Raw genomic sequence first — 72,089 nt, forward strand, 5'->3', positions numbered from 1 at the left:
AATTTACCCCAATAGACACAGTGTTTCGAAGTTATAACCATGTGGATTTTCCAGGATATAATATAATAAAAGACTAACAAGTGACCAGCAAGTGCTTTAATAATAAAATTTGAAATTTTCAAGTAAAAATTTTCACTTGTTAGCAAACTGGAAATATGTCGGTAGCTAGCGCCCTGCTTCCATTATTTAATTAATTACAGCAAAAATTAACATACTTCCAGTTTGTTAACAGCTTCTAACGGTTGCACAGGTTACATACTTTATACCAGCAGCCACATTCTTAAAAAACTGTACATAAAATTATGTTTCCTGGAAAAATAATTTATTGTTCCAAAAACCAATATGTGATCAATAAAAATATCTAAACTATTCAATAAATGCAAAAAAGCACACTTTTTACAAACTTCAAAACCTGCTAAATAAATGGTATTGTTTTAAAGGCTGGGTTCTTTGAAAAAAAGAAAAAAAAAACGTTAACCAAACCCAGTTTTGACCTGGTCCTTTCTAAAAGAATCCAAACCCGACCCAGCTGCTTTGCGACCGCTAGTAAACTTTTAGGGCATACTCAACTAGCATCTTGTATCGACTAAATCATGCATTTACTATGCAAACCTAAAACTCGATGCAGACTGTGATAGATGAACGTTCACAATGATGGGACATCTATACTTACAATCGTTGAAGAAGCCGACACACCTTACCCTAATGACAAGATTAGAAAACAAGGTCAGAACATATAGTTATCTCTAGTAAGAAAACAACGAAAGAAGACAAAATTACTTACTGAATGTATTCATGCTTCGTTGCTTCAGCACAAACGCCTCCATGCATGAACATCCAGAGTGACCCAAACCATGAATCAGATGGAACAGAGATTCGTTAGAATAAAGATTTGGTAACAACCTACGTCATCTCTAAATAAAGACACACTAAACTATAAACAGACGTGACACTAGCCCATCTGTATATCATTATTCTACTTGTCACAATAAAAAACTCCAAACAGACAAAACCAAGATACCTTCTACAGAGTGCCATTAAACATCTAAAGCACTGGCAGGTGGCTTCATAGCACTGGAAGCTTCCTGAACCAAAAAACAAATTAGACTCGTATAATCTTTAGGATATCAAGCATTCATCAAAAAGATGAACAACACATCATAAAGCAGAAGCACTTAAAAAGTATTTTGTGCATACAAACAAAAAAAAAAGATTTCTACCATCATCCAGATAGTTTAAAGAAAGAGCTAATGTTCAATATACAAAGTAAAGCGAAGAAAAACAAACATGAAACTAGTTATTCCTTAATGGTCACCATCAGAAATGAGTACAAGAGAAGAAAACGCCAGATGGCGAGTTATCTTACAATAGAACAGAACACAATGCACTGCCACGAAGTCATCTGTCAACTTGGGCCATGTCAGGAGGAACTGAATCCAAACTTCTTAAGCCGTCAGATAAAGATAAAGACAGATAAATGCTCAATGATTAGAGAATGAAACAAAATAAAGATCATAATTGATAAAAACGCAATTGTTGCGTTTCTCTCAGTCAGCATCATTATCACTTGCCCGTGATGAATGGATGACTCAGAGCCTGCTGCACAGTCAGCCTCTTATCCGGATCTAATATAAATATCTTCTCTAAGAGATCCTTAAAGTTGGCTGACATCTTTGGATCCTCCCCAGGTGAGCTCATAACAATTGAACCTATGTCTTTTGCCTTCATGTTAACCAGCCTCTTTACAGTCTGAAAATTCAATTGAGCAACACTCACTTTATATTATAAAAAAAAAAGCAACATAGATAAAAAAAATTATTTATTTTTTGTATTTACCTTCTTTGTAACAGGGTCCTCTTCTATGGCAACAAAGTTAAGATCTTGATCAAAATGCTGTTCTGTGAATGCACCCTACAATTAAAGTGGCCAAAAGAAAATTAAACACAAATCATATTCTTTATACAAAAAACTTGTAGAAAATATACACAAAGTACCTTGCGAAGCATCTTTTTAGGGAAAGAGCCTTTAAGTTCCATCTGAAGGCGAAGCATATCATTGTTTGTGGCGCCCGGAAATAAAACTTTCCCAGTATAAAGCTCAAACAAACAGCAACCAACAGACCACATATCAACAGGATGATCATAAGTCAACCCTAAAACTGCATATACAATGTTTGAGTAGTCAACAAACCGCATATCAGAATATAGCAATAAATAAACTATCAAATTTATAGTGCTTACTAATTTCAGGGGCACGATAAAATCGGCTCACAAGATACGGTGTGATCTCATTCTTCCCAGCAAACATCGCGTTCCCGAAGTCACAAAGCTTTAGAACATTTTTCGCATCATTGACCTGATAAACATACCGAGTTAGAATATACCTACAACATTATTATAAAACCAGGCCTGTAAACAAACAGAACGGTCAGTAACAGCTTGTTTATGTTCGTTCATTACATAAACAAACAGTCGTGCTACTTTTTGTTCATTTAAATATATAGACAAAGGAACATGAACCATAATTGTCAATAGCGAATAGCGGTCGATAGCAACGAGCTAGCCCATACGCTATGTAGTGATGGCGATAAAATAGCACCCACTATTGCATGTTTTAGCAATAAGGTAGTAGAAAGTTTTTTTAAATATAATTAAGGTTTTTATTCATGAAATCAAGTTTTTACTGTGGAATTAGCGATAAGTGTTCATGTTCATTCGTTTATTTGGTCAAAGTTAAACAAACGAAGACGAAAAAACCATTCGTGTTTGTTTGGTGCATTTACAGGCTTAAATATAACCAAAAAATACGAAAGATAAAACATTAAAAAAAACGAAAGTTCAAAAGTACTAACCAGCATGTTATCAGGCTTGATGTCGGTATGAAGAACCCCGCAGTTTCTGAGATGTTTTAGAGCAATGAAAAGCTGTTTTCCATAAGCCCTTACAGCAGTTAGTTTAAGACCAATATTACGACCAAATTTCTTTAACACTTCACGAAGATTCATATGAAGAGATTCAAAAACTAAACAAAGATGGTTCCGGTACTTGAAACTAGAAAGGAACCGAACGCAATGTCGTCTGTCTTCCAAATCAGCACCAACTAATTTCTTCAATATCACCAACTCTTCTAAGCCAGCTTTATACCTGTTTAAACCATACAAACAAATAAAAATGTTAGTACTTTAATCAGAGATATATATATATATATATATAAATATTATGAATTTGATCATTGCATACATTTTATCATTGTTACGTATAATTTTGATAGCTACTTCTTCTGGATCGTTAGGTCCAGCTTTTAGATCTTTAGCACGAACCACTGTTGAAAAAACACCTTTACCATGAGCAGCAATTACTTCATACCTGCCATCGAGTATTTCTCCAAAACGATAACCTGCAGGAAAAACATAATGTTGGTTTTAGTCCTAAAATGATAAATGTAGTATTATAACATATGATACTTACTGTAGTAACCTTCTGCATCATCCCAGTTATCCTGAAGACCACTTCTCTGAATGGTCAAACCATCACCTTTCCCCTGCAAGCATAAATATTTTAACCTTTTATTAAATGTTAATAAAATATATGGCTATATGCATGCGTTAAAAAGCACCGTAGCTTGCGACTTACAGTTTTCCGCACTCCAGCTGGTGATTCACCAAATATATCATCAGAGAACATGTCATTTGATCTCTCATTCTGTGTGTTTCAGAAAAACCAAAGTCATTAACTGAAACGTTTCAAAACTGAAAGGAATTCAAGACATGTATATAACTTACTGTTTCACGTGCTCGAGGTGGAGAATCTCCAAAAATGTCATCTTCGTTTGATCTCTCGCTCTGTAAAATTCATTTAAACATAAATGAGTACATGTTGAGAATTTACTTATATTGCAAGTTATAAAAAAAAAGCATACCTTTGGAGTACCCTCTCCCAGACCAGCAGTACCAGAGGTCCTCTGAATGCCAGAATTACCATTTTGTGGCGGTGATCTCCCGACAGAAAACGGTGTGTCGCCAGTGTTAGAATCAGATCCTTCTCCTGACTTTACAGGCTCTTGCGCATTTTCTTTATCTGTTACATGCAATAGATATTAATGTGAAATGAATATAAATTAAACATCAATCATCATATTTCAACACAGGCCATGAAAAAGACTCACTTTCATCCCCTAACTGAGGCTCTTTCTGCTCCTGCACGGGCTTAATCTTATACTTTTGAAGAACTGCTTCAATACGCCTTCTACTCTCCGCCTTTATTCTGTTCAGATCTTCTTCTTCATCATCCTCAACTTGCAAAGCACTTCTTTCTTCATACGACTCTTCATCAACCTCCTCTCTACAAGCAAATTATATTTCAGAACATTAACTAATAAAATAAATATGTAATGAAAGCAATACCTTTTAATCTTCTCAGCATCAGCATCATATTTCCTAGGTTTATCTTTGTAGTCGGTTTCTTCATGTCTATGGTGTTTGTAATCATTGTTCCTGTCACGATCACCATCATTGTAGTTATAGCTTCTTCTATTTCTACTGCTCTCTCTCTCCAAATCTATGTCACATTCCCGTTCCCGATCCCGGTCCCGCCTTCCCCTTTCTCTCATGTCCCTATCTCTAGCCCTCTCCTTTTCCCTTTCTCTCTCCCTCTCCTTTTCCCTTTCTCTTTCCCTCTCCTTTTCCCTTTCTCTCTCTTTTCTCACTCTCTCCCTCTCAAACCCTTTCAAATCCCTCTCCCTATATCTCTCTCTATCTCTATCCCTATCTGTATCACGACTATGTCTGCTGCGACTAGAACTACGTTCTCTTTCTTTATCCCTAACCAAATCTCGTCTCCCGTGTATGTAATCTTTCACAAGTGCACTTTTTCTTTCATTTTCACCATTCCTGCTTAATTTCTTGCTTCTGTGATAATCAACATCCTCATTGTGTTTCTCATATCGAGAAACCCCACGAGAAATGCTCTGAGATCGAGACCTAGAACGGCCCCTGTTATGGTCATGAGACCTAGAACGGGCCCTACTTGTAGCAATGTTGTCCCGACTTCTTTCTTGCACATGCCTGCTTGACGAATCTCTATGAGCTTTCGGATAGTCTTCATTATGAGGTTTTTTGCGGTCTCTTGTTTCATAGTCATCATCATCATAATAACTCTTTCTGTTACCACTATCTTTTTTAGACTCAATTGTCATATGCCCATTATCATTATGCTCCTTAGTCTTGGAGACGTTACTCTCATCATCTACAGGCAAGCAAAGACTATGATTGGGCTCTAACATATCACCGTGAGCTTCCTGCAAAGATTAACCGATTAAGTACCAAAAGAAACCATGAATGCAAGTATACAACATGTTAAAAGAGTCCTATTAAGACTAAAGTTAGACAACACGCTAAGATAAAATGAAAGTAAAAATTGAGAAACATGTCACCAGTTCTTACAAATCAGTTGAAAATCATCAGTAGTCTTCATGGTATGCTTAAATTTTTAAACCTTGGCCCAGAAAATAGATGTAACTGGAGGTGGAGTGCATAGCTCCTTTTCAGAATCATTTCACATTTCTGTGTGCCGCAAACATGATCTTATTTGTAAAAGCACCCCAAAACCAAAGACTATATAATACAAACAATAACATTGAAGAAAAAAACAGAAAACCAACATTTTTGATACAGCTGCCACTGTATATTTTGTATATTGCAATTGCAAACCAAACCCTAAGATATTATACGGTAAATTTGAAATATGTATGGCTGCTGAGAAACTGAAACCCAGATTTGACTCAATCAGATTAACTTGACTCAATCAGATTAAACAAATTTATCGAAAAAACCACAAACAAATTACTATATTAATCCACTGCCACATCAAATCCCTACTATCAATTTATCATAAACCAAGAGTAATTATAACATAAAAAATAAAAAGCCTAATTCGACAAAAAAAATTGCTTTTAACAAATTTATAGAAAAAACCCTAATTTGGCTCGATCAAACTAGCTTTAACTAATTAATCAAGCAAACCAACAAACAAATCACTAAATTAGTCCACTGCAACATCAAATCCCTATCAATTTCTCAGCAACCAACACTAATTACAAAAAAAAACCTAACTCGGCACGATCAAACTAACTTTTAACAAATTAATCAGACAAAACAGCAAGCAAATTACTAAATTAATCCACTACCACATCAAATCCCAATCAATTTCTCAGCAACCAACACAAATAAAAAAACCTAATTTAACTCAATCAAGTATAACAAATTTATGAAACAAACCAACAACCAAATCACAAAATAAGTCCACTATCACATCAAATCCCTATCCATTTTTCAGCAACCAACACTAATTACAAACAAAAAAGACATATTTCAACTCGATCAAACTAACTTTAACAAATTTATAAGACAAACCAGCAAGCAAATCACTAAATTAGTCCACTGCAACATCAAATTCCTATCAATTTCTCAGCAACCAACACTAATTACCAAAAAAACAAAAAACCTCTAATTTGACCCAAATCAAATTAACTTTAACAAATTTATCAGACAAACCAGTTACCATATCACTAAATCAGTTCACTACCACATCAAATTCCTATCATTTTCTCAGCAACCAAAACTAATTGCAAAAAAAAAAAAAAAAACACTATTTTGTCTCAAATTTAGCAAATTTATCAACCAAACCAGCAAGCAAATCACTAAATCAGTCCACTACCACATCAAATCCCTATCAATTCATCAGCAACCAACACTAATTACAAAAAAAAAACCCTAAATTCCACAGATTAAAAAAATTAGGGCAAAAAAAAAGAGCTAGGGTTTAGAAACAGACCGTTTTAATCTCTCCAGACTCCGCATCAGACTCCTGAACCTTCTTCACCACATCATCCTCCACAATCTCTCCTTCCTCCATATCATCATCATCATCCACCGGCCGATTATCCGTCACCGGATGCATATCCGCCGTATCTTCGTTATCCTCATCCTCGTGTTTCCGGCCGTGATAGCGGTGGTGGTGGCGGCGACGGTGGTGGTGGTGGTGCTTGTGGCGCTTCGACGGTTCTTCGGATTCGTCGTCGGATGTGCGCCGGTGCTTGCGTGGCTCTTCGGAGACTTCGGTGTCGGTAGCCATGGCGGAATTGAAGAGCTAGGGTTAGGGTTTGGAGAATTGATTGGTTAATTGGAGTAATAATAATAATAATATGAAATCGTGGTGATGGTTTTGGGGTTGAATGAATTATGAATCTGGTGATGAAGGATTGGAAGTGGTTATATATTGCTGAATTATTGGTATTGGACTAATGAGATAACGTGTAATAGAAGTGCACAAACTCGGTTCGGTTCGGTTCGGTTCGGTTCAACTCGGTTTGGTTATCTGTCGGTAGGGGTGTGCGTGGTGTAATTCGATGCGGTTTTCAGCTAAAATCATTCCGAAAACCAAAGCTTCGGTTTTGGAGTTTTTGAAACCGTTAGGTTTTTTCAGTTTCGGTTTGGTTTTGGTTTTTTCGATTTTTGCCATTTGAGCTTGAAAATTTTAAGTTGAAATTTTTTTGACAAAAAATAATGAATTTATGTATAAATAATTTTGTTAATTGTAAAATAATAGACTGTTATACATTTGACCTAAAATATTTGAGTTTCATATTTATTAAATTCTTATATATTGCTTAATATAAAATATAAAGAAACAAAACTTAAGAGTTATATTCGGTTCGGTTTTTTCGGTTTTTATTACAAAAGCCAAGCCGTTAGTTTGGTTTTTACAAAAACATAAAACTAAACCGTCGGTTTTTGTTTCGGTTCAGTTTTTTGGGATTCTTGCACACTCTATCTGTCAGTTATGGGTCAGTTTTTATTACTTTTTGGTGTTTCTGGTTTCTTGCACACTCTATCTATCAGTTATGGGTCGGTTTTTGTTAAGTTTGGTTAATTGTAAGATTTTTCTTTTTATATGTTCCGGTTGAAAATGGTTAGGTTCATGGTGTTTGAAAATCGATTACGAAGTTTCAAAGCTGAAACGTGTCGGTTATATGCTTGATTATGGTGTTCCATGCTCGATTATAGACAGTTGTAACGTGAATTTAATGTTTGACACTGGGAAATTGAGGTGTGAAATTTGGAAATATACAATCATGCAAGGTTTGGTTTGGTTATAGTTGAATCTGGTTAACGGATATCGATAACTTAAATGATCGGTTAATAAGATTGGCTTAGCCATAACCGATTGGCTATGTTGGTTATGGTTAATTTCAGTTAATGGCTCGGGTTTAGGTTATGGTTCGGCTTTTGTTGACTTCTCGTATACATTGTTATTACTCCTTTATTAATAACACGTAATAGTTATTTTGTATATAGCTATCAAAGTTGTATATTTCAAAATAAAAATTGTTGGATTGCTAAAGATATGTAAAAATGTTTATAGTTTGATAGGGACAATTTTAACATATTTATGGCTGATACGGTATTTTCGGGTTTTTTTGCAGAAACTAAAGCGACCTAGACTTGCTAGTTCAGACAATCCAAAATGGCTTGAGCATGTTTTATACCTCCGAATGTCGATAAAATGGTAAGCTAATGTCTTACCTTTTAAGTATTAAAGGGTTTTTCGAAAAAAAAAAAGAACTTGAAAAAATTGGCTAAATCAATAACCTATGTGTGTTAAAAGTTGGCTAAATCACTGAGCTATTTTATATATCACTAGTATACATTATTTATGCGTTTTGTAAATCAAATTAACAAAAATAACTGCATGTTAAATAATACAAATGTACATCTATTTCTTTTATACTTGATTTATCAGCATCAATCGTCAACACGATTCAATATATGCACATACATGAATGTATATTTACATCATATAATTCACATTATAAGACTTTCAATAATATTTGTAGTGATTTACAAATTGAACTTCAGGTTCGGGTTCATGTTGGATCGGCGTCTCTTCTATTTCAAGAATTTCAACTCGTCGGTTCATCTTTTTCCTTAACTTTATTGCAACATCCGCCGGTTTAAACCTCCCACACACACTAACTCGGTTTTGCTGCTTTTCTATCAAATGCTTCTCTATTTCTTCATTGTAATGTATATATCAGTATATAATTCAAATAAATGTGATTACTGTTAGTTCTTAAAATTAATATTTACCTTTCATATTTAAAATGTTTCTCCTCATTTTTCTGCAACATGAGTTACAATCAAGGTTAACCCTCATCACCATGCAACATATCTACAACATTCCAACATACCAGAAAAAGAGCGTTAATTAGTAACTTGTTTCTCTTTTCTTAATTCAAATGACGAAACTAGCCACGTTTGTAAGAAAATCGATGCTTGCCTGTCCTTCCATCACGTCCCAAGAATCGTTATATGATGATGTTAGACTGTTAGCCCCAACCTATGTATGCTGGAAAGTTTTGTTGACTGATAGTTTATAAAATATAAAACTTTATATACGTATGTGTGTGTGCACGCACACGTGTAAGGATTGTTGTGTGTGCATGGATTTAGAAAGGTGGTTAAGGTTGAATTTAAGGAAGAATGAGGATGGAAAACTTGAGGAGAAGAAAGATGAGTAGGTTAAGTCACCTTTCACAACAATTTAGGCCTTACTTTGGGACTACTTGATGTCATGTTAGGGAAAAAGCATATATGTTACTTTGTTTGAAAATTATTTGTTTACATGGAATCATGTTTCTTATTGATTATGTAATACCAATTTTTTTTTAATAATGAACATTTAAATATTCTTTGGGCATAGTCTCAGTTTAACAATGATATTTATTTGGATTTTTTTTTTTTAAATGAAACAAGTTTTTAGTCAAAAATCTTGAACAGTCATGGAACCAAACCATATTACAACCAATGTTTTCATAACCAGGCAACCAACCGCTTTATAGGTCCACTTGTCGAGACGGTACAAAAAACCGGACGACACGTAGCAAATTTTAAAACTTTAAAAATATATATAATTATATAAAAAATGAAATTATTTCATATTTCGGTGCGTATTTAAGGTTTAACAAAATATGAAGTATGGATTAGTAAAATAATGGTAAATTAGATTTCAAAATTCAGATAGAAAAAATATGAGAAAAGTATTTTGAAATGCAGTCCGACCACCAGGTCCCGTTCAGAGTCCGATTCGCCAATACAATTAAGCAATACAAGTGTATCATACAATTTTCTATCATCTAGTTAAAATAGGTTTGTAATAAACACGGCCCGTGTATATTGTATCAATATATAAAAGTTACCTCAATCTTTATTTCACTGTTCAAAAATCACCTCAAAATATCCGGAAATGAGAAAAAAAGAAATAAGAATGGAAGTACAACATGGTATCGCTTCTGCTAGAAACCAAACAATGCCTCCCCTGCAAACCAGTTTTCTTAACTGCATTGGCCATTGACCCAAATGACGTATCGTTAGGCAAAAGCTGTAACGTTTTACAATGTCAAGCTATCAGGTTCTTGAACAATCTTTGCAAAGGTTTTAAGGAAGGCAGCCAAGTCAGCTCCATATACAATTCTGTGATCAGCAGTTACATTAACCTGCAAAATAGTTCGCACAATGCAAGGTGATTTGGTTAATGAAAAAAACTTGACAAAGATACAGAAATAAAAAATAAATAAATAGTAGCAAATTAGCAGACGAAAATTCTATATTCATGGCATACCGTACTGACAGTGTACGGTACAGTCAAGTTAACTCAATATGAAAGGATTTGAACTTGAGTCTCACCAAGTTCAACGATATCTACAAGTTCTAAAGTTCATGAATCGAAGAAGCGGTTAATCGGATTTGGATGTACTGACAGTGTCAGTGAAAGACTACAAAGCCTTTACTTAATCAGATTTACTAAAGCCTTTAGTTAATCAGATTTACTAAAGCCTTTATTCAACCAAAGACTTTAGTAATATTGCGACATGGGAAGTTGTTTGAAATCACTCGGTATGGACTGTTGTTACTCCCATGGGTGCCAAGTCATTAAAAGAATGAAAACGTCTGATTCAAACACTGACACAACATCATCGGACACTCTGTTCCCCAACACCGATCTCAACACTGACCTTGAAGGTTTCCCCAGCTATGAATAGTTGCCAAGATCGCAATGAAAGGGGAGAAAGCAACATCAACATCAGATATAGACCATCAAGGGCGGGAAAGGGTCGTTTCTAAATTTAGCATTTTCAGACTTCAGTAAAGAAGATGTCGATGACATGAAACGAGTTCGTGCGAAGAAGTTGCAATTCAAGCAGGAGACACAACAAGCTACAATCCACACAATGGAAGATCAACAAAAGAAGAAAAGATATGGAATTCATCCTAAAATCGCACGAAGATTTAAAGGGAAGTAAGTTAAAACTGGTGCTAGCACAAAAGGGGGAAATAAGTTGCCTTTGACTTGTTACCTCTCATCTTAAATTTCCTCTAAAAATAAACGCAATGATTCTTTAAGAAGTTACACTCAATAGAAACTTCTTGCGTAGCTCATGTTTTTACATTAGAGTCCATATCAACACAAAATTAACCATGTTGGTCAAGACTGAGCAACCAAATATACCTAAAGGGAGCTTAAATGTTTACCGACTTTCTAAATGTACTTCACTTCACTCATCTTTTAGAAGTACCAGTTTTCTGTCTCTCTTCACAAAGACACACCTATTGAACTTTTTCTCGACTCATTGCAATTTTAGGCCGCCTTCACACTAGTGCTACCAAGTGACCACCATTCCGACCACAAATCTCAACGCCGGTGTTGTTTATTCAACAAGATCTGAGTGTCATCATGCCAATGGTGGCAAGAAGGGCTTCCGTCACCACCGGCACGGCGGCACTAATAGATCCAATGGAACAAAAAACACCAACACTAAGGCCTGTAGCCGAGATGATGGTCACTTGGTGGTGCCGGTGTGACAAAGGCCAGAATTTCAATGAATCAAGTGAAAGTTCCCCAGGTGTGTTTTTCGATGTAGAGAGACAGAAAATTGGTACTTCTATAAATGATTGAAGCGAAATGTATTTATAATGCCAGTAAGCATTAAAGGTCCCTTTGGGTTTAATTAGACAATTTAGGCCTGCCAATCTTGACCCACATGTTTAATTTTGGGTTAATTTGGACTCTTAATATAAAGAAAAGGGCTGTTTGACGATAAGCATCAGCTCAAATGTTTTGTAAAATATGAGGGAAAAAGATTAGGATAAAATGATTACAGAAACACCCACAGTGAAAAAGATTCCTCCGGGTCAGTCGTGTTCTCATTTGTGGATTATTACACAAACAGAAGCATCAATCACTATCTTTCAACTCATAAAATTTGAGTTCTTTAAGCTAAATCCACAATTTAAAGATTAATAAATCATTTAAGATATAAAAAACTCACCAGCATTTGACTTTTCACACTGAAATATCCATCTTTATCAGCAACAGGAGTAGGCTTTGAAGCTCCAACAGCCATAATAGCCCCCTATAACAACAAATAAACACTTCAATAAGACCATATATAACTTGCAGATATAAATATTAGCAAAATCATGCCATGTGTTAACACATGCCTGTCCAGGAGGCAGAATAGCATCAAACCGATCCACTCCAAACATGCCTAAGTTGGAGAGAGTAAAAGTCCCTGCAACCCAAACCACATAACTCAATACCATTTTGTCCACAAGTTTTTATAAACAAAACAAGATCCGAACTTGTTACCTGAGTTGTACTCATGGGGCTGAAGCTGCTTAGATCTTGCTTTCTCCACAAGCTCCTTCCATTTCTCAGATAACAGGTAAAGATCCAACTACAACAGAATACAAGAAACTCGTTACAATCAAAAGAAAAAAATCAAGAACCAAACTTTAAGACAGCTGATGTACAAACATGATAAAATGAAAGTATCAAGATTCAATAAATGAAAACGCACTCAAAAGCATCACAGATCCACAAACCTTGTCAGCATCTTGGAGAACAGGGGTAATCAAACCGCCATTGATAGCCACAGCCACAGCAATATTAATGCTGCTGTTATAAGTAAAGCTCTTTCCATCTTTGCAGCTTGCGTTTACCACTGGGTGCTGAACAAGTGCCATTGCAGCAGCCTTTGCCAGCAGAGCAGTCATGGTAACACCCTTCGACTTAACCTAAACATCCACCACATGAAACACAAAATTCAATTAGGGATGACAATTTCTGGCACAAATTTATTAACACAACACAAAACGACACATAGTTATACAAGTTTGGGTTTGAGCTTAATAGGTTTCGTGTCTTAAACAGGCCGACACACTTAAGACACGGTTAAATTTGTGTCCAAACAGGTTAAACACCTGTTAATCTGTTAACGACCTGTTTAAACCTGTTTATATTTTTTTCAAATATAAAATATATATGGCATACGCGTTAGTTACCTTATGCCCCTATTCAATTACGTCAAGAGTTATGTATTAAGTACGGCCTTCGTGAGCTTTTGCCAACTTCAGTTTCAGTTCACTACATGTGTCTATGTGATATCTATATCTACCGTGTCCCTAAATGCCGTGTAGCCTGTTTCTAAACAGGTTTGCATCCAGAACCACATGTAATCGTGCCGACATGCCTAGTCGTGTTGTGGACTTGTGTCTAACTTGTTATGCTAGCCTTAAGGTTCAATCAAACTATCAGATAACACAACAAGTACATAAGTTTAGATCTTGACCTTCGCATATAGAGCATCAAGCGCGTCAGTCAAAACAGGGTACCCAACTCTAAACGTCGGCACCGACAAGCTCTCGATCATATTCTTCGACACCGCAGCCTGCATAGTCGTAAACGGCACTATCGTCGCCCCCGGTATATCCACAAACACAGGTGCAGACTTAACCGGAGCCGCAGCAGCAGCAGTCGCAGCCGCCACATCAGCAGTCGCCACGCTTTTAACAGCAGGCTTAGCAATTCCCGCAGCAGCCTCCACATCAGCCGGTGTAACCCTCCCAAACGGCCCGGTCCCAACCACCTTACTAATATCCACCTTATGCTGTTTCGCCAATTTCTTCGCATACGGCGTCGAAATAATCTTCTTTGCTCCATCCGTTACCCTAACATCATCCTTCGGAGCAACCACCACAGCCGGTGGTGTAACTGGAGCCGAATTACCACCAGAGCCAGAGCCAGCAGCAGCTTTCGCCTTCGCTTCCTCAATTTCGGCTTCGGTTTCGGCCAAAAGACCAATTGGCGCACCAACAGGAGCCGACTCGCCTTCGGGGACAACAATAGTGCGAGTATTCCATCGTAAAACGTTTCAACGTCCATATCAGCCTTATCCGATTCCACAACCACAACAGACTCGCCTTTGGATAAGACGTCGCCTTCGGACTTGATCCAGGAGACGATTTTGCCCTCGGTCATTGTGGAGCTGAGTGCCGGCATGAAGATCTCTCGGATTTTGGCTTTGACGGTTGTGGTTTTGCGGCGAGTGGAGGTTGTGGATCGGACGGTGGTGGTGAATCGGACGGTGGAGATTGATGAGGAGAATGAGAGTGATGAAGACATTGTGGTGGTTGGTGGTGGATTTGGGTGGGTTTTAGAGAGAGTGAGGCGGAGAAGACGAGAGTGTGAAATGGAAGAGATGACTCTGTGATTATCGCCCGGATATGTGCCATGTCAGCATAAGTAGTTGTGTAACCCGTAACTAACTTTAGGTTTTAACATGTTTGAGTTTGAGTTTGAGTTTGAGTTTGAGTTTGAGTTTGAGTTTGAACTTAACAGGTTTTGTGTTTAAAACAGGTTGGTATGTTTAAGACATGTTTTTAAAAAGAAAAATTGAAAATAAATATTCTCATCTTTTATGTATTGGTCGATAATAATCCATAACCCCATCTTTAAAAATCATTACTAAGAGCATTCTCATCCAACCCCTCATTTTATGTGATGGGTGTTTTTATAACTTAGAGAGTGATTTTGGATGTTGTGAGTGAAGAGTTTTTATATTTTAGAAAAAACAGTGATTTTCTGTATATTTGAAAAGTTACTGTTCATTCCCTATAATTTTTTAATATTTTTTGAAAGTAGTTGTGAATGAGAGAAAAAGAAAAGTTAATGAAAAATGTATAAAAAAGTATTATTTAATTGAAACGGAGAGAGAAAATATAGTGAATTTTAGTGTAATTTTTTGTTTAGGGATAAAGGGTTGGATGAGAATGCTCTAATGATCCAACCTTTAAACTATTTTTGTCTCAATGGTCATTCGTTAAAAATACTTAGCGTCGTTATGTTTTTTTTCTAAGTTTCAAACCGATGTTCTATGACTTTTGATCGGAAGAAGGATACGAGTTAACTAATGTAAAGTTAATCTCGAAACGATGACTCAAAAGGATTGATTTTTGTTAACAGGAAATTCAAACATTTGAATCGAAACATTGTTTCGTCGTTTGGATAACCGTTTCGAAATAAGTTTTACATCGGTTGACTCTTATCCTTCTTCCGATCAAAAGCCCTAAACATCGGTTTGAAACTCGGGAAAAAGCGAGCGTTAAGTGTTTTTTTAACGGAGGATCATTTAGACAAAAATTGTTGAAAGGTTGGACCTTTGGCAGTGATTTTTTTAAAGGTGAATTATTATCGGCTAATACACAAAACGTGAGATTATTTATTTCCAATTTGTTTTTTAAAAAATATAAATATATATACACTCCTAAACTCTTAAACCTAAAGTCATACATCCAAACGACATTTCACTAATGCTCGTCAGAACCCCATATTGTATTTTTTATGGATGTTATGATTTGCTTATATGGTTTTTTGTTTCAAGCATGTTATGGATCTGTCGTCTTTTGTTTTAAGTATGTTATGGATTTGTGGTTTTTTGTTTCAAATATGTTATGGATTATCTATTAATTAAGACTTTTAAGCTCATTTTGAAAATTTTGGTTTCGTTAAACATGCATTATTCATTGTCTTTAAACAAGTCTTAACAGTTTAACATGTTACTAAACATGTTCGTGTTTGAAAAAAATGACACGATTAGTCATCGTGGTGTTCGTGTTTAGCACCACGGTTCTTCGTTTCTTATCGTGTCATGTTCGACATGTTATGACAGCCCAGTGCCTGATGGAGATTTTTACAACAACGATTTACAATATTGACAATAACTAGGTTAGTGTCCAGTGCAATATAAAGTTAAAAATATATAGAAAACATCTAATATACTAAAGCACACACTCAATAGGTTGCTAATGCTCAAACACATATTTGTGGTTTTTACCCACTATAATAATAATATCATGAAATAAAATGTTACTGTTCTAAAAAAGGCATATAAGTACTTATTGTAAGCCAACTAGGTTTCAACTATGGCAAGATGAATGCCTTTGTTAGGATTTAGTGAAGAATCAAAACAAACTAGAATCAAAGTGCACAAGAAATAAGAGTCCGGTTATATTGGACTGCAAAAACTAAGAGAAAATTCAAAAAATGTGAGTGAATACTAAAAGTCCATATTTTTATTTAAGACAAAAACACTTGTAATTTCCAACTATAATTGTTGATTTTGATTAAAAAAGATTATGTTATGGTTGCTAAGGACTTCATTGGTTGACACTAAGACTATCAGGTGTGGATGTCGGGTTGCCGTCGAGAAGCGCTGACATGGAGAGCGGTGCCGGCGGTGAACACCGCCCCATGCTAATCGGGGCCGTCAGCGGCGAAAATGTTGTTGTAGATTCACCACCCAAAATGCCGATCAAATCCTCAACCTCTCCGTTTCTCTTTCCAAATCACACCTCTCTTCTTCTTCAATTCACTATTATTTTATTTTTAAAAAAAAGATGGAAGTCGTCAATTGGTAAATTGGTGACCATTTCCTTGATGTTATAGAAGAGATTGGAGTGGAGTGGCTATGACGTGGCTCTGACGTGGATTTATGAAATAGGAAGTAAAATGGCATCCGTACCATATAATCTAAGAGCATACTTTACTATCCCGTAAACTACATACTAATGTAACCAGAGAGGTGTCAGTGTGATGTTGCGAGGAACACATACATTGCTAATTACGTAAAATGTTAATTGTTTTTAAGAAAAAAGCTATATCAATACTATGTTATATAAATGTATACATCATATGCATAAAAGAAAAAAACATATCTAGCATAGAAGATGATGACCAAAGTAGCTGAAAAAGACATGGAGCACATATCAAACATTGTTTTGAATGTGGTTTGGAGTTGATAAATATACCATGAAGTGTGCTTTCTTGTACTTTACTGTAAACCCTCTTTGGACTTTAGGTATCTCATGGCATCAGGATGTCCAACAAACCAAAAATTAATCTAATTTAGTGCATTTCTGCCTAATTTTTTCAAACAAACTGAGCCATCATTTTTTGAAGATCTATCACACCTAGAAATTAAAAATACTAGGATAAAATTATATCAGTTTCAAAATTGGTTCTTTCAGTAGTCTATGTTACCTTAAAATTATATCCTCAAATCATATATCGTTTATGGATTAAAAAAAATACCATTAGACAACCAGGGGCGGACCTGCCTAGAGGGCAGCTACCCCTCAACTTTTGGCCGCAAGGGTAAATTTCTTTATTTCTTCGTCGTTTTTTTATTCCGCTACCCCCGAAAAAATACAGTGCTACCCCTCTTCAGTAGCCATAAACCAAGTGAGCGTATTTTTGGTCGGATTCCCGCGTACTTAATTAGCCAAAAACATGTATGGAATTTGCCGAAATAGTGAAGAAAATGGCAGAAAGAAGATGGCGTAGGAAGAAGATGTAAAATACGAAAAGACTTAATTTTGATGACTTAAAAGAGAGAAAATAATACATAACACTGCCCATAAGCAAAAGGCTTAGTATATTATCAAAAGATAGTATGTGTACTTTGCTATCAAATTGTATACTCATTGTTCCTTGACTTTTCAGATAGCAATAAAAAAAACTTGAACCTTTTAAAATGGTTTTAAACTTAAATGTTTTTATAATCATATAATTAATTTTTGAAGTTATCTTTTATTTTCTTTTTCTTTTTAAATTTTTAATATTTGAACTTGTTATGAGCCTATGACATTCTCGAGATGGTTATTCAATAATTAATATGTTTTATTTCTTTTAAGTAGGTGCCTTTTTTTCTCTCATATCCTCTTCTTTTTTGCGCTTTGCGTTTAGGCCTAGGCGAGGTTTATGCGCATTGAGTGTGTCTAGCGTCTTTGATAACTATGACCGTAAACCTATTACTAGTTATCATCCTAATCAAATAGACGACATAAAAGAAGTGTATCTTGTTAAAAAGACTTTTAAACCATGATGTCATCACTTTAAATGGACAAAATATTCTAGTAGTCGGAAACGTTTTAATGTAAAATAACTTGCTAAATATGATTGGTTGGAGTATAGAGCTAAACAAGAAAAAACATATTGCATATGTTGTAACTTGTTTAATGAAAGTGTTGGTAATCAAGTTGGAAGAGTTGTTTTTGTTAGTGGAGGCTTTTGTAATTGGAGTAAATCGGACACCTTAAAAGAACATGCTGGATTACTTAACAATTTTCACAATAAGTCTGGGTAAAATGTGACAATTGAACAAAAAACTTTCAAAAACCGAAGATAAATCTATCAGCATGTTAGGTATGTGTTTAAATTTATTTATTATCGTTTTTCTACTTTTGTGTTTACATTTTTTAAACGTTACCCCTGAAATTTTGTTCTAGATCTGCCACCGTAAACAACTCAAATCACACTTCGAAGTCACATAATAGCCACAACACAACTACCATTACTATAATACTATATAACTTCTCAAGTAGGTTTATCAATAGTAACTACTAACTAGTTATTTAAAAGCCCATGAAACAAAAGAACATTTTATCGACCAAATTGTGTCCATATAGTGACAGGCCTTTATATACCTTCTCATTTCATTTTCAGCTCTGTAAAAAATCATAACAAAATAAAAATGTTAAAATCCTATTTATCCATTAAAAAAAATCAAAATTTCTCACTTCCTCATTGTTAAGAATCAAAAACATGATCCGGGTTCACAAGAAACATTGGATTTTGTACAATAAATGATTTTCCAGCATATGATAACTTGTCGGGATACAAGGTGAAGGGTAAGAAAGCTTGTCCGGTTTGTTAAACCAGACAAGTACAATATATTTAAAAAAATTGCATAAAACATGTATGCATGGACCATCGAAGTCGGGTCACATTTACTGATTGGCGTGAATTCAATATATAAAAAATAAAAAGCCACTTGAGTTTATTTTCAGGGTTTGATCTTTCTCACCCAAGTCATTTCAGTATTGACCTGTTTTATAAATTGCTAGATTCACGGTGTAGCATCCGGCTTTCAAAGATAATAAATAAAGAAACTTTATTATTTAAATGCGTGTTATTATTTATTTACGATTAAATAAAAGGTAATTCGTTAGGAGTTAAGACATAGAGTCGACGCCTCTCTCCAAGACATACAATCCACTTATTCCAACAACAAACGCTCTTATTATTAATATCACTATCCCCATCCCACCTAAAATTTGAAGAATTCGCATATATTATTAACACAAAAGGGTGCCTATATTGTGACACACTTAGACCCACCCCGTAGCCTCAGTTACTCGAAAACAAACAGAGTATGAACAAATAGAAGCAATAACCAACGCCATAAGTAGATACGGAAAGTTATTCTTTTCTTAAAACAAATATCAGGAGAGATTAAAAAAATTCCAAATGTTGATACAAAATCTAGCTAATTCTAACACAATTTACTAACCCTAGTAAAGAATGGGCAATATACAAAAAGAATAATAACAAACACACCTTGAAAGCATAAATAAACATAGAAACCATATATAACAACATCACCAATCCAATGTGATCCCCCTTGAAGTGTAAAGGTTATCAATATACTTTATAACCGGAAGCGAGGCCTTTATGTACCTTCTCATTTCATTCTCAGCCGATTCATCTGTAACACATCATCAATGATCAAAATGTTAAAATGTTGTTTACCCATAAAAAAATTTCAAAATTGCACACTTCCCCATGGTTTAGAATGAAAACATAACTTGGGTTCACAAGAAACTAGGATTTCATCAATATTAGATAGGGGTGTGCATGAAACTAAAATAACCGAAATGTAACTAAGATAACTGACGTAACTGAACCAAAACGAAATTTTGGTTTTATGTTTTTTTAAGAAAAACCCAAAACCGAAAAAACCGAACATAATAACTGACGGAACCGAACCCAATAAAAAACCGACAGTGCGGTTTTATCTTTTTTTTTTAAGAATAACCTAACACCGAAAAAACTGAAAAAGCTGATGGAACCAAACCCAATAAAAAAAACCGACAGTGTGGTTTTACATTTCCTAAAAAACTGATTTTTCTATTCAATTTCGGTTTTGCATCAACCAAAAACTGAAAAAACCGAACCGATTATTAGAAAAAAAAAACCAATATAAGTAACTTATAAAACTTTAATAAATGGTGTAACCAAAACTTTCAGATCTAAATGTATAACAATCAAGATTAATCATTAAACCTAAATTTATTAATTTGGGCCATTTTTTCGGCCCAAATTTTCAAGCCTAAATAGTAAAACTGAGAGCACAGAAACCTAACCGAACCCATTGTCAAAACCGAAAACCCCAAAATCAAACGATTTCCAAAAGCCCAAAAATCAAATTTTCGATTTTTGGTTCTGTTTTAGCCCAAAACCGACCCACACACACCAATATTACATGAAAGGAAGCCGATTAGCTCACCGGTTTCATTAAGATTCAGCAAAAGCTGATCCCTTGTAGGAAGAGCACACATTCCAGCAGAAACTGCAGTCCTAACAGCCCATGTGTGATAAGGTGCACACACTTGTTTATAAGCAGATGAAGCAGCTTCTTTCAATGAGTAATCACTGCATGATTACAAGAACATCATAATATTAATACATGAAAAATAAAAGATGATTAATGCGGCGCAGCTTGTTGCCCGTTTGCCTGCCACTTTATTGTAATCGTTTTGAGTATAATGAAAAATCATTATATATATATAAAAAAAAAACTTAAACAAGAAAATGCATACTCGGTAGACAAAAAGTTCTGAAACAGCTCTCGGATGAGATCTAAGCCCTGTCTGACTCTGCGCAGCTTGCGAGTCAGGCTTTCGGCTGCCTGCACTGTGTCGGTTTTGACATCACAGTCGATTACTTTGCTCAAAGTGCCATATACACTTGCTGCATCCAAAAGATCATTGACCTGAAAGTGATAATCATGGAATTTAAAATATGCATACAGATGATCATTAAACTAGATTTTCGAAATGCGAATCAAACATGATTTTATTAACGAATCCGGATGAGCAGACGGTGATCGTTAAACTAGCGTTTGCGGATAAATCATGATTTTATTAACGAATCCAGATGAATTTGACCAAGAAATGAACAAACCTCGGATGTGCATTCCATTTTAGCTAATTTGACTAATACTTCTAGGGGTGTAAACGAGCCTAGCCCGAGCTCGTTTTAGTTTAAGAGGGCTCGAGCTCGATCTTGGGTCATGAGTATTTTGTCAAGCTTGAGCTCGACTCGTTTAGAATTGCATTTCTAAAGCTGCAGCTTGGCTCGTGAGTAGTTTGTCAAGCTTGAGCTCAGCTCCGGCTCAGGTTCGACTCGTTTATTTTTATTAATTATTTTATTCATATATTTTTACAATTATTTACATATATTAATGGCTATTATATAAAAAAATATCAAATAAAAACTATATATTTAATAGGCTCGCGGTCCAGCTTGACCTCTAGATTCGAGTTTTTATCGGGCCGATCATGGATATAAAATCTAAATACAGTTTCAAACCAATCTCAAAATCATTATAAAATTCAGATGCATTCAATGAAGAACTTAGCAAACCTTGGATGTGTATTCCATTTCAGCGAATTTGAAGGCGATACCGAGTGATCCAAACAGTACAGAGATCAACGAACACGCCTCACAAAACGGTTTAATATCGAGGTCAAACGAACCATCCTTTATGTTGCCTGATTTAACCGAACCCGATAATTCTTCGAATGCATCTGCAATAAGAGAAAGAGCAGTTCCTTCTCCGGCATCTTCGAATTCATCGTCTTCAAAACTGATCATAATATTTCACAGGTGAGCAAACGAGCCGCTCGTGAGGTAAAGAAAAACTCGAAATGAGCCAAGCCAGAGCCTCAAACGATGCTCGCTAAGTTATCGAGTCCGATCTTGAGTTCTATGTATTTTTAAGTATGTATATGCATAGGTCGGTTTGGTTCGGTTTTTAAGGTTTTTTAGACCGTCTGGTTTTGATTTTTCATATTTTATTTAGTTTTGATTCAGTTCGGTTTCGGTTATTTTTAGGTTAATCATTTTTAGGCTTGCAATTTTTGGCCCTAAAACAAAAATCTATAAATTAGGTTTAGTTTATTTATTTAATTAATTATTTTACACGCAAAACTAAAAACAAAAACCAAAAGTTCAATTCTTTATAAAAACATAAAACTAAACCGTCACTTCTTGTTTCGGTTTTGTTTTTTCGAATTTGCACACAAGCTCGAGCTGAGATTTGGCTTGTTTAAGGTCACGCACGCGAGCTCGAGCCTAGCTTAAGCTCATTTAAGGTTCTCTCAACATATAAATAATATTCAAGCCAAGCCAAGCCGAGTCAAACTTAGGAAAAAAGTTCTAAACGAAGCAAGCTCGAGCATGGCTCGTTTACACCAATTGAACAAAAGGATGATGAATAACATATTGAAATGGAGATTAATGAAGAACTTACTTGTCAGATGTTGTGAAGTATGAAAAGATATCCACGACTTGTGATATTGAAGAAGTTGCAAAGTTGATAATAATAATAATAATAATAATAATAATAATAATAATATGTGATTGGTGTGGTGTAGAAGGAAAATGGGAGACGTGTATATGAAGGTAGGTGGTAACTACTTTACAAGCCGGCCAGAATATTATTATTATTATTATTATTATTATTATTATTATTATTATGTGAGTTGGGGTAACCGCATGTCAGACTTGACTATTATTATACATATATTATACATATATATTCCTATATTCCACAATTATTAGAAGTGGTGTTGAAACTTGCAAGATCTTGTGTTTTTAAGTGTTGACAAATTGAACCCTTGTAAATGTTAAAGCATTTTTTTTTGGTAGGGGTGTAACATGATTGGCTTGGTTAACTTAAAGCTAAGAGTTTGGTTCGTTAAGAGGTTTTTCAAGCTTTAGTTTGGATCGTTTTTCACATTAGTTGTTATTATAAATAATATAAATAAGCATAATTGAGAAGTTTGGTGACACAAAGTTTTTTTAAGGCTATGCTTTGACTATTTATATAATTACTTTAAGATTTATTTGAATTATTGCATTGGTTTGATGGTTGATAGAATCCTTCCTAATTTTTGATATACTAATTGGTTCAAGTTCAAGACCCCACTGAATCACTTTTTTTTTTGCTTTTTCTTTGTATCCATTGATTGTTGTATTAGTTATTTTTAATTATGTTTTATTTGTTTATTTCTTTTAAATTTGACAAAATTATTTTTTAGGTTTAGTTCTCGTACGTGTAATGAACCTAATTGATACCGATAGAATTCGCATCAACTCGTCGTAACACCAGTGCTTTTGTTTTAATCCCGTACACTCGCCATCTCAACGCCCAACATCGACAACGGTCTGGTTTTACCAACGCTCGAGTTTTACCGACCGATGCCACCCATTGGTTCAACTCATTTTTTATAATTTTTTGTTTTATATTTGGTTTTAATTCCGATATGATAATGCGCGCCACCGAATTCACATCGACTTACTGGCTCAACGCTTGGGTTTTACCACTATCCGAGTTTTACCCACCTGCTCTGCATAACGCGCTGGTTAAAAACTAGTTTATGTATATTTATAGTTTTATATAAATCGGAATATGATATCATTTAGATACTTTCACAATAATTTAATATGTAATATGTATTGAAATATTAAATAAAAGTTATATAAATAATATGCTTGTTTAACTACGGGATTTTAGTAAAGCTTAACATGTGAGGCTCGAGCTTGTTTTATTTAAGGAGCTGCAATATAAGCTCAAACTCATTTATCCTAGATTGATTGGAGCTTTTAGTGATAAGATCTAAGGCACCAAGGCGCTTATGAGTAACTCGAATCATTTACACCTTAAAAAGCGCAAGGTTTGTTTTCGTTTATCTTTTGAATAGCCAAAATGCAACGATTATCAAAAGGCTTGCCTTTTTAGTTTTTACTAGGGCTTAGCACGATTTGGTTCGATTATGTTAATTTCAGGTTCTTTTCGGTTATTTTCAGGGTTTTTTCAATTATGTGTTGATATTGCAAAAATAAAAAATAAAAAAATGAAAATGCATATATTAAACTTGTATAAGAACGTGTTAGAGTATCACACACACACACACACACACACACACACACACATATACATATAGAATTCAAAAAACAAAAATAGGCTCGCGTTACGTGGAATTATACAAATATAAAGTTGCTAAATAGAGTTTAAAACATTAAAAGTTTAGTCCCGATCTTTATTCATCATCTTATATATTTATCTTAAAATTTTAGTCAATTCCTCATCATCTTGATAATCTTTATCATCATCATTCGGCTCGGTTTTTTTCGGTTTTTTAAAAATGAATAACCGAATCGAAACCAAAATTTCAGTTTTTCAAAAAAAAAACAAGAAATTAACCGTCGGTTAATGCTTCGGTTCGGTTTTTTCGGTGCGATTTTTTCAGTTAATTCGGTTTTCTGCTCACCCCTAGTTTTTACCATTGTCTTCAAGCATGTTTTTCTTTCGAGTAACTAAAATAATAAAAATTAGCATATTCATATACACTTTAGAATTAAGTTTTATAGACTATGATAATCACATCAGTTCTCTATCTTTTGGACTTAATATACTAGCATTCGACTATATGAGGTCCAAATATAAAATATAAAAATAAAATCTACGTTCATTGTGTGGAGAATCCGCGTCGGCTTACATTCATGTATTCATGAGAATGGGATAACATTAACTTTTGGACCACTAGCCACATAAGTCTAGTTTCAAAACAAAAAGGACTTAGATTGTATATACATATAAAATAAAGGTATGCAATGTCTTTTCCTAAAAACAGAAGGGCATCAATTATAGGGATTCTCATCATTTTGGCAGGCTGTGACAGTAGTGGTTGTTGAAACATATGCCACAATAACATTATTTTCTCCAAAAAGCATCTGAATTTAAATGTTAGTTGTTTTTATTAATAAATTAAAAGTTTACTCAAATTAATTGTTTTTTTTTTAATAAAAAATATGGCTTAAGGCTGAGGGGTGTGGAGCGCGAGAAAGGGCGCGTGAGCCCATCCGCTCGCGCCCCGGGGCGCGAGCACCACACCACACCACAGAGGGGTGTGGAGCGCGAGAAAGGGCGCGTGAGCCCATCCGCTCGCGCCCCGGGGCGCGAGCACCACACCACCGGGGCGCGAGAGGGGCGCGAGCGCGGAAATCCAGGCAGGCGCAAGAGGGCTAGCGGCTGGGATAACGCGTGAAGTGGCCTGGGAATGCGTAAATAGAGCCGCTGGGCTCTTTGTTTATTAAAAAAAAAAAAAATTTTCCTCTATAAAACCAATATCACATACCAATATCACATACCACACCCAAAACCCAAAATCACCCCATCTTCCAAACCTTTTTTTAAAAACATGGCTGGAAATTGGTACCCAAACCTAGATTCAGATTACAGTTACGACGATTTATGGTCGGCACCGGACCAACCGATGTTTTATTCGGGGTCGCAACAATCATCCGGCTTTCAACCATAATTTTTTTTTAGATATTAATGTGTTTTTTTAATTAATGTGTGTTTTTTTAAATAATTTATGAGTTTTTTTAATAATACGTTTTTTTAATACATTTATAAAAAAATAAAAAAAAAACCGCTCGCGCCCCCTCTCGCGCCCCTCCACACCAGGGCCCGGGGCGCGAGCACCACAACCAACACCCATCTTATCAAGTTTCTCTCTCTGCCACACGTCACAATATTATTGGCTGGAGCCCCCACTCGCGCCCCCTCACGTCACAAAGTTTACTCAAATTAATTGGTTTTTTTTTAATAAAAAATATGGCTTAATCAGTGGACAGATTATCAAGGTTATTGTATTCCAAATGGTCATATTAGATAACTCACATGTTATAAAATCAGTAAGAATTAAATAAATGGTTTTGAAATAATGATTGGGTTGAATAGTTAGTGTAAACCAAAGTCATTTGATTTAATGGATCACATAAATGAAATTTTAAAGTTTGGACTCTAAGATTGATCCATATACATAGGGGCGGATCCGCGTAGAGGCCACTAGACTTATGTGAACACTAGACTTATGTGAACACGTTGATTTTAAAATCTTTAAGTGAGGCGATAAGATTTTTTAGAAGTAAGCCTATAACAAAAATTCAAGGTTGTGTAGTGGTAAACTCATTCTTTCTTAAACCTTCTAATATTGTTAGTTCCCGAGTTAAATTCATTCTAAGGCTGCTTTTTTTTAGGCAAACCATCATTATGTTATTAGCTAGGATTTTAAAGGGCTAAAAAAGGTTTCCACTCCAAACTTATTTATTTCTAATGACCTCGCAATTTTGTTATGTGTTTTTTAATTATCATATCGTTTTATTATGATATTATGCTATATAATATTCTATGATCGAACCCGAACATTTAATGTTCGATTGTGTGAAATTTGGGTACCCAAAAATGGTAAAACAATAGAAAAATAATATTGGGTCCACACCGCATAAACATAATATGTAAAATTTATGAATTAAATACATAAAAAAACATATATATTTATGTGTGTGTTTGAACGTGTGAAAATTTTGGGGTGGCCATATCAATTTTCCGTTTCCATTGCTTTTGTTTTTCTTACTACCTTTTTTTTCTCTAATTTTCCAAACAAAATTTAAGTTGCGTATAACTTTGACACGATTTAAATAGCTCACAAGTAACTCATCATTTTATATTTTGAAAACACCCCAAAAAAACATGGGTTTCTTATAATCTTCATGTTGCCTTTCATATACCCTAGCAATCAAAGATGAACAAACACACGATCAATTACATTATACGAACCGTGCTCAACTTGTTAGGTTTCTCGGTCATAATTGAAGGGCATGGGTGCGAACCACATCCTGATGACCGAGTAAATTTTTGGTTCTTATCAATGCTAGTGTATATCTTATTGCTTGATACAAATAATTGTTTTGTTTAGATTACATCTACTTATCCTGTATTTGTAAAATATATCCTTGTAAGCAAGCTAAATTGTCAATAATAGCTAATGAATGGCCACTAGCATACTAATGCATAGGCTACCAATAACCAAGTCACAGAGACCAATTGAGACATCAAACATGGATTACAATAATAATAAAAACAAAACCATTGCAAAAGGTTGAATTGTTTGCAGTTATTCATAAGTTTTTAGGTTCTAGTTGATAAAAAAAAAAAAAAAAACGTTGATTATCTTTTCATCGTTTAATCCTTTTCGCCATCTTCTCGATGTAATCCCTAGACGAATCTCCACTCTTAGTAATTGTGATACTTCGTTTATTACCCGTGGATATCACCTCAGCCGAAACATTGAGAATACCATTACTATCAATGTTAAAGCAAACCTTAAGCGTTTCTACACCTTCATGTGTTGCTGGGATGCCATGAAGAGTAAACGTGCCAAGAAAGATATTTTCGGTGACATCTTTGCCCTCGCCTTGATACACATCAATTATCACGGCTTCGTGGTTGTCACAGAGAGCGGAATAAACCTGCTCCTTGACGACGGGTATGGGCGTGTTCCTAGGGATCACAACACTCATTATAGTATGCAATTTTAGATCATGACTTAGAACTCTAATGCCAAGAGAAAGAGGTGTCACATCTAGTAGTACCGAATCCTTGACCATTTTGTTACCATAACCGCTTAAGTTTGCAGCCAACACTGCGGCACCCTGAGCGACTGCTTCGTCTGCATGAATGCTCTTACAAAGTGGCTTCTCATCGAAAAAATCCGTCAGCATTCGTTGCACCTTAGGAATCCGTGTCGACCCACCAACGACAACCACTTCATGAACATCGCGCTTGTGCATGTTTCCATCTCTCAAACAATTCTCCACATGCTTAATGCGCATAACAAAGAAACCAGCATTAAGTTCCTCGAACTTCGCCCTACTAAATTTCGTCGTGAAATCGATTCCCTCGTGTAAACAGTCGATTTCAATCGGAGTTTGTGTCGTTGAAGACAAATCCCTCTTTGCTTTCTCGCACGCAATTTTCAACCTCATCATCGCTCTGGCGTTCTCACTCACGTCTTTCTTCTCTCTCCTTTTAAAGATATCAACACAATGATTCACCATCAACTGGTCAAAATTTTTGCCACCCAAACGAGTACCACCGCCCACGGCTTTAACAGTAATGGTCCCAGCATTGTTGATCTAGAGAAGCGACACATCAAAGGTTCCACCACCCAAATCAAATACCATCACATTCTTCTCATTAGGAGTATTAATGTCAACACTCTTATCTAGACCATAGGCGATTGCTGCTGACGTTGGCTCATTGATCAAGCGCATGACATTAAGCCACGCCAACACACCGGCATCCATGGTCGCCTGGCGTTGCTTGTCACTAAAATATGCAGGAACGGTTATGACTGCATCAGTAACCGTTGTTCCAAGATACGCTTCGGCAGCTTCTTTCAAGTTTTTTAGAAGATATCTCTTCTGGTGAAAACTTCTTTTCTTCGGACTCGTGTTCAAATACAATGATCGGCTTCTCCCCTGGCCCTTCAACTACCTTAAAAGCCCTAGTAATAATATCTTTCTGCACCACACCATCACTGAATCTTGTTCCCATTAAACGTTTCACATCTGCAAATTATCATTCAAAAAAAAATTAAGAAAAAAATGATCCTACAGACAACAAAGTTACACATACACAATTTAAACTTCCACCCACACAGTACATATATGAACTTACTTGGTAAAAAAATGAACCTATACGTGATAAAAAGTTGGCATACACATTTCAAAATACCACCACATAATACATATATGAACTTACACAGTACAAAATATTTTTTTTACATTAAACTATATATAATAAATAACAGACAATGATAGTTACATATACGAACTTACAAAGTAAAAAATGAACCTACACACGATAAAAGTTTGACATACACATTTCAAAAATACCACCACACAATACATATATGAACCTATATGGTACAAAATAAAATTTTTTATTACATTAAACAACATATAATAAATAACAGACAATGATAATAACATAACATTTCACATCTACAAATTGCTATTTGAAAAAAAAATACAACTTAAAAGGTCATCAAATCAATATAACATTTTATAAAAACCAACCAACTTACCAAAAACAGTGTTTTTAGGGTTTCTGGTGCTTTGATTTTTTGCAGCCTCACCAACTAGAAGTTGCATTTCATCCCAAGCAACACATGAAGGAGTAATCCTGTTACCTTGTTCATTCGGAATGATTTCGACACGGTTGTGTTTATCAAACCAGGCTGCCACACAAGAATATGTTGTTCCAAGATCAATACAATTGCAGTTCCTTCAACTCTCTTGGCCATTTTCAAACAAAATGAATATGATGAATAAATGTGTATGAAAACTAAATGGTTATATTATGCTCTCTTTAAATTTCAAATATGTAAAGTAGGGAAAAAAGGAAGAGATTTATAATTCTCCGGTGGTTTATTGTTGTAGCCAAAGGAAAGTGTATCACTGATTCTTTGAAGGAGATTTGTAAGAAAATTAATATTAATATATTGTAATGTACTACTTTTATTACTTAATAATCTACTAAGTTTTCATTTTATTATCATTAGACTTCAAAAATAAAATTTTGAGCAAAATCTTCAACCTATCATAGTATCATGGATATATAGGTTACATCAAATATAATCAGTGTTGTAAAAATAGTTAGTCGCTAGTCGAGCGGGATTAATTATATCCTCATGTATAATTTTCAGTTTTATATATACAGGCACACATTTTTATATGTAATCTCCGGTTTTATACATACATAAATACCTTTTGGTCGGAAATTGGCTGGAATCTCGCTGGAAACCGCTGGTTTTTTATGGAATCTCGTCGGAAACAGCTGATTTTGGTCGGAATCTCGGCATAAACCGCCAATTTTGGCCGGATTTGACCATTGACCGATTAGCCCAAAATTAATCAATAAAGTAGGGACTAGCGATTAACCAGGGATTAATCAGCGCCTAACCGGGATTTTTGCAACACGGAATATAATCATATTATATTTATTTCAACTATATACATATATGACTTATGGTTACTTTAACCATCTAACCAAAAGTGATACAAATCAAACATGGTTTCCTAGCTCAATCTCATGATCTTGGTGACCATCTCTATGAACAACCTCAAGTGGCTTAAAAGTGTAAAACTTAGCACAAAACAAGTAGTAAACCAGATTAACAACTTGCAACAATGTGATCATTCAATAAAAATACTCCAGCTTTCCTTTATTCAAATTATCATCAGGCAACCAGTTTGACCCATCTGCCCCTTGGCTAAACTTATGCACCAAAGTCACCAAAAGGGTACTCATGTAATTCCCAGCCGAAATCGCCATCCAAAACAACGCAGCCGCCGTGCTCCTCATACTCTCGGGTGCTTGATCATACAAAAACTCTAAATGCCCGATTGCCATAAACGCTTCGGCTATCCCATGAAGGCAATATTGAGGCACCAACCAATAAACCACTATGGGAACCATTTCATGCGGTTTATCAACCAAACCATGCACAATAGCGACGTTTTTACGCTTTATTTCCATGAAGCCGGCGATTAATGTAGCGAATATTGATATAGTGAATCCTATGCCCATTCTACTAAGGAATGACACCCCCCTTCTACCCCTGTGAACCTTTTCATGACGGGAACGAACATGCGGTCGTAGAAGACAATGGTGGCTAGCATGGAGGTTAAGGTGAAGACGGACATGGACCCAGCGGGGATTTGGAAGGTTTTCGTGAGGTGGCAGTTCATGGTTTTGGCTTGTTGAAGGGAGAAAGTGTTTTGTTGGACATATGCTGTGAATAGAATGATGCCAGAAGCCCAGATTGGACCCATTCTGATTAAGGATTTGAGTTCCTCAACTCCGTGGACTGTGTTTAGTCTCCATAGGTTTGGTTTTGATTGGGAATTTGGGATTTTGCTTGGTCTTTCTGTGTCACAATGGCAGCTTTGTCCAAGAACCTGAGTTACAATAAACATATTAGCCTTGTAAGCTAAGGTCAAGTTATAAAAATGAGAAGGATTTATAGCCACACAAAAAAACCATTCAAAATTTTTTTAAAAAATTAAATAAAAAATCATAACTCAAAATTTAATAAAAAAAACAAAAAAAGTAAAAACACAAAAATGTTTCCATTATCTTCCTCGTTCTAAAAAAACACACACAATGTTGAGGGAAAAAGATCATTGTGTCTTTTTGTTTATCATTGTGTTTTGTGTTTATTTTCGTTATTGATTTGTCTTTTTCCCTTGACATTGTGTCTTTTTTCTTGATATTGTGTTATATTACTCAACATTATGTTATATTTTGCGATATATTGTGTTTTTTCAGTTATAATTGTGTCTTTTGTTCATTTTTATCATTGTGTCTTTTCAGCGTTTTTGTTTTTTTTTTTTTGAACGAGAATGACGAGGGAAACATTTTTGTTTTTTTAATCTTTTCGTTTTTTATTTATATTTTGAGTTATGGTTTTTTTTTAAAACTTTTTTTAGTGTTTTTTGTGTGACCACAAATCCTTCTCACGCACTCTTATCATTTTTGTCTCCCTTTGTATTTTAACATTTCCCAGTAAGTTAAACACAAACTGTTTGACGGGAAGTTTGTTTATGTTCGTTCTTTTACATTAGTTTATGTTTGTCTAATTGTCTTTTAAGGTCTATTAACATAGTCATTTTAAAAAGTTGAGTCCAATCTATATTGTTGTTTACTAAAGTATTAGATGTTGACTCATCTGATGTGACTGATCATGTTGCTTAGACAATAATCTGGATATTGTTGTTTACTTCTAATAGGACCGTCCAAAAACTCGCGCTTCCTCGAAGACGAAAAAGCTTGATCCAAATTAATGACTCATTTGTGAACGATCCTAGCTGGCTCGACTCGGTTTGTAAATGAGCACAAGCCAAGGCAAGCTTGCTCGTGCTGCTTATTTAAGTTAAAGTCAAGATTTAATTATAAATAGACGACTTGTCTTGATTAGCCACGAGCTGGCCCAAGCTTTTTACGAGCCGAGCACTAGCTTAATATTTCAGCTAGTTATAATAAATGAACCATTGCGGTTCGGCTCTGCACTTGTGTCCATACATGTTCGTATGTGTCCATTTAGGTTCATTAAGAATATTAATGAACAAACATAAACGACGACGAACATGTTCATTTCCTTAACAAAAGAAGGCAAGCAAGAAAAATCTATTCCTTTAACTTTTCGTGTTTGTTCATTTGTTTAGTTAAAGCTAAACAATTCGGTTCTTTTACATGCATACAAAAGTGGCATGAACAAAAGGTGGCATATAAGAATATTAGAAGTAAGCTGTGGTTTTCGTCCCTGTGGTTTGTCAAAATCTGCGATTTTAGTCTAATAGTTACAAATTTGCGATTTTCGTCCATGTGGTTTCATTTCACTAGCAATTAAAACCAATCACACTAACCCCGTTAGGTCAGCTCGTTCACGTGAGGGGCAATTTTGCCCTTTTTCTCCCCAAATAAACCCCAGCTCTAATTCGCAAGCCCCCTCACGTGAGAGGCTGGGGTGTATTTGGGAAAAAAAGGACAAAAATGCCCCTCACGTGAGGGGTATGCTGATGGGTTTAACGCCAGACTTAACGATGTTAGTGGGATCGGCTTTAATTGCAAGTGAAATAAAACCACAGGATGAAAATCACAAATTTGAAATTATTGGACTAAAACCGAGATTTGGACACACCACAGGAATGAAAACCGCAGTTTACTCGAATATCAGACTTACTTCATTTGTTCAGTATGAAGAAGTCTCCCAGCAACAGAAATAGAAGCATCAAGCTCATTATTCTCATAAAGCATCTTATCATCCAAAACCATAGGCACCTTTCTCTTCCTATAAGCTGCCACACACACTTGCACCAACCGCGTAAACGGGCTACCCGACGGGTCCATATTTCTATACAAACGGTACCCAAGAACAAACGCCACAATCGATATAGCCATAGCTATAGACGGGACACCGAGACCCCAACCCCACCCGACATAATCTTGAATATAAACGATTACCGTCACGGCCACAAGATTAGATGTCCCCATGCAAAAATAATACCAGTTGAAAAACTTCCATGTGCTAGCCTTTTGTTTTTCGTCGGTTTCATCAAACTGGTCCGCCCCAAATGCCACCACACAGGGTCGGATACCGCCTGACCCAATGGCGGTTAGCAAAAGGGATATGTATAATATTGCGAGTTGGCCCGAGTTGGCTTCTTGGCATACTTGTCCATCTTGGCATGGTGGTGGTCTTAAGTTTGGGAGTATTGCTGATATTGTTAGTGATATCATACCCTATAAATAAGAATTGAGGTTAAATAAAATTATACTAAAATTATAAAACAGGTTAAAATGGATCACTATATAAAACTTGTTAAGTTAAAACGGGTTCATATGTGTCAGCACCACCCATGACTATTGTTTGTCGTTGACAGTACTGTCATAAAAAGATATAGCAGGTGAAGCTGTTTTTGTACTTTATTTTTAAAAAGCGACTTATTTTAACCCAAGTTCATTTTGGTAAAGGAAAAAAACTTATTTTGGCCCAAACCAAGTTAGCATTATTTTTAAACGGCCCGTTTGGTTAGGCTCATTCTGACCCATTACCTGATTTGACTGGCCCGTTTCGTTAAGTTCACAACCAGTTACCAAGAAAAAGTCATGAATTGTGAACTGAACAAAGTTGAAAATTTTAAAACAGCCCTTTTTGCTCAGAACTCGTTTTAGCCTGTTACCTGAACCAACCGGCCCGTTTTGCGAGGCTCACAACCAGTTTCTAAGATAAACTGCATGAATTTTGACCCGAACCAGATTGAAAATCTTAAAACGACCCGGTTTACTCAGAACTTGTTCTGGCCCGTTACCTGAACCGACTGGCCCGTTTCACCAGGCTCACAACCAGTAACCAAGAAAAACTGAATGAATTTTGACCCGAACCAAACATAACTTTTTTTAACACAACCTATTTTGACCAAACTCGTTCTGACCCAAGCAGCCCGTTTTTCCACGCCCACAGCCCGTTACAAAGAAAAACCGCATGACTTTTGACCCGAACCAAATCAAATATTTTTAAAACGGCCCGTTTTGCTCCTGACCAAGAAAAACTACATGAACGAACAAACGAACGAAAACTTACAGTTTGATAAATAACGGAAGCAACTGTAATGGTCCAAAACCGGCCTGCAAAAGAATCCGCGATAAAAGCCCCGATCAAAGGCGTCAAACTAGAGGTGCCACCAAAGTTGGTCAACGTGTTAGCGGCTTTAGTCATCGGCATATTAAGTTGTGTTGTCAAATAACTGATCATATTGGTCTGAAAGCCCACCATAGCCAACTTCTCACACACCTCATTTGCTGCATAACACCAAAATAACACTTAAACATCAAGAACACATGCACCCTTTTTTGCATTTTATTAAAAAAAATAATATTAATAATAGAGTAAACTGCGGTTTTTTTCCCTGTGGTTTGTCCAAATCTGCGGTTAGTCCAATAGTTTCAAATTGCGATTTTTGTCCCTGTTGTTTCATTTCACTTGCAATTAATCCCGAATTCGTTAATCCCGTTAAGTCTTGTCGTTAAACCTGTCAGCGTGTCCTTCACGTGAATTTTGTCATTTTTCTCCCCAAATAAACCCAAATCCTAGTTCGCAAGCCACCTCATGTGAGGGGCTAGGGTGTATTTTGGGAAAAAAAGGACAAAACTGTCCCTCACGTGAAGGACACGTTGACGGGTTTAACGATCAGACTTAACGGGATTAGTGAATTTGGGTTTAATTGCAAGTGAAATAAAACCACAAGGGCGAAAATCACAAATTTGAAACTATTGGACTAACCGCATGTTTGAACAAATCACTAGGACGAAAACCGTAGTTCACTCTTAATAATAATAATAATAATAATAATAATAATAATAAAGAGTGGTGTACCAAATATGAAAGGCATGGTGATGAGTCCACCTTTGGGCTTTTTTCCCTTTTCATGGTTTTTGTGTTGTGTGTCTTCCATTGTTATGTTGTTATGAGTTATAGTTTGCTAAATTGTGTACATATTTATAGGGGATGGTGTAAGTTAACTTTAGGATTTTGTCACTATATATTTGTGGCCATAAATCAGTGTGAATGAAGAGCAAAATATAAAAATGTGCCAATATTTTGGATTTATTTGGTGGCTCATTTGATAGGTATAGGAATTTGATATTATCAATATATCATTGTGGGTTCTAAATGTTTTAAGTTGTTATTGCTTTTTGTCTTTTATGAAGTAACTGAATATAAGAGTAAAACTTTCATAGCATATCATGTATACATATACCAGACTAAAAAATTATTATATAAAGGTTTTTAGCATGAGGATAATTAATAAATATTGTCATAAATTCAAGATGCATTTATGTTCATAAAGAAAAAAATCGAATTAGAAAAATGGAAACCATAAACATACGCAACGGGTAGTACATGTATTCGGTTACAGAATTGGATATGAGATTAATTATAAAATCTTTTGGTGATCAAGTATGGACGTGTGTTTATAGCTAGATTATTCAAAACTAATATTATATTATCCACATTTACTTGCATGTAAACCGAATATATTAATATATTATATAATTCTGAAGAAATAATAAATAATATTTTAAATATGTTAAAGTTGTTAAAAGTTAAAAAAATATTACGAATATACTTTGATTATTTGATATTATAACTTTTGGGATAAATTAAGATTGTTTTCCTGTGATGGGAATCATAACAAGTAATTTATATTCGTTTAAGATCATGAACCATGGTACCCGTAAAGAAACATGTGTATACGACCGGTAATGAATAATCAGACATGTATAAAATCAAGAATATCGAAAACCATCACAACCCTAACTTAGTGCCATTCTTAGATTATATAGGCATATCAAATTCCCATTCTAACTTTAAATGTATCAAATATAGACATTCATAACGTAACACTTAATTGTATTTCGATTTTGATCGTTAACTCATATGAATTGCTAGATTGGGCGCTACGATGACATCGATATTGTCATAATCCTAAATATTTTCGGCAATTTACCTCGATTATTTATATTAAAACACGAAGAAAAACAATATAAATGTTTTAGTTAAAAGAATTTAAGTTCTTAGTTAAAAATACAAGTAAATAATCTGATCTTAAATATATATAGACGAAAACTTCCTAAATTCTCTCAAGCCACCAGATTGCTTTATTTGTAAATAAAGGCTTTTCATGCATTTGACCTGAATTCACGGGTATGGGTCTCATCAAACACAGATAGCTCTTAAACGGGTTATAACATCTCATTATATCAAAAATTAACCTCATCAAATATTTGATATGAAAATCTTATAAAATAAGGACATACTAAAATTAATATCCGATTTTTTGTAAAAGATATCTACCTATTCTAATAACGTAAAATGAATATGGACACTTGTCATGTTTTGGTTAATTCTCATAATTTTTTCCCTCCAAAATTAATATACCCTAATATATGTAATAAATCAATAATTATTTACTTTCCTTTTACACTATATTTATATAATATCTATATATTTTTATAAATATAAATATTAACCTACTATTTTACTATACATTTCAAAATACTTGGTGAATTCCAAAAAGTAACAATAAATTATTTTTCTCAAATGAAAATTATTTCGGGTTTTTTGTGGAAGTTAAATTTGATTTTACGGGTCAAAAGTTGGTAAATAGATTATTTGGTACAAATTAACTACATTTAAGTCAAAATTTGTTATGGGTCAAAAATGAAATTTTAAATATTTTTAAAAGATTGAGAATACAAAATAGATTTATCGTCAAATTTGTTATGGGTTCAAAGTGTTGACTTTAAAATGTCAAAAGTATGAAAGATAGAATTTAAACATGATTTAGGTTTCAGGTTTATTTATAAGGGCATTTTTTGAAATAATCAAAAGATTCGGGATTTGCCAAATTGACTATTTAAATATTTAATTTGAATTATGCCGTGTGTGACACGGGATCTAAAACTAGTACTAATAATAAAAGAAAACAATCTGGACACATGACATTCTGAGGTTAATCCTCGCTATCAAATTCCCGCCCAAATCACTTCTTTTGATGGAAATAAAAAAAAATATCTTGATTCTAAATATAGTATTGATTATAAATTCAACAAACCGTATTAATGGGTCAATCTCCATTGATTGAATTATTAATGATATAAATTATATTGTAAACATAATTAATATAAAAATAAAAAATATTAATATATATAATAATTACGTTTCATAAAGATATTTTCTTTAAAATTAAAATGTTTATAAAAGAGTTTGTGTTTAAAGAGTACACTAACATTTAATTTTTAAGACGTCTTCATATTGAAAAAAACTATAATAATTTTGTTTACCTTTTACAAATATCCAATGTTTAATAAGTCTTAAAAATCAAAATTTTCCATTTTTTATATTTAATATAAAACTATTGTGACAGTTGAACAACTATGTGTTTATAAAGACATCATGAAAGATGTTCAAAAAGGAAAATAAGAAAAGTCTGGTATCTTTTTTGGTTTATGGTTTAGAGTTTTGGGTATGGAGTGAAAAACATTTTTGTGAAAGAGTTTAACTACACCTTTCAGATCAAAATGTCTCATTGTTTAAAATGTTGCTTTCAGTGATATTGCTTCATTATTGTAACCAATGGCAGAACAACCATTCTTGATTTAAAATTCAAATACATTTGATAATATAAAGCGACTATATTTATATTACGTTTTTTACATTAATTATCTTTTATTTTATTTGTATTAAATTATTCATTGTAACTTATACGTTAACTTATACCGTGTAATACACGGGATTCTAAAGCTACTTATATATAATTAAAAAATAATTTTATAGTAAAAAAAAGGGTCATGGTCTCACGTAACCCAAATAACTTTTAAACGAGTTATAACATCTCATTTATTTATTAAACTCTTTAATTATCAAACTCTAAGTATATTATTAACTTTCTTACGATAAATAAAATTAAAATCTAAAAAAATATATAAATATTATAAACGAATAATGTAAAACAACCTAATAATACAAAGGATAAAGCTAGTGATACATATATAGGCGGAGCCAAAAGAGTCAAAAAGAGGTGTCTGCTTAAACCGATCATTGGAAACTTTAATATTTTTTTTTTATAAAATAAAGTTTTCTAGATAAGTAGATATGCATGAGTTTGACCAACTAATTACAGCCGTTAGAATGAATAGTATTACCACTAACAAGATACTAGTTTGGTTAAAGCCAGTTTTGTTTTAACATTACAATAATATTTATCCATATAGATATTGCACAATGACATGCATGTAGTGCTTGTCAACATCTTTGAATAGTGCATGAGAGTCGACTTAACAACTTTCCAATATAAATGTATTATTAAATTACAGATAAATATTTCTGGTGCCATGCTAAAATGATAAACAAGAGATTTGATAGCAACTTATATATATAAACAAGAGAGACGTCTGCGCAGAAACCAACTGGATCCGCAGGACCCACCATGCTCAGAGACGTGACGTCCTTACGCGCAGTACGCAAGCTGTTCCCGCAGGAAATGCCTCCCAATGGTGAAGTACTCCGCCTGTTCCCGCAGCTGCGGATACAAGCCATCAGGGAAGGCCACCCGCGCAGCAAGGCTACACGCACAAGGCACTTAGCTCTCAATAATTCAGTAGTCACCTGAAGGAATGAGCAAAGCCGGGAACAATCCCGCACAAAGGCGGGAGGGGGAATACTCCCGCCCAAATAAGCCAGTCCGTACGATACTGGAGGATCTTTTGTACTGTACCTGACGAGGTATGGGCAAAAGATCTGACCAGAGATACGACAGCTCATTGACAACAGTATGGCGAGCAGCATGCTCTTGTACTGTATGTCACTATTAGCCGCTGCCTACTCACCAACTCCTGTCATACCACGTGCATAGCCGGCAGTTGGTGGAAAAGGAATAGTACACAGCAGGCCTGGTCACTGTCAGCCGCTGCATACCCACCAACTGCCAGCATGGCACGTGCGTAGGCCACAGTTGGTAGAACAGGAATACTATTCAGCCGACTATACCCTCTTGGAAACCTACCTTCGGCTATAAATACCCCAAATGGTATGATCATCATATACTATCTTGTATCTTACATCTTATACCTGATATCTGCTCTAGCAATTTCTTAATATACATTTATATTCAAGAGCAATCTAGTCTGATTCTCACGCCGGAGGGTGGTCACAAGGAGGTACCCCCCCCCCCTTCTCAGTGACGAGCTCACGGTGTCTGTTTTGCAGGTTATCAGAAGAACCATCTTTGCCGGATCTAACCCCACGTGGGAAACATCTATTTAACCCCCAGATTATCCGTAATCTGCCCGGGGTCGATTAGTGTTTCTTCATTGGCGCCATCCGTGGGTAAAAGCTAGAACTTCATTTCTTTTCAGTTTTTTCAAACTTCTGGAAAGATGGTTAAAGAAACTCCGGTAACCACAACCCCAGCTACTGAGGGGAATACCGGCGACTACACAGTTTTTACGAACACTACCCCGGTTACCCAAGCCGGGGCAAGTGCAGTAAATTTTACGAACACTACCCCAGTTACCCAAGCTGGGGCAAGTGCAGTAAATAATCGCTCACTGGGATTCACCGATACCCAGTCAGGGAGACAAAGAACGAGGCTCCCCCGCCAAACACTCGATGAAGTCAAAGAGTGGGCGGAAGCACGTCAAAAAGAATTCCAAGCTGAGTTGGATGAACGCTTACGTTCACTCCAACAACCTGAGGAATTCGAAGAATACTTGGACGATGATTCGGAGGAATCCGATAGTGACGCAAACCCTCGTCATAGGGCGAAAGGGAAGCGTAAGGAAACGGACTCCGAACCGAGAAGGCGTTTTGAAGAAACCTTCAAACCAAAAAACACAGGTGGAAATCCACGTGACTTCTCGAAAACATTTACACCAACTGCTGCAAAGGCGGGAACGTCCAAATTTGCAAGGGACATTGCGGAAGCAATCGTCCCGAAAAGTGCCAAACAGATGTCCAACATCGGCACTTACGATGGTATATCTGATCCAGACTATCATTTGAACAGGTTCATAGCGGGGGCAACCGTCAGTAGTTGGACGAAACCTACGTGGTGTTACATGTTCCAAATGACGCTTGTTGGGCCAGCTAGAGCGTGGTTCGATCGTCTACCGGTCAACCACATCTACGACTGGGCAGACTTCCAACAGAAGTTTAGCCAACACTTCAGCCAACAAAGAAAGTATACTGAAGAGCAATGGACAATCCTCAAATGCATTCGAGAGGAAGATGAATCTTTGCCAGACTTCATCACTCGCTTCAACTCAAAGAAGCTAAGTCTGGGTAATATCAGCGAAGATCTTGTTCGCGCTGCTTTCATCCAGGGCGCGAACGACCCATAGCTCATCCGCACCTTAACGGGTAAAGATGGCATGCCATCCACATGGGATGCCATCATGAAAGCAGCAAAACGCTTTGCGGAAACGGAGAAGCAACTGGGTAGAGATCTCCCACATAGCACAAACCTCTACACCCAGAAAACAAGAGAAAACAACGTCCTTACCGCCCGACTAAACAAAAAGCGGAAGCTAGGCATTTGGCAGTCAATGGTAAACTTTGACACCTCATCCGGCTTGCAACATCGGTTAGGCGGAAGGGATAACGTACAGTCAAACCAGAACTCCAGATGGACGCCACTCACCAAAAGCGTCACCGAGATATTCGCCACTGAGGAGCTCCCATGGCACAAATCATGAATGAAAGTGCCGGTCCTAACCGCACAAATCATGAGAGGAAACCGAACCTATTGACAACCGCGCGTCGAACGGTTAACTTATTCAAAATACTTTAGAAAATTTCTAACAGAAGGATGAGGAAAACCTCCACGCAGGTTAGATGTAGGTAAAGTTTAGCCATCCTACTAAGTGCAAGTGACGGTCCTACCCGCACAATCACGAAAGAGGAAGCAAAAACTTCAACCTATTATCTACCACGTTCAAAGGTTAACTTATTCTAAACACTTAGAAAATTTCTAGAATGATGAGGAAAACCTCCACGCAGGTTAGATGTAGGTAAAGTTTAGCCATCCTACTAAGTGCAAGTGACGGTCCTACCCGCACAATCACGAAGGAGGAAGCAAAACTTCAACCTATTATCTACCACGTTCAAAGGTTAACTTATTCTAAACACTTGGAAAATTGCTAATTTAAACTAAAGTATGCAAGTCATATAACGTTTATAAAGCAAGTCATCCAGTGAAAATAGCGGTCTTACCCGCACAAAGATTTATATTTCATAATATTCATTACAAGGGCCGGCTAACTACCCGCCTACAAGAATATAAATCTATACAAGCTAAACCTATCCTAACAGTGGGAAGGGATCTTCAGGATCAAGCTTCAGGACCACTTCCACTTGGACCAGCACCATCAGTAGAGCGTGGCGGTTCAAGGAAAGCTTTAAGCATAGCTAGCCCATCATCAGCAGCAGCAGCAACTTCGTTCACCTTCTCCACCACCGGATGCGGGAATGCGGCATACTGATTCACTGCTTGGTCATAAACAGCTTCAGTATCCACATCATACAAAGGGAAGTTGGAAGGCGGGATGCCTTTCTCAACGAACCCTAGACCAAGCAGGAAGCCGGCCTTTTCCCCATCCTCATGAGAAGCGTTGAGGGCTGCGCTCATAGCATCGTCATAAGACGTATCCGTGAAGACCCGATGCACAACCTACAAAAAAGAAAATACAAGTATCAAAACCTTTTCTATTTACAAAGAAAAGCGTGAAGACATTATGAAGCTAAGCTTACCTGAGACAACGCTTCTCGAAGAAGCCATTCCTTGGCAACCAGAGCCTCCTGGAGGGCAGCTTGAGCTTGGTTACGGGCGCGTTCGGCTTCACTTTTGTTGAGGTTGGCAAGCAACACTTCTTTAGCCGCAGCCTCTTCAACGCCCTTTAGCTTCCGCTCAGTATGGTCAAGCACCCCCCTCTGGTCCAAGATCTCTTGGAGCTTCTTGGCGTCTTCCATCGCCAAGGCATCATGAGCCTGTTGGAGCGCCTCTAGTTTGGCTTTAAGTTCCTCATTCTCGAGGCGTAAAGGCTCAGCAACAGCTTCAGCCTTGGTGGCCCTCTCGGTTGCGTTCCGTGCAGTTTCCTTAGCCAGCCGAAGCTGTTCATTAACAGCTTGGGCAGCCTTGGAACGGGCCTCGAGACGGGCCTGAACTTCAACCTCGAGGGCCTTGAAGGCATTCTCCTTTTCCGCAGCCACTGCGGTAAGTCTCTTGTTCTCCTCCCGGACAGCCCGCGCCTGAGCTACTTCTTGAATGCGAGCTGCTTTTAACTTGTCGTTTTCACGACAAAGCAGCTCGACGCGCGGCTGCATCCGGGCCAGGAGAACCCGAAGCTCATTGGTTAGCCTACCCTCCTGGTAGCTAGCCATGGCTTCCCCCAACGCACCACTGGGAGCTGCGTGACGAGCCCACTCCACGCACTCCACAGGTGTGCGAAGGGTTGTTCCTCGGCGGATGTTCCATCGTGGAACATACACTTCATTGGAATCCGACACTGCAAAAAACAAAAAGCAGTTAGGAAAAGATGATATATAAAAAATAAAAAAAAAGGCCAAAAGAACCCCACGCACCTGTAGGGTCGACAACAGGCCGATAGCCGCCAAACCCATCACCTGAACCCAAGGGAAATCCGTCCAAGAGGTCAGGCAGATGGGAAGGAGGCAGAGGTTGGCGAGAAGCCCCAAGCATACCTGAAGGATCGGTCGTCGTTGCCGATGACGGAGGAGGCATGGTGAAGGCCGCCGCGGTAGTAGAAACCAGCGGAGGTGAACTCACCGTAGGTGAACTCACAACCGTGGTCGCCGCTGCGGAGGAGTCCGCAGAAAAAGTCACCGCCGGCTCAGTGAAAGATTCAGTAAATATGGCACTGACAGCCGGCGGTGATGTCATCACAGTTGGAACAGTTGGCTCAACTGGGTGAGCAACTGAACCAACTGAAACAGGCGCAGCCGCCTGAGTCGTCGCCTCAGGTAGGCTGACCAAGCCTACCGTCATGGGTCCGGAGGTACTCCTCCCCGCTCCACCCTGGAATGCGGTAGCATCCACGCCTGCACAAGGAGGATAAGTATTAATGATGGAAAGCTATGAAGTTAAAAATAAAGGAAGTTTGTACTTACGGGTTTTCTTGAGCCTAAAAGTGCGGACAGGCGGGGACGAACCCGATGGAGCCGGCCTCTTTGCGCCGCTCACCGTCGTCATCCTGGGCTCTCCGGAGGTGACAGTCGTCGCAGCCTCCGGAGCAGTGGTCTTATCACCACCAGGGTTCCCCGCCACCTCCTCGCTCTCGGTTTCTGAATCAGACCGAGGCACCGGATCGGCAGTGGAGGCTACCTTCGCCTTCCCCTTCCCGCCGGCAGCCTTCTTCTTCCGCACCAACGGAGGACCATCTGCGGATTCCTCATCAGAACACAAGATTAGAGGAATTCCAGCAGAGGTTTCAGCATTGAGGGGTCGAGGGTTGAATAACGCCTTACCTGGCCGCCTGGCGCTCAGGATCTCGTGGCCTGGCGGGTAGACCTCCACGAACCGATCCGCCGTCTGTTCTAGGATGGGCAACTCGTTCTCATCTAGAGCACGAGTACCCATCCGAGCGGGACTATCAGCCTCCCGCGGATACAGGAGCGACTGCAAGTTGTTCCCCTCTGAAATAAAAGAAAAACAGTTAGAAGACAAACCTATATAAACAAAGAAGACAGAGCATAACGTAAGGGACAGAGTTCAAACCGTATTCAAGGACGATCGGGATCTTTTGCGCCTCCGCATCCTTCCACACCCGGCTCATCCCGAGCATCACCATCCCGGACTCCGCAAAGCGGTAAACTGGAGATTGGACTCGGGATATCTTTGAGAACCATTCCGCCTCCTGGTAGTTGGAGGCGTGAAGGCTGGGGAGTGCTTGCCCATTCTTGAACTTCATGGCAAGGGGGATGGCGCGAGCGGAGATATAAAAGAACTCCCGCTTCCACGAACGAAGACTGCGCTCGGTTGCACAAATCTTCAAACCCTTGATCCGGGTTATCAGAGTATACCACCCCTGGATGCACCTCCAAGAGTAGAAGGTCATCATGCGGTCGACGAAGGGCTCAACGCCCAGAATCCGGCACACCCACTCGAAGTGGCGAATCTTCGCGATCGCCATCGGGTGTACCTCGGTCAAGTGTACACCGTGACTCTCCAGAACACGGTACACAAACTTCGTCAAGGGGAACCTAAGATTCCCATAGACAAAGAATGCGGCATATACCCCGATCTTGCCTCTGGGGGCATCATACACCGTCTGATGAGGTTCAGGAAACTCAGGCTCGAAAGACTCGAGCATGAACTTCCTGACGATGTACTGATATAGATCGACAGGCAGAGCACACTGGCACTCGCCAGCAGTACTCTTGTCATCGGCGTACACCCCAGCCTCCTGGGCTGTAGCCTCAAGATCGTGAGAAGACATCTTGCAGGTATGAAAGAGAACGATTTCAAGAGAATGCTTGACTGAAAAGGTGAGTATTCGCCGGAAATCGTTTTGAAGATGAAGAGAAAAGTGAAAGTGTGGATTACAAAGGACCCTCTCCCCCTTTATATACTAATCGCAATTAATGCGATGAATTTAATGCGGAAGAGAGAGAAATCGCAGGTGCAATGAAACTATGACACGTGGCAATAAGCAAGCTGGCAACAGTTGTTGAAAGGACGCGTGCCATTAATTTCGCGGCCACGCGCCCGAAAATTCGCGCCCACGCGCCTGAAAAAGCGCCTGGAATGACCATATACTGTCACGTCGTCATAACTTCCTGCACGTCCTGACACAGTCAGAAGAAACCGTCGGACGACGTTTCAATAGTTTGGACTGTTCTTATCCTTTCACCAACTCTTCGAATTTCAAAATTTCAAAAAGATTCAAAAGCGGGAAAATACCCCTTACCCTGGCAACCAAGTAACTGTAAGACAGGTGCGGGTACAGTGTTAAGGCAAAACCCTTCACATACTTAGCACCTGCAGGGAATTGAAGCCAAGAATTCCTCGGCAACCAAGTAACTATAAGACGGGTGCGGGTACAGTGTTAAGGCAAAACCCTTCACATACTTAGCACCCGCAGGGAATTGACGCCAGGAATACCTTGGAAGTAAAGTAACCGTAAGACGAGTGCGGGTACAGTGTCAAGGCAAAACCCTTCACATACCTAGCGCTCCGCAGGGAATTGAAACCAAGAAGGATCTTCTGGGCAATGCTTGCGGAAACGGGAATAACATCCCCGCATAGCGGGAACGTCGAGAACTACATTGTTTGAAGCTTCAAGATGGAATTGGTGGTTTTAACATAATTGATCACTATGTTCAGAACTACCAAAACCTCATGGAGAATCCACACAAGTGGGACTCAACGCTCCTGACTTGCGAGGAGGTTACAGACCTACCCGCATCATACCCAAAGATCAAGCAGGAAAGTCGGGAATTTCTGCAAGTGACATAAGGACTTCCGCGGGAAGAATCCTCATGGAAAACCTTAAAACTAAACCCTTTTCAAAACCCTATGCTTAAGTCCAAAAGTTCACCTCACTTTATTAAACATTCATGAGAAGAACATTGGACTGGGGGGACTTGAAGAGGTAGGTCCCAGCAGAGCCCAGTTGAACCCGCAGGACTCACCTTGAAGAGAGACGTCTGCGCAGAAACCAACTGGATCCGCAGGACCCACCATGCTCAGAGACGTGACGTCCTTACGCGCAGTACGCAAGCTGTTCCCGCAGGAAATGCCTCCCAATGGTGAAGTACTCCGCCTGTTCCCGCAGCTGCGGATACAAGCCATCAGGGAAGGCCACCCGCGCAGCAAGGCTACATGCACAAGGCACTTAGCTCTCAATAATTCAGTAGTCACCTGAAGGAATGAACAAAGCCGGGAACAGTCCAGCACAAAGACGGGAGGGGGAATACTCCGGCCCAAATAAGCCAGTCCGTACGAAACTGGAGGATCTTTTGTACTTTACCTGACGAGGTATGGGCAAAAGATCTGACCAGAGATACGACAGCTCATTGACAACAGTATGGCGAGCAGCATGCTCTTGTACTGTATGTCACTATTAGCCGCTGCCTACTCACCAACTCCTGTCATACCACGTGCATAGCCGGCAGTTGGTGGAAAAGGAATAGTACACAGCAGGCCTGGTCACTGTCAGCCGCTGCCTACCCACCAACTGCCAGCATGGCACGTGCGTAGGCCACAGTTGGTAGAATAGGAATACTATTCAGCCGGCTATACCCTCTTGGAAACCTACCTTCGGCTATAAATACCCCAAATGGTATGATCATCATATACTATCTTGTATCTTACATCTTATACCTGATATCTGCTCTAGCAATCTCTTAATATACATTTATATTCAAGAGCAATCTAGTCTGATTCTCACGCCGGAGGGTGGTCACAATGAGGTACCCCCCCTTCTCAGTGACGAGCTCACGGTGTCTGTTTTGCAGGTTATCAGAAGAACCATCTTTGCCGGATCTAACCCCTCGTGGGAAACATCTATTTAACCCCCAGATTATCCGTAATCTGCCCGGGGTCGATTAGTGTTTCTTCAGGTGCCATGCTAAAATGATAAACAAGAGATTTGATAGCAACTTATATATATATAAATCATGTATTGCATTTTAAAATAATATCATGACTAATAATAAATTATTAAAATACGATAAATGACACATGTTTTAACTCTTAAACCATTTTTTGAAATGGTGTTATAGAGTCTTAATAAATAGAAATTACATTAAATTAATATGCATTGTCTGTTTGTTCCTGCTAAAAAATGCCGCCAATTTTTAAAAATCAATATGCATTATAAAGAGTATAAGAAAGTTTTAGAAGATAACAATAAATATTTAGGAGGAAGCACGTTCAGTGTTTGTGAGCATTTTTGCATGCTCAAGGACGGCCCGAACCTTTTGTAGGCCTAAAACGAAACGAAAAGTTAGCTACTTTTCGAATTTTATTGTTATAACACAAAACAACTAATCACAAATACGTTTATCATTTCAAATAACTTAAAAGTCATTTTCATTATTTAGTATGTTTTTTTTATCTAAGTTGGAGGTCCTATTCAAGTGGGGGTCTAAATCCCTGACTTGAGTTTACACCCCTTAGGCCCTTAGAGCTACCCTTGTGCATGCTCTAGACATTTTGTGTAACAACTTTTACGTGTTTGAAATATGTATGGTTTACGTGATACCAATCTAATTACTCAAATTCGTGTATCGTCTGTTTTGAAACTCGTCATCCAGTTTTTAAAGCAGACCCGTCCGATGGCATGATAAGATGTCAGATACGATCTCCGACTAGTTACGAAAACATTGGACACCAGAGCTAACAACTAATACAAAACTTAATCAAACTATTAGTGAGGTTGGCCGATGAGATTTGAGTTTGGTCTAAGAAGTGTGTACTTTATTTTGCCAGTTAGAAAGTGGAGTGATAATATATTATATGACCATGTACACAACATCAATCATTCATATAACCTTTTATAGTCATGATATTTTGCATTCCCTTTTCCTTTAAAAGAAACCAACTAATCTTACACTTGTAAGAAATTGAACCTACACCGATTTTGTGGGAAGCGAACACCACCTTTAGTGTTTCATTATAACTAGTTTTATCTAGAGCTTTAAGTTGGTTTAACTAGGAATAACTGCTCGGGCGTCTTTTTTTTTTCTCGCATCATCAACAAAATGTACGTATAACCAACAAAAATCACCACATGGGTGAACAAGACTTGTGTTGTGACCGTTTTATTCGCATATATGACTACCTGTATTCTTATCTAAGGCATGAAGTTTAGGCACATTTAAGCACCAGCTTCATAACTCACATAAACTAGTGAAACAAAGAAATTAGTATGAAACGATGATATTTATCGACCAGGTTGTTAGGATCAAACACACACACGAAACTAAACACACACACGAAAGAAATAATCGAACACGAGGATTTAACGTGGTTCGGTCTAAACTGACCTACATCCACGGGTGGCAACTGGGTATTCTTTATTGAGTGACAACGATTACAAGTACATAATGTTGTTTATATAGAGAATGAACTAGAGTTTGTAAATTATTGAACAAGAAATCTAAAACTGGGCCGGGCTTGGGCCCGGCCGCACGCACCCGTCTCCTCTTTTGACTTCATATAATAAACCGGCCCGAACAAGGCCTATGAACCCAACAATCTCCCACTTTGAGGCCTTGAGTACTCTCGTCTGCACTCCTGATCGTACTTCTGTAATCTAAACATTAAACTTCTCTAGTTGCCACCGCCTTCTCATCAATTAACCTGAAGGCTCGTTCAAGCTCCCCGGAGCTCCAACACGTCAGTCACAGCTAAAACTGCCCCTGACCCGTTCTTTGTCCCTACCGGCTCCCACTGTAATGAACTACCGGATCCTGAGATAACCTGAGAACAAACACTCTCCATATTTAGCAAGTAATTCACTGGAAAGACTTTTACAGCTGGAATACTGGTTTTCTTAATCCACTGTCGACCTGGAACTGTAACTGAAGCACGACCTGTGCTCCCACTGTCACGATGTCCTCTGACTGATTTAACCTTCCTAACTCGTTCATCCTGAATCTTCACTTTGGCTTTGGGTTTGTTACTTGCAAAACGAACCTTCTTCTACCCACGAGATTCTGTGAACCGGATTTTGTCTTTCACCAAAACTGGATCCACTCCTTTTGGTGACATATCGACCATATACAATGAACCCATTTTCTTGCCACGAGCAACCGCGAGATTCCCTTTGACTACCTTCCACTACCCATTCCCGAACTTAACATTGTGTCCCTGGTCATCCAACAGCCTAACTGAAATCAAACATTTCTTCAAACTTGGAATAACCCTCACGTCTTTCAAAGTCCAAGAAGTACTGGCTGAAGTTATCAAATCAACATCTCCCATACCCGTAACCTCTAAAATATCATCGTTCGCAGGTCGAATTTTTCCAAAATCCCCAAATTTAAGATTCTTCATCGTTTCACTACAGTGAGTGGCATGAAACGAAGCACCAGAATCCATCACCCAAGAATCAACGTTACTCTCAACACTGCAAACCAAAGCCTCATCACTGCTGACCCCGTCATCTGTGTCGTCTTTTGTAACGTTCACCTCTTTCTTACCATTCGGACACTGATTCCTAAAGTGTCCATTCTCTTTACAACCCCAGCATTTAATATCTTCACGAGTCTTAGACTGACTCCTCTTCCTGCTCCCATTGCCTCGTTGTTTTTCCCTACCTCTACCTTCTGTAACTAACATATTGCTTGATGATTCGCTTGAATTTATGCGTCTTGAATTTTCTCCCAGAATCAGGTCCCGAATCCCATCAAAAGTAATTTTTGTAGACGAACTACAAACCACGGTCACTGTTTGCGACCAATTGTCGGGTAAAGAGGATAATAACAATAAGCCTTGAACTTCATCATCAAACTTAATGTCAACTGACACTAACCGGGACAGGTTCGAAGTAAGATTATTAATATGTGTTGTAACTGACCCACCCTCTTTCATTCTTGTTGTCACCAGCTTTCGGATAAGATAGACCTTATTCGCTGCCGAAGGCTTCTCATACATGTTGGATAGTACCTCCATCATACCACGCGTTGTGTTTTCTTTCATGATGTTAAACGCCACATCTTCCGACAACGACAAAGTAATACAAGCCCTAGCCTTCTTGTCTAACTTCTTATAATCTGCTTTAGACAACTTTTTTGGTTTTTCATCCTCAAGCACTACATCCAAATCTTTCTGACAAAGTAGCGCTTCAATCTACATCTTCCACCAACCAAACTTCTGTATCGATACCTTTCCGTCTTTTGCCATGACAATGACTAAAACGAGAACCTGGATAAAAACAGAGACAGACACAGCAATGGCGCGGGCCTGAACTTAACGACTGTTCTACTGAACTCTGTTAAACAATCAACCTATTTAACGCAGCGGAAATACGAACTGTAAATCAGCACAAAACTTAAAACTGAAACGATAAAACCTGACAAATGCGGTTGGCACTGGTTCTTCGTTTCTTTAAACAATTACTTCTGATTTGACGACCGCTTTTCAACGAAAAATAGAGTCTTGATATAATTGTTCTTGGTTTCTTGACCCAAATTAATTCCGGGCTAAACTACCCAAAATAATTTCCAAATCGCTCAATCAACAAAATGAGCTTCTGCTCTTTGTTGATGGATCAAAGAAAAAAAATCACGTTTCTAAGCCCAATAATTGCAAAAAGTTTGGTCCAAGCCAAAATACTAAACAAAGAAATGAACCCTTGGTCAAACAGAACTTTCTTCCACAATAAATCCACTCACGCCTCTGGTTCCAAACTCCAACGGAAACCCACTATCAAGGCTTCTGCCTCTACAAAAACGATCTAAACAGAGCTCTGGCGAAACGAGCAAAACCTCAAGGGTGGCGGCGAAAACTGCCGACGTGAACCCTATGACAAAAAAAAGGGGATGAAAGAACTGACCTCTTCGTTTCCTTAAGACGACCTATGGCACAAGACCGGCTACACTGCCGGCGATGCTTGCTACTTTCTTTCAAAATATATAATAGAACCTCCACAAAAACAAGTGTCCGTGGTTGGGAACAAACCCTAACCGACTGAGACGGCGACGAACAGAAAACGGCGGAACCCTAGCTCCGACTTCTGGTGCGGCGTAGACGAGCGGAATTGGTTCAGTGTGCTCTTCATGTGATCCGAACCTAAGCTCTAGATACCACTTGTTAGGATCAAACACACACGCGGAAGCAATAAACGAACACGAGGATTTAACGTGGTTCGGTCTAAACTGACCTACGTCCACGGGTGACAACTAGGTATTCTTTATTGAGTTACAACGATTACAAGTACATAATGTTGTTTATATAGAGAATGAACTAGAGTTTGTAAATTATTGAACAAGAAATCTAAAACTGGGCTGGGCTTGGGCCCTGCCGCCCGCACCCGTCTCCTCTTTTGACTTCATATAATAAATCGGTCCGAACAAGACCTACGAACCCAACACAGGTTGATTCAAATATATCGTAGGTCTTTAAAATCACAAGATCAATAATTATTTTTTTAGTTTGTTTGTAACATCAATCATGCAAGTGGTTTTGTACAACATAAGAAGGTCGGAGCATGACTTGCACCATTACCACTTCATAGCCACAGGTTTTTTTTTTTTTAGCATGTTAAAAATGATGTCCATTCTTCTAGTTTTTTTTTTTTTGCTTGTTTGCCAAATTGTTGAGAATTTAATTTACTTAGGGTGTGTTTAGGATTCCTCATTTAAGTCGAAAAGGCCTTTTTGTGATAACTTAAAAAGGACTTGCGACTTTTTTATGAAGAGTTTCTAAAAACTGTTTGAATTAACTTATAAGCCAATAAGTCAATAAATTGCTTTTTAAAAAGTGTTTGGTTTAGCTTATCGATGTAAGGGTGTAATGGTTAAAGAGAGCTGGGTGGAATGGAAGGTTGTAATGGGTATTCCAAACCTATAAGTTGATAAGTTATCGAATCCCAACTTATTGAAACGTCTTTTTTGTCTTCCTGATAAGGAGAAAGGTAAAAGCCCTTATGTGTTCCCAAACACTTTATAAACATAAAAAGGACTTATTAAACCTTCATAAGTCGTAAGGAGGGGAAAATAAGGAATCCCAAACACATTCTTAAACTACATAACCGGATATTATATAGTATACACAACCAGTTTAAGTTACAACATAAAATACCTTTTAAAATTAATAAAAACAAATGAAGCATCTCGTGAACTGTAAAGTTAACGCTAGACAAATCAATTTAGTTAAATGTGTTAGTATATCGTAAGAAACTACCATAAGCTATTCTAAGCTAAACAGTTTTATATTAAGTAATGTGGCAAAACTGAAGTCCAAGAAAAGAGAATATCCCATAACAAATTTTATACGCTATGGACGGTTTTATGGGTCTTACTAGGGACACCAAACACCCCCTATACGTCCCGCCCCATATAGGCCTATATGGGCGTATAGGGTCTCGTATAGCCCTATACGAGGCGTATAGAGGGTTTTGCTGGTGTCTCTAAAAATCCGTTGTAAAATTGTCAATAGTTTGGTCCCATTACCCTGTTTCTTGGCTGAAGTAATCCGAGGTTAGATACATCATTAGCCAATCAATAAACGTTTCTTCAATAATCCAAAATCACTCAATCATTGCAATTAACAAATATAAAGGTTAGTGTCTAGGGGGGTCATTATGTCTCTATTGATTGGGCTGAATTAATCATTGATGTTAATATTTATAGATCAATAATGAAATATGAATTATATCATAAGTTGTACAAGAAAAATTGCAAACCTTAATCTATTAAATATACAAAATCATTTGAACAATAATATACCACTTAATTATAAATCTATAGAAAGACATTCAAAAGAAGAAATTATGTGTTTAACTGAATCCAAAAGTCTAACAAAGAGAACATCTAGACAGTGAATGATAGTGGGTTGGTACATAACCTGTTATTTAGTAATCCCTAGCACATGCTCAATGCAAAACCGTGTCTGCACCCGTCTAGTTTGCAGGTTTTTTTTCCCAAGTATCAAACATGTCGTAATGATTTGTTAGATATCAGTCACCTTAAACCCTATCTTGAACTAGCTTGAAATGTCAAATAGTTAGTTACATTTTTAACAATTCTATTATGTAGTTAAAGTAAATTGTGCTTATGCTATGTACTTAACCCTAAAGCTAGCATCCATTAGACCCGAAAAAAATGTGACAATATATTAACATAAATGGCAATTCATGTAATTCTTGAAACCGAGGATAAAAATTACAAAATGAAATAAAACTGTAGCACAACTGTAATTTTTTTAAACATAACTTTATAAAACCTGTATTGGCAAGCAGCTAAAAGGGAAAACGAAAACCAAAATTACATCACCAAATACGGGTTTTTTTTAACCAATCAATGAAACTTAGTTTTAGGATAACTACTAGAATACCATAAAAGGGCTAATTAACAATATCATCAAAGATAGAATAACGTTTATTTGGTCATGTAGTGAAGATCATGTTGTTTCTATGCTTCCAAATCACTCACTAAGCAATCATAGTAATAGCATCCATAATCAATCTTCTTTCTTTACTAATGGTAATAGCATCGATACAAAATGCCAAATTTGAAGGAGCCAGAGACGAAGGAAAAATCATCTCAAGCCAACGAGCCACCACATAGACTGTGATTCACTAGTTTGATATTTTAAACTTCTAATGATTAAAATAATTTTTTTCGTAATTTTCAAAATTATATTTAGGCAAATTGGAAATAAATAATCTCATCTTTTGTGTATTGGCCGATAATAATCCAACCTTTAAAAATCACTACCAACGGTCCAGCCTTTCAACTATTTTGATCTCAATGGTCATCCGTTAAAAAACACTCAACGCCGTTACGTTTTTTCCCGAGTTTCAACCTAGTGTTTAAGGGCTTTTGATCGGAAGAATGATGCAAGCAAACTGGTGTAAAACTTATCTCGAAACGGTGATTCAAATGACGAAACAATGTTTCAATTCGGGTGTTTGAATTTCCAGTTAACAAAAATCAATCTGTTTGAATCATTGTTTCGAGATAAGTTTCACATCAGTTGAGTCATATCATTCTTCCGATCAAAAGTACTAAAACATCAATTTGAAACTTCGGAAAAAAAAGGTAACGGTGTTAAGTGTGTTTTAATGGGGGGTCATTGAGACAAAAATAGTTGAAAGATTGGATCATTGGTGGTGATTTTTAAAGATGGGGTTATTATTGGTCAATACATAAAAGGTGAGATTATTTATTTACAATTTGCCTTATATTTATGAGATTGGTTTTAAAATAATAAAAATTGATTTTGCAAAATCTCATACCAACATGTTTTGGATTTTAGTTTGTTTTTGGCTAAGGATTAATTTTCTGTCATCCTCATCTCAAACAAACACAAACTCAAATGCTGATCTTGTCACAAACAAAAATAAGATACGTGTGAACCACAGTCAAGTCTTCCATTATTTCAGTTTATTTGGCCCACAAGTGACACACCAACTGTTTGTGTTGATGTCTAAAAGAGAAAATAAAGACTTAGTGGGGTGGGCTAAGAATGATGGTGGTGAATGGTGATAGTGGTCCGGTGCATGTTGATTTGGGACAGCTGTTGTATTCAACCGGCTTATCAAAAAAACAGAATTCAAATATGATTCAAAGTCTTTCTAGTTCAAACGGTTACGGACTGAAACCATTATAAGGTATGGACAATTGATGTGGGTTTATAAGCCAAATGAATTTTCTTACTCATCAGACAATTTTTTGGGTTGAGTTCTTCTGTTTGGCTTGTAACATTGGTATCAAAGCCAACCTCGAAGTGGTGGCCCGCAGAGTGGTGGCCTGGAGGAAGCCAGCCGTGATTAACGAGGACTCATAGTGGTGGCCTGGAGTTATCACGGCTGGCTCACTCCAAGCCACCACTCCTAGATTGGCTCTGATATCAATGTTATAAGCTAAACAGAAGAGTTCAACCTGAAAGACTAGTCTGATATGTGAGGAAACCTATTAATTTGACGTGTAAACCCCACATTAGTTGCCCATACAACCGATGTGCGACAAGTTCCATAACTTACAATGGTTTCAGTATGTAACACAATCATTTATTTTTGTTTTTTTTATCATATGTATTTATTTATTGTGCTGAGATTATTATGCTATAAGATAAGGGATGAACACATCCAAATATATGCATACGTTAGGGACAAATTAGTGTTGCAGACTGTTCGGGCATTGACACTCGTTCTAGTAAAACGATAAATGACTCGAATAATAATAATAATAATAATAATAATAATAATAATAATAATAATAATAATAATAATAATAATACACTTACAAAGTCACAAGCAATATTATTTATTTTCTATTTAAATATTTAAAAAACTGACAACGAAGGTTGCGTCACTTGCATGACTAGGATTAGTCACGAGACAAGTCGAGCTTAGGCGGGGTCAAGCTTGAACTCAGGTTGTCTACTTCAAACGAACCTATCTGACTCGTTTACACCCGAGTCAATTTCAAACAAGCTATTTTTTATTTTTTAAAGCGAGTTTAGAGATTTAGGTTATTTGTACGCCCATACATGTGACTATCTTTTTTCATTGTTTTTTATTTTTTCATCTTCATTTGTAATTTTGTATTACACCAAATATTCTTTTGAAAGAGATAAAAAACATGGTTGAAGCGTCTATATGTTGAAGATAAACTTGTGAGACTTGTCAATTTGACGGAAAATAAGTTGGTATCTTGAACGGAATCAGAACCTTTTTATGTGGTTTCTATAACAAGTAATTAAGTATTGATGTTTGATATTGTTATAAATGTTATGTCATATTCGTGCACGTCTAATTGAACTCAATGTTTTAAAAACCGGTATCTTATTCGTATCGGATTGGACTAAAAAATGGTGCAACCGGTTGAACCGGGTTGTATCGAGAGTTTCAACCGGATTTTATAGTTTACCTTATAATCATATAAATGCAACTTTAACTAAAAAAAATAATAATAATTTCATAATAACATATCATTCAAAAGTTAATCCATATTAAAAAAAACAATACAAAGCACTTGATTTTCAAACAAAGTTCTTTTAAAATAAATGTTCGCAATATATTTATGCCATGGAGTGTTGTATGCAACGAGTTCGCGATCGCTTAAAAGATGAAATTCACTCCCATCGCCATCTTCATCAACAAGAGTATAAGTACTTTCATTTTTTACAGTATTAAATAAGAAGTTTTAGTTATATATAATCATAATACACAAAAATCACATGAAATAAGTAACATATACAAAAAAAATGGGTCTGAAACATAAAAAATCTTGTGGGCTTTTAAACCGGTTTTCTATAAAAACCGGCCGGTTTGATGTTTCATAAAACCGCTCAAATATACTGAATACAAAATACCGGGTTGCTCACTGAAATCCGGTTGAACCGGCCGGTTTAAACCGGTTTTTAAAAGACTGATTGAACTACAAAATAGCATATCACTAGTTCTTATTCTTTTTGTACCTTTTAAGCATGCCCTAATAACCCGTATCAAGATGACAAGATCTTTTTTTTTTTTTGATATTTTCCCAACACTCCCTAGTTCTACTAATTTGTATTTCATTGTTTAGTTTATTTTACACGACAATTGTGGGCTTGGAGTTTTGGATTATCCGGGTTTCCCTTTTGTTCTTTTGGGCTAAGGATTTTGCTAGTTGGGTTTGAACCATCCGTGGGCTTGGTGTGGGATTGGGCTAGTTTATTTCAATGTGTTTTTACTTTTCCCAAACCGGTTCGCCGGTTCGGGTTGAACCGGCTGATAAGGGGAAAAAGATCAGTTTAATTTGAAACCGATTTGGCTTGGGTTTGGCTGGTTTCAACGGAGGAGTTCTCAAAACGATTTCAACCTTACAGTCATGGTCGTTCTTAAGATTCCAGAGGCTCTATGCGCCAATTAAGAATGGTTCACTCTAAAGCATTAAATTATTACTAACTTCATAATTTGCGTATATATATTTTAATCTACCTACGGTGCCTAAATGAGAAAATCGTTTGCGTATATATAGTTGCGTGTATTTTTTGGCTCGAAATTTGGCCTTGTGCAGTCGTCCACCCTTTGGGGCCGATTCTTACAATTTGGTTCAAGTCCAAATCATTTTCTCACAAACTTAGTTTCAATCCGAGTTAGAAATCGATTTGGGTTCCCAACCTTTATTTTATTTTATTTTATTTTTTACATGTAGATATACCCTTACTGGCCTTACACGGTTACACAAGCCAACAGACTATATCTATACTATAGCCCATACTGGTTTTAAGCCCTTTTCATTAACTCTTTTGATGGGCTTTGGCTACTACCAAAAACCCAAAAGATCAAAATGTGGTAATGACAATGTACCCAAAAAAAAAATAATCAAATTAAGTACTAGTTTAGCATTAAATAAACTTATTATCAATGGTTATAAGGTTCAAAACAAAGTTCAATATTAATATTAACTAACTACATGTGTTAGAATTTCAACAAAACAAATATGTATTACTAATTATTGTTTAAAATAATATATTGCTAAAATTAGCCGTTTTAACTAATTTGTGTTTGTTATCATACATAATAAATCATTGCGTTTGAAAAGTTTTGAGTATAATAACTGTTTTAATGTACTAATTATGTTATTATGAATGAGACTATATAAGCTAACTCTCCTAACCAGAAAAGAGAATATTATATATATATATATATATATATATATAGAAGATGGATCAAATACAAATACAAAATCCGTACTAAACATACAAACTGAACAAACCCACCACACCACATCTTCATCTTCTTCCTCATTCAACCACCAAACCCTATCTCAATCTTCTTCCTCATCCACCACAAAATCACTGGACTCCAATCACTCCACCGCTACCTTTCCTTCAACCAAGGCTCCGTTGCCTCGTCGCCGACACCAACCACATATCCCGTGTCTAAAACTGCGACAAATCCGGCGAGACTTTGACTCTAATGGCGGCATCGCCGTCATTTTCTGCTGCGACATAATCGCTCTAATTGGCGGCGGCTGACCACCAAAGCCGATGTATCGTTCCGATCGGAAGTTAATTCCCTACATCTACGGCAATAACGAATTATTGTGATGATGTTAGAGAAGAATCAGATGATATGTGTTAACAATTTCGCCGATTTGAAGCTTTTTATGGCATGTTGAAACAAAAAAATGTGTGATTTGCCATTCGATTTGTAATTGCAGGTTTTTGAAGCAGACAATTTGAGGAAAAAAGAATAAACAGATTCAATAATTACTCTACTAATAAAATAATTACTCTAGTTGAAACAAGTAGAGTAATAAAATTACTCTATTTGTAAACTGTATGGAGTAATTAAATTACAATACAAAAATGATTTCCACTTATTTACAAAATGCCACTGCCTTCAATTTGTCCTAGTTCGTACGCTTCGCACACTTTTTCTATTTGCATGTTATCTTTACCCTATATATATATAAGGTTAAAATGAAAACCCATTTGAGTTGTGAAAACCCGCGAAAACCCTATATAACGCCGTTTTTTTTTTTGTTACATGTAATATACGTTGTAACATTTAATACAAAACATCGAAACATCAAAAAAAAAATGTTTTGCTATTTTTTAACATTTTTTTACTAATTTTTATATATGTTTTCAGGAGAGAGAAAAAGTTATATTTATATTTACATTTTTTATTCATTTTAATTATGAATCACAAGATTTAAACATTAATTAAAAACATGTGGTTGAGAATGGGTTTCTAGAGTTTTCACAACTCAAGTGAGTTTTCATTTTATACTTAGCCTATATATATATATGGTAAAGTTAAAATACAAAGCATAACAAAAATGAGAAGGGCGTGAAGAAATCTAATTCATTGATCTTATATTTGAGTGGTGTAGATTAATTTAAGAAAATAAATTGATGAGAATGGCATAAAGGTAATAACCCACTTAAATTACTTTCTCTTTCCACATGCAAGATACATGTCAATTTCCCCATCATTTTAAAACGTCCGTAACTTTTTCATGCAATATTATTATTTTTTTTTTTAAATTTCACCATAATAACAAGCGTTTTTTATCTTTAATATGAGTATCATATTGTTATCTAAAAATAAAAAAAATTAGTGGGTTTTTTTATATTGTGTTATTGGTTGCTCATTATGATTTTTAATTGGATTTTTCTACGCATTGTGTTATAGATTTTGATCATTGTGTTATCAATTGATACTCATATTAAAGATAACAATTAAAAAAAAAAGATTACGTCATTTTGTCTTTTTTATTGTCATTGTATCTTTGTGCTCGTCATTTGTCTTTTTATCTATCATTGTGTTTTAGTCATTGTGTATTATGTTTCAGGTCATTGTGTTATATATATTCACCATTGTGTTTTACATTTCAGGTTATTGTGTTATATATATTCATTATTGTATTTTATGTTTCATGTAATTGTGTAATATGTATTCATCATTATGTTTTATGTATTAGATAATTTGTTGTTATTTTATCATTATATTTGCGTATTATTATTACACAACCATATTATTAGCATTTAAAAAAACACAATGATAAATTGAAAGACACAATGACAAACAGAAAGACAAAAAGACACAATGACGTAATTTTTTTTTAATTTTTATATAACAAAGTCAATCCCATATTAAAGATAAAAAAACGTTTGTTATTAGGGTGAATTTTTTTTAAAAAAATAATGTTACATGAAAAAGTTACTAAAGTTTTAAAATGATGGGGAATTGGCATATGACTTGGATGTGGAGAGAGAAAATATGTATTATTACTTTTATACCCTTTTACTTTTGGTCCCCACTTGACATATGTCAATCAACTAGGGATGAGCAAAAATCGGTATGGTAATGAACCGGTACCGGTACCGATTTGGTACCGTCGGTACCACTCGGTACCGAATCGGTATCAAGGTTTTGAGTTTTTGGGACCAGTACGGTACCAGTATTTTCCGAATTTGACCTTAAATACCGGTACCGGTATCGTACCGGTACCGAACCGAGCATTTCGGTACCGGTACCGAGCGCATCCCTACAATCAACTATGGCTTCTCACACTTTTCATTTTTGTCGGCCTTTGTAGAATAACTCAACCTATATATATATATATATATATATGGTTAGTTTCATTTAAGAATTTAGAAAAAGCTAAGAACTTTTAGGAACTCTTAAAAACCAAATATTTTTTTAATTTTCTTTATATAATAATATTATTTGAGAGTAATTTTATCATCTTTGATATATAAATTTTTTATTTACATATATAAATCACAAGTTTACATATATGTAAAATTTATATAATAACAAACTTCCATATGTGTAAAAGAAAATTAGATATGTGTAAAAAACTAATTTGTATAATTGTAATCATATATATAAATATAAAAAGTAATAAAAACTACACTCAAATAATCTATATATATATATAAAACGTTAGTTATTATGAGTTCCTTAGAGTTCTTAAATAATTTAAGAGTTCTTTAATGATACACATCCTATATATATATGGTTTGGATCAAATACAAATGAAATTAACGTGCTAAACGTGAGAATCGAATAGAGTAATTATATATACAAGTAGAGTAATTATGTAATTACACCATAGAGTAATTACGTAATTACTCTACTTGATTCTCTGTTTAGCACGTTAATTTCATTTGTACGTTAACCCTCCCCTATATATATATATATATATAATTAATTGAACTTGGTTTTATTAATCACGTGTTATCAATAAAGATCAAAATAAAATTAGTCAAAAATTATATATTAATCACGTGTTATCAATAAAGATCAAAATATGTATATATAATTTTTGACTAATTTTATTTTGATCTTTATTGATAACACGTGATTAATAAAACCAAGTTCAATTAAAACTTTATATACAGGTGTGATATTTGACATGAGATGGGTGTGACTAAAAATTTGCGGGTTTGTGTTAGGTATAAACAAGGTTGGGCCAGTTTCAGATAAAATCTCACAAACACATTTAGCTAAACAATTCTTATATAACCTATTAAAAATTTAAAAAGTAATTATTTATATATATATATAATTTCTTGTGTTAATTTGTATTATTTATTAACATATAAAAAACATAAAGTGAGATATCCGGTCACATGGGTTGTGTTCACATCAACTCGTAAAATCTCTTTTGTATTCGTTTGATTCGTTTATAGCCTTCATTATCCTTCTATTACTTACCGCGAGAAATTTATGACTCGAGGAAAAAACTTAAAAGGTGAGGGTGATACGTGTGAAGATGATCAATAGGTTATTTAATGTGTGACAAAAAAAAAATCATGTTGTTGCTTTAACAAATTTGATATTATCCTGAAGGAGTTAATATTTATAGTATTTTTGCGTTAGTCTATCTTGTATTATTATTATTATTAAAAACGTACATAACACATGATGAAGGAGCTTGAGGGAAGGGACACTCATGGGTATTACCCATGCACCGGTCAATCCCGTACTACCATCTCATTTCTACCCTTATGTACCCACAAACCACAAATTCACCAACGGCACTTACCCACAAGTACCCTAGGGGGGTGTTTGGTACAGAGAATGGAATTGTAGAGAAATGGAATAGAGAAATGGAATTGCAGAGAAAGGGAATTGGTCTGGAGAATGAGAATTGACTGTTCTGTTTGGTAGTACAGAGATTTCAGTAGAGAAATATAGCTGAGAATCATTTCTCTTGTTTGGTACATAGAAAATAAACAGAGAATTATATCAACTTTATCATTAGCACAAGTATTTTTTTCATAACAAATATTTATTAAAAAATAAAAAACATATAAAAAGATGCATAAATTCCAACCAAAATATGCATTGATCAAACCAATTCACATACAAAACATAGTTTTTAAGCAAAAAACATCAACCATAGTTAAAACCAATTCACATACAAAACATACTTCAACCATACACAACTATCCCATTGAACCATCGGTATACAACTCGACCATCTCAATTTTCTCTTCTATTGTCAACGCAAGAAAAGAACGTCCTAGATCCACATCTTTACCAATCAAATGAGCTGCTTTGAACCGTTTTTTCGTAGTGATACCTGGTAAAGCTTTCATGATAAGGTAGAGCACACAAAATCATCTCCTCTGTGTTGTAAACATAGATCCTATAAATAAAAAATACATAAGCATGTGAATAGAAACATGTTCGCATACAAACTGTAACATACAAGAAACCTAAATATTCAAGATATAAAGTATGAATTATAAATTAAAATACATACTTGCATCTACGAATTAGATATTCGAGTGTCCGCAGAGCAGAAGGTAACATAAAATATCATGAAAGCAACCGCAAATAAGAACTAATTGAAGCATTAATTTGGTTATTCTCTTCAATGCCCACCAGCTCTCTATCCAATTCTTTACTCTTATGTGCAAACACATCATTCTTGTAGTTCCCAAATCGTTCATCTCGGCTAACAAGAACCTCCAACCCTGAGAAATCAAGGCTCAAATCATTCAAAATTGGCAAAACATTGAATCTTCTGGTTTAACAAACAATTATCCAGTTATTCTCAAATTCTCGACATAAAAATTCCTGATAGCCTAAATTACATCAACAAGTGAAAACTTCAGCAATGGCATCATACTGATCTGCCACTTATCCATCATTTATTTGAGCTTATTCTTTAATGACAGACAAAAAAAAAGTTCATTTGCATCAATGGCTGAACCAAAAATCAGTTAGTCTGACTAATACATTGTTAAACTCTATAGTTCATCAACAATCTTTAGAATGTCTCAAACCAAAATTTACAACAGTAAAAAATCATGCTAAAAGCATGCTTTGAAACAAACTAGTCTATGATTGGCATTAATCAGTATTTCAGGCACTTTATCCAACCCATGTTTGATCATAATAACTAGAACAACCTACATCAACAGCAGGTCCAAAAACCTAAAAAATTAATTAAAAATTTGTTGAGATGAATTGCATATCTTCAATTAAAACCTAAATTCCACTAAATTTAGCTTATTAAACTCCTGCTTTCAAGTGATTACGGTATCCTACAACATCTAAAACCGAACATATAATCTAAACTTATCATAAACTTCAACTACTAGCTACATAACCTTTAGTATCAAATCAACACAACAATATACATATCAACTTTTCAATAAAAAAAAAACCAATTTCAGCACCAAAAACACAAAGCGAGCAGCATGCTATTTGTATGAGTATCAATCAAAAGCATGAACTCAACAGGCTAAATAAAAATTTACAAGTTCTACATTCTAAATTGTTGAAAGAAATTGCATGTCTTCAGTTAAAACCTAAACTACACTAAATGTAGCTTATTAAACTCCTGCTTTCAAGTAATTACAGTATCCTACAACATCTAAACCAGAACATATAATCTAACTTATCAAAAACTTCAATTACTAGCTGCATAACCTTTAGTATCAAATCAACACAACTAAATAAACAAGCAGCATACTATTCACACGAATATGAACCAATACCTGACAGCGCGAGGTTAAACAGAGCATCGATATCAATATCAGCTGCCTCCTTGGCATCGAACAGGATTGACGGACGAGTGAACGGCCGTTTGATAGGATCTGCATCGGCTGTAACAATTGACCTGATTGCTTGTAGCTGTGCGGTAATTGATGCCGCCATTGTAGGATGATTAACAGTGGATTCTAGTGAGCTAATTTAGGGTTTGTTGTTATGAATGAATTTGATAAACCCTAGAAGCTGAGTAGAGAGGTGGTTACCGACTTCAAATGAGATGACTTCAAATGAGGAAGCTGGTGATAGAAGTGAAAAGGAAGAGAATGGAAGTGAGAAATGAAACCTAGAGAAATGATTTCTCCGCTTTTTTAGAGAAAAGAAACCAGGGAAATGGAAATGGTTTATTTCCATTTCTCACCTCTTTCTTTCGTAAACAAACAAGAGAATTGTTTCCATTTCCATTTCTCAGCCCCCAATTCTCTGTACCAAACACCCCCTAAAACTTTTTATGTTTTTGTTTTTTATAATAATAATTAATTACTCATTTATTTTTTCCAATTGTCATATATTCTTCATCGCAAAGGATTGTCATGAATTGCAATTTGGCAATCTACCCACATAGATAGGGGTGGATTTACCATGAAGCTTGTAACCCATAAAGCTTACCCTTGCATATGCGCCTTCCCCTCTAACCTTGCGTTTTACGTGAAAACAATTACTTGTTATACACGTCATGTTAAGTTCTCAAATGCATTAGGCATCCAATTTAAAAATATGTTACAATGAAATGGATCAGTCATGCAGCCGGCAGCCGTTCAAAAAAAATAATAATAACAACAACAATAAATAAATAAATAATAATAATAATAATAATGTTATCACTATAATGGATTGGCAAGGGGTTTTCCATATGATATGCATTATACTTAGAGTGTCAATCGTGTTAGGTTGAGGGATTGACGGATTAGCATGTTGAGATTCTTCAACCCTAACCCAACCTATATATCTATTTGGGTGGTGTCGTGTCGATTCATTTAAATTCATGTCGTGTTTAGGTTGTATTTCGGGTCAACCCATTTTACGTTCATATACGAATATGAGTAATACCTGTTGACTTAGTAATAATAAATTAAATAATTAATTAGTTTTACTCATAAAACTTGTTAATAGTTTGTGATAAATCTAGTTGTTTTTGTGTATTTATTACTCATTCCCGATTAATAAATTTAAGTTTACATGTTTAGTTCAAGATGACCAAAACAAATTCGGTCGCAAAATTAGCGACCAAAACAAAATTGGTTGCAAAATTAATGACCGAACATTTTCGGTCGTTAATCGGTCGCAATTGTAGCAACCGAAGTTTTTCGGTTACAATTATGGTCGCTGATTTTCAAAAAGGGAAAAAATTATAAAATAGAAATTATTTTGGTCGCAAAAGTGGCCGCAAATTTTTTGACCAAAATTGTTTCGGTCGCAAAAATAGTGACCAGAACAAAATCGATCGCAAAATAAGTGATCGAACTCTTTTGGTCGTTAAACGGTCACAAATGTAGCGATCGAAATGTTTCAGTTACGAATATGGTCGCTAGTTTTTAAAAATAAAAAACATAAATTTATTTGGTTGCAAAAACGGTCACAAATTTTTTTGACCAAAATTATTTTGGTCGCAAAATTAGTGACCTGAACAAGATCGACGCAAAATTAGCCACTACCTTTTCGATTGTTAGTTTTAGTTGCAACTATGGTGGTCACTAGTTTTAAGAATAAAAAAATAGAAATTTATATAGTCGCAAATTTTTAGACCGAATTGTTTGGTCTCAAAGTTAGTGACTAAAACGAGACCGGCCGCAAAATTAGCTACCAAACTTATTCGGTTGTCAATCGATCGCAAATGTAGTGACTGAAATGGTTTCCATTGTAAATATGGTCGCTATTTTTAAAGAATAGAATATATAAAAAAAAGGCCGTAAATTTTCTTACCAGAATTGTTTGGTTGCAACATTAGCTACCAAAACAAAGTCGGTTGGAAGATTGACAAGTGAAAATTTTGGCTGTTAATTAGTCATAACGTAGCGACTAAAATTGGTTTGGTTGCAAATATCGTTTCTAGATTTAAAATATAGAAAAAAATAATATAATGTAAATTGATTTGGTAGCAAAAATGGTAAAAAATTTACTGACCGAAATTGTTAGATTGCAAGCATAGTCACCAACTTTCAAAAATATAACTACTAAAACTGTCTCGGTTCGTTTACAAATACAATTAATTAAAACATTAAAATTCCCAAATTGCCCCGGGGCAAATTGTCAATATACTAAACCTTTTATTGTAATTCATTTATTTGATCTGTAATATACTTGCCTCGTTGTATTTATAAACAATCAATCCGAATCATCGATCAATTCTCGAATTCCACTTGAAGCACCTTCATCTTGCTGAGTTAGGTTCGATAAAAAATAATTAAAATCTGAAGCGAACAATCATATAAAATGATATGTGCTCCACAAACCCTGCTTAAAATGAGATTCGAACGAAGGCATTGAACTTTGCCTACAGGTAAACAAACGTATTGAAATCCACAAAGCCACACAAACATATTCGTTTAACTATCAAAATGATTTGTATATATATCATAACTAAACTAATATAATATTCAAAAAAACAAAACTGTGGCACCCACGTTAGAATTTAATAATAATAATAATAATAATAATAAACAAAAAGATGGAAAACACCAACTTCTAGTTGTAGTTCTAGATTTTGGACACAACCCCACCGAATACTAAATAAAATCGTATTGATAAATCAGGGTAATTGGATAGATTTTGAATTATGTGTTAGCTATAAATATTGGATAGGGATTGGGTCACCAAATTACAGGATTTAGTCAATAGCCTGCATTCGGTAATGGATCGGTATTCCCCCGGTATTACCGCCCAGGGCCGAAACGAATTGCATCCTAAAACATGAACCAGTATTGGTACCGGTACCGTCTAGTGCCGAAACTTATTGCATCCTAAAACATGAATCGGTATCGTTACCAATTTAAATCGGCCGGGATGGTAATGTACAGTTCCAGGATGGTACCGGTGTTGGGAACTATTTGCTCATCCCTATAATTATCTGTACATGCTAACAGAGATTGCTGGCGCCACATAATGGAATTATGCGTATTTTTGATATATGTTTGATTTAATGTAGGGTTCTTGGTCGGTTGCATGCTTTCTTGTGTGCTTCGCTGTTTAGATCCTCTACTTCGCTTTCTAATCATCGATTTTAGATTCAGGTATGTCTGCTGTAAGATTTCAATTAATTTTGCCCTTTGTATTCAATGTGTTATCTGTAGTTGGGTTTGCTTGCATTTGATTTTTCTTTTGTAGGTAGGCCTATTTCTATTTCTCTTAAGAATGTAGTGGTTCGATTTCATCTTTATGGTTAGGGTTTTATTTAATGGTAGGATTTCGTTTAAGTGAGGGTTGATTTTTTGTTTGTTTTGTGTTGCAGTTACTATTTGGTTTTAGGATTTGGAACTACATGCCTTTTTGGTAGGGTTGTAAACGAACGAGCTACTAGAGATCGGCTCGTGAAAAAGCTTGATTGAGCCGAGCTTAATCAAGCCCGAGCCCGAGCTCAATCCTAAAAGTAAGCTCGCTTAATAAATGAGCCCGAGCTTCACTTATCGAGCTCAAGCTAGCTCGCGGGGCTAAATGAGCCTGCTATTTATATAAATTTTTAATATATATATATTTAATAATTATTAATTAATATATATAATGTTATGAAAAAGTAACTAAAATAACTAAATAATATATATTGTTTTATACATAGAATTATTACTTATATATATATATATAATTAATAAATTGTAAACGAGTCCAACCCGAGCCAAGCTCGAGCTTGAGAATCTACTCACAAGCCAAGCTCGAGCTTTGAAAATAGAGTTCGGGCTCCATGTAAGTTAAACTAGCCTAGTCGAGCTCGGGCACGGCTTGGCTCATTTGCACCCCAACTTTTTGGTGTTTTGTGGACAAAATTAGTTTGTTGTTTCGAGTGAGTTACCTGATAAACTAGTATTGCAGAAAGGTTTAATGCCTCGACCCTTTACGTGTGTCATGCCAGTAGCTTAGTTCCTGTAAGTGACATTTAATTTTGTGGCTGTCATAATATAATGCTTCATGCCTGCACTTTTGTAGGTAATTAGATTGATGTTGATACATACTCTTTTCATATTTGGTCATTTGGTCTAACCTGTTGCGCATTCATATTGTTGAGTGTAGTTGATTCTCAGGCAGTTGATGTTTGGTTATAGGACTTTCAAGTGTAATAGTTAATTTTGACACATTTAAGACAATTGTTACTGCATACTGCAAACAGGGTAAAACATTTAAGACATTTGACACATTTTGACACATTTAAGCTTTGATTCATGAATTTTGTCGTTGGTTTTTTGTAGGCTTTTGCTTCGGTTCATATTTTCTAACAGTTTCAGCAACCGCAAGGTAAGCCGGTATTTGTCTTATGGTGTATGTAGAATATATTAAGTTTTGTCTTTTCAAATATTTGCTAGGCATTTAAGTACTGCTGATTAAACTAGGCGCCCATAAATGGCAGTAATTTATTAATAATAATGTCTCGCTCATCAATCGATGTTAATCGACCCGAATCCTCTCAAAAAAGAGGACATATGTCTTCAATTTCTGATGTGCATGCAGCTTACACCTTTTTTTCAGAAGCTGTTGATGTTCGCACGACTATGCATGTATTAGACACCAAAAAAGTTCTGGCCCGACTCAACGCGCCGGGTAAAAATCTAGTTAAATACCAACCTGATCGAATTGATAAAACTAAATTCAAACAATATCATGGAGGATGTTTTATAGATGATCACAGCTTGGAACTCATAAAAAATGTGAGTTGTTTTAGGTTATATTACATCTGACGGGTTAACAGTTATAAAAAATAACAGTTTCATTTATAAGTCATTTTATTAAAACAAAATGACTGAAATATATGGAAAAATAAGTCATTTTATTAAAACAAACTTAGATTTTATATTAGAATGCTTTTTAATTGATTGGGATGACTTTGAACTTCAGGGCTTACATTGACTTTATATGGCGTGGTATACTGATCTAGAATGGATGTATAAAAGAACAACCAGTGATGGATTTGTTAATAAGGAACATTGTGACAATGTGAAGTTGTTTATGGACTTTGCCTATTCTAATGAAGAAGCACTTGATAAAAGGGTAACTAAGCGTGGAAAGACACTATATGACATTAGATGTCCATGTTTTAAATGCCAAAATGCCTTTTACTTATGTAGAGCAACTGTTCATGAACACTTGCTAAAGTATGGATTCTTATGTAACTATACAAAGTGGCATGCACATGGCGAATCTTCTACCCACATAGGACAATCTTCTACTACAATGGAAGTTGATGATGATGATGGTTATAGATGCATGGTGTTGGATAGCATGCATCCATCTGATTATAATTCTACACAAAACCCAAATCTAGAGCCAAATAGTGGGACAGAACACGTGCCGAATCCCGAAGCAAAGAGATTCTATCACATGTTAGAAGCCGCTGACGAACCTCTATGGGAGGGAATGAAAACCATAGATTGTTCAAAGTCAGAAGCTGCCACAAAGTTTTTGAATTGGAAATCAATGTTCAATGTATCCACTTCGTGTTACAACCATATTATTTCCATGGTTAAAGCAATGATGCTTGAAGATAATAAGCTCCCGGGAAGCTTTTATGATACAAAAAAAATTCTTGAAAAGCTTAGTCTTCCTAAAGAACGAATCGATGTTTGCAAAAACCATTGCATGTTATTCTATAATCATGACAAGACACTTACATGATGTAAATATTATGGGGAACCTCGTTACAAGAGTGACCAAAATAAGGTATCTAATCTGGTAATGACCTAACATTCCTTGTTCATCGAGTGACGACGGTCGGTTAAGTATATTCAAGTATCCTTCCTGAAGATTATTTGATAAGGGTGGAAAGACTAAAGTTCTTAAGGATGATGACAAGCACAAGGCTCATACTTACATATTGCTTAATTGTAAAGAGCTTCACGATCATGTGTGGTTATTTGATGAAGAATTGAGAGTTTCGTTTCCAAATTGTGACCAAGCAACACTTGAAAAAAAGAAAGAGGGATTTTGCTAATTGGTTAAAAGATTATGTAAGAATAACATAATAACAATTTTAATGTAGTTTCAATTTAAACTTGTTAACACGCTTTTATGAATGTAGGTTCGGAATAAGGAAACAAGTGCGAACGTGAGAGATATAGCACATGGGCCTCTTAATTATGTCACATCACACAAAGGCTATTTGATAAATGGCTACAAGTTCCATACACGGACAGCTTACCATGGGCGGGTCACAGAAAATAGTGGCGTGTGTGTGAAAGGGACTATCTATAACGAACATGAAAGTGACTATTATGGGATGCTAGATGACATCCTAGAGTTGGAATATCATAGCAACTTAGGACCTTGTATAGTTGTTTTGTTCAAATGCACTTGGTTTGACCCCGCAAAAGATGTAAGGGTGAACCCAAAAACCAATATGGTTGATGTTAATTCCAAGGCAATAGGATGTGTTGACGACCAATTTATTTTAGCATCCCAAGCACAACAAGTTTATTATACACCATATCCCTCAAAAGAAAAGGGATTACAAGATTGGTGGGCTGTTGTTAAGACGACGCCTAGGGGAATTTATGAACTAGCTGAAGATGACAATGTAGTTGGTGATGATGATACCGACGACGCGGAAAATTTTTTTCAAGAGAATGAAAGGTTAGTATGTTCAGCTACTGAGGATTTGCTCCCCGTTACTCATGTAGAAACAAATGTAATTGAAGAAGTCGACGATGTTAATGATGAAGATCATGAAGAAGGTGATTTTGAACACATTAATTTAGATGATGAGGAATTTGAAGATGACGCTTATTTAGATGATGGCGATGAAGAATTTGATGACAAAGAGTTGTAGTAAAGGTAATTAATAGAGCAGATCTCGATATTATAACAGTTGATGACTTTGTGTTAGCAGCTTTGTTTCTGTTAAGTTCTAAATTTATTGTTATTCGAACATCTAAATATGTAAACCAATATACTTGTTTCTCCTTTGTATGCGTTGTGGTTTAACAATTTTTTTTGTTAATGTTTCGGGTTAAACAATATGATGGATCTATTACTTTTGGGGAATATTGGCTTTGGAAATTTGAGAAACAAGGGATTTTTTTTTAATTTACATAGGATATATGGCTTTTTTTTCAAGACTTAAAGTTGATCTTGTAACTTGTATGGTTATTTATGTTGATCTTGTAACTTTTTTTTTATTTTTATTTGAACCATGCTGAGTTTTTTAACGTTAATTCCGTATTTTTATGTTAAATCTGTATTTGTCAATGTTGGCCAATTAGATTGGTCAGATAAATAGTGATTGAGATTATCATGAGACACTTATGTCTAACAATGCTTAGTTAGGGTCAATTAGCATAATTAGTAGTTATAAAGTGAACCGTGAACACCCCTAGTAAAGGGGATGTAAATCAGTACCGTATTTGTTTTACTTTAAAGTAACTAACTTACCATGTAATTTTGTATTAAAATTAGGAGTGGCAAATATGTTGGGTTGGGTTAAACGAGTCATAGGTCGGAACGGGTCATGGGTTGAAATGAGTTAGGGTCAGGACGGGTCAGTTAAAAAAAGGGTTGTTTTGGTTTAAGTCGGAACAGGTTTTGTTTCTATTTTTTCGAACGAGGTTTATTGTACGATAACTTAGCCCTATACATACATATATATATATATATAACTCCATAATCTATTCATAAATAGCAAATGAGCCAAGATTGAGTTTAAAAAACTACTCAAGAGCCGAGCTTGAGCTTTAGAGATAAAGATCGAAATGAGCTGAGCACGAGCTTAGTCGAGCTCTGGCTTGACTTAGTTTGTTTGCATGCCTAAAGAAGAGGCTCGATAACTTTAGAAGATTAGAGTGTTTCTTTTCTTTTTTTTTAATCCTAAAACTAGGTAAATGAATACAGCTAGTTTTCAACCTGGCTATTGTGGCGGTGTTGTTAGTGGCGGCGGCGGCGATGGTAGTGTTGTCAAAAAAGTAGGATGAAAAAGAAATAGAATTAAAAAAAGAGTGTGTGGGGGGGTGTAGTTTTGATGGAATGAGATTTCTTTCTGTTTCATTCACAAACTAAACACCTTTTAGCATTCTTCTACAATGATTCATTTTATTCCATTCATCAACAAAACACATATTTTTTTTCATTATGTTACAATGACTCATTTCGTTTCCTCTTTTTTTTACATACCAAACGTTACATAAACCACAAGTGACTAAGAAGATAAAAGAGAGAAAATTCTTAAAGAATGGATTATATTATATTATTATCCAATT

The 72,089-nt window shown here is 36.0% G+C and overlaps 3 protein-coding genes and 2 pseudogenes across 6 annotated transcripts; all 5 read right to left on the bottom strand.

Moving 5' to 3' along the window:
* Nucleotides 1-507: 507 nt before the first annotated feature.
* On the bottom strand, nt 508-7,130 carry LOC143574036 (uncharacterized). Of its 2 annotated transcripts, XR_013142518.1 has the most exons (16): nt 6,831-7,130; nt 4,403-5,295; nt 4,165-4,340; nt 3,919-4,076; nt 3,782-3,841; nt 3,633-3,701; nt 3,468-3,540; nt 3,240-3,396; nt 2,852-3,143; nt 2,241-2,355; nt 1,995-2,158; nt 1,837-1,911; nt 1,367-1,749; nt 1,022-1,085; nt 785-821; nt 508-702 (listed from the first exon to the last, which is right to left on the bottom strand). XR_013142518.1 is itself a non-coding variant. In XM_077058769.1 (13 exons), exons 1-13 carry the CDS (start codon nt 7,128-7,130, stop codon nt 1,564-1,566), a joined length of 2,718 nt encoding a protein of 905 aa, XP_076914884.1. In that variant the 3' UTR covers nt 1,104-1,563. The 2 variants fall into 2 exon arrangements, 1 of the variants encoding a protein (XP_076914884.1); XM_077058769.1 differs by lacking the exons at nt 508-702; nt 785-821; nt 1,022-1,085 and having other exon boundaries at nt 1,104-1,749.
* A 1,746-nt stretch (nt 7,131-8,876) lies between these two features.
* On the bottom strand, nt 8,877-9,347 carry LOC143572410 (uncharacterized). The gene is made up of 3 exons (XM_077057585.1): nt 9,336-9,347; nt 9,146-9,227; nt 8,877-9,070 (listed from the first exon to the last, which is right to left on the bottom strand). The coding sequence occupies exons 1-3, from the start codon at nt 9,345-9,347 to the stop codon at nt 8,877-8,879; spliced, it is 288 nt and encodes a 95-aa protein (XP_076913700.1).
* Nucleotides 9,348-10,245: 898 nt separating this feature from the next.
* On the bottom strand, nt 10,246-14,522 carry LOC143573446 (dihydrolipoyllysine-residue acetyltransferase component 4 of pyruvate dehydrogenase complex, chloroplastic-like; annotated as a pseudogene). The gene is made up of 6 exons (XR_013142434.1): nt 13,687-14,522; nt 12,941-13,132; nt 12,705-12,792; nt 12,557-12,627; nt 12,385-12,468; nt 10,246-10,551 (listed from the first exon to the last, which is right to left on the bottom strand). The product of XR_013142434.1 is annotated as a dihydrolipoyllysine-residue acetyltransferase component 4 of pyruvate dehydrogenase complex, chloroplastic-like (transcript).
* Nucleotides 14,523-19,652: 5,130 nt separating this feature from the next.
* On the bottom strand, nt 19,653-22,112 carry LOC143572420 (ACD11 homolog protein-like). The gene is made up of 4 exons (XM_077057591.1): nt 21,882-22,112; nt 21,056-21,228; nt 20,743-20,888; nt 19,653-19,941 (listed from the first exon to the last, which is right to left on the bottom strand). Exons 1-4 carry the CDS (start codon nt 22,110-22,112, stop codon nt 19,835-19,837), a joined length of 657 nt encoding a protein of 218 aa, XP_076913706.1. The 3' UTR covers nt 19,653-19,834.
* An 8,249-nt stretch (nt 22,113-30,361) lies between these two features.
* LOC143573460 (protein NRT1/ PTR FAMILY 3.1-like) lies at nt 30,362-35,388 on the bottom strand (annotated as a pseudogene). The gene is made up of 4 exons (XR_013142437.1): nt 35,312-35,388; nt 34,520-34,737; nt 33,119-33,678; nt 30,362-31,334 (listed from the first exon to the last, which is right to left on the bottom strand). The product of XR_013142437.1 is annotated as a protein NRT1/ PTR FAMILY 3.1-like (transcript).
* Nucleotides 35,389-72,089: the final 36,701 nt, after the last annotated feature.

This window comes from Bidens hawaiensis, unplaced genomic scaffold, assembly GCF_021521415.1.
Source record: "Bidens hawaiensis isolate Kalapana, Puna unplaced genomic scaffold, B.hawaiensis_p1.1 tig00001382_1, whole genome shotgun sequence".
NCBI lineage: Eukaryota > Viridiplantae > Streptophyta > Magnoliopsida > Asterales > Asteraceae > Bidens > Bidens hawaiensis.

What these genes read in the sequence shown, in the direction of transcription:
- LOC143574036 (XM_077058769.1), bottom strand. Translation starts at nt 7,130, where the DNA reads ATGGCTACCGACACCGAAGTCTCCGAAGAGCCACGCAAGCACCGGCGC. An exon ending in GCCTCAGTTAGGGGATGAAA is followed by an intron (nt 4,077 to 4,164) that starts GTGAGTCTTTTT and finishes TGCATGTAACAG; the next exon opens with ATAAAGAAAATGCGCAAGAG. An exon ending in TGGGAGAGGGTACTCCAAAG is followed by an intron (nt 3,842 to 3,918) that starts GTATGCTTTTTT and finishes TGAATTTTACAG; the next exon opens with AGCGAGAGATCAAACGAAGA.
- LOC143572410 (XM_077057585.1), bottom strand. An exon ending in AAACATTTTAAATATGAAAG is followed by an intron (nt 9,071 to 9,145) that starts GTAAATATTAAT and finishes ATTACAATGAAG; the next exon opens with AAATAGAGAAGCATTTGATA.
- LOC143572420 (XM_077057591.1), bottom strand. Translation starts at nt 22,112, where the DNA reads ATGATCAGTTTTGAAGACGATGAATTCGAAGATGCCGGAGAAGGAACT. An exon ending in AAATGGAATACACATCCAAG is followed by an intron (nt 21,229 to 21,881) that starts GTTTGCTAAGTT and finishes TATCACTTTCAG; the next exon opens with GTCAATGATCTTTTGGATGC. An exon ending in CAGAACTTTTTGTCTACCGA is followed by an intron (nt 20,889 to 21,055) that starts GTATGCATTTTC and finishes GTAATCATGCAG; the next exon opens with TGATTACTCATTGAAAGAAG.